The sequence below is a fragment of the Budorcas taxicolor genome, chromosome 16 (genome assembly GCF_023091745.1).
Source record: "Budorcas taxicolor isolate Tak-1 chromosome 16, Takin1.1, whole genome shotgun sequence".
NCBI classification, from domain to species: domain Eukaryota; kingdom Metazoa; phylum Chordata; class Mammalia; order Artiodactyla; family Bovidae; genus Budorcas; species Budorcas taxicolor.
The window spans coordinates 8,464,109-8,535,106 of NC_068925.1; the positions used below are offsets into that span (position 1 = coordinate 8,464,109).

The 70,998-nt window shown below is 47.6% G+C and overlaps 1 protein-coding gene across 1 annotated transcript; it reads left to right on the forward strand.

Moving 5' to 3' along the window:
* The first annotated feature begins 6,947 nt into the window (after positions 1 to 6,947).
* On the forward strand, positions 6,948 to 56,309 carry LOC128061892 (plasma membrane calcium-transporting ATPase 4-like). Its single transcript, XM_052654293.1, has 21 exons — positions 6,948 to 7,218; positions 19,424 to 19,621; positions 21,702 to 21,959; positions 22,439 to 22,564; positions 23,022 to 23,147; positions 26,123 to 26,158; positions 27,885 to 28,046; positions 30,374 to 30,588; positions 30,928 to 31,170; positions 31,665 to 31,906; positions 32,842 to 33,073; positions 34,174 to 34,353; positions 35,039 to 35,126; positions 35,766 to 35,872; positions 42,005 to 42,196; positions 42,610 to 42,823; positions 43,382 to 43,593; positions 44,545 to 44,652; positions 46,867 to 47,043; positions 50,737 to 50,844; positions 55,995 to 56,309. Exons 1-21 carry the CDS (start codon positions 7,026 to 7,028, stop codon positions 56,307 to 56,309), a joined length of 3,732 nt encoding a protein of 1,243 aa, XP_052510253.1. The 5' UTR covers positions 6,948 to 7,025.
* The last annotated feature ends 14,689 nt before the right edge of the window (positions 56,310 to 70,998 follow it).

A 70,998-nucleotide genomic window follows, 5' to 3' on the forward strand; every position in this document is an offset into this window, starting at 1 on the left:
GACTGCTGCCTGTAGACATTAAACTTCAGCTCGGTGTTGAATATTCTCTGACTCTTAATGAATATTGCTTGTACATGTGAGTAGAAATAGGATGTTTAAATTATTTTGCACCTTATTATTTGTCTGTCTATTCCTGTTTATCATGAAGCAAGATATTCTGACCTACTGAGGCACAAAGTCAGGCCCGTGTGACAGTGCTCCATTAACGAATGGACGTGGGGATGGAGGAGACAGGGCTGAGCAGGGCTGAGGGAAAAGTAGCTTGTGTGAAGGAGGTAGCTCACATGTCCATGGCTCCAACTCATATATCGCAGTCTTGAGCCCAATAATGACAGTACTGCGGGATATAAAGAGACCACCCAAAGCTGACAGCTGGGGCCATCTGGTATCTGTCTGGGGGTACCTCTAAAGGACGGGGCTGAATGGAGACTCCCCCAGGAGACTTGTAACAGAGCACGGCCAAGTGCACATCTCAGCACAGCAGTGCCTGTGAGCTATTCCTCTGCACCCTGTTATCAGGCAACAAGTCCTGTTCAGCCATTTGCAATGGGCTCCTCGCCCCAAGGAAGCAACTGTCAGTGAGTGACCGTTAGTGGGGACATTCAGGAAAGGTTAGTGGAGCAGGGATCAGCAGGTGGACAGTGAGTTAAGACTCAATCCTGGCCTTCCCCCCAGGGTGCTCCAGTTCATCCAGCCTCAGACCAGCGGTGATCTGGGGGCCCAGGGGCCATGTGGGAGGCTGTGTCCTGATGTGCTGGTCGGGCCCAGGCCTTGAGGAGGCAGTGACCCTCTCCCTGCCTCTGCCACCTCCTGGCAGCACCATCTGCCAGGGATGCCATCTGCAAGACCTGCTTGCACACCCCCCACCACATGGCCGGCCTGAGGAGCCTGAGGGCCAGTTGGGTTTGGCGCCTGGCTCCCTCAGCGATGACGGCTGAGCAGGGTCTCAGGACCCAGCCCTGAGGGCACTGCAGGCTGAGCTCTGACTCAGCCAGGACTGGACCCTGGCTGGTAAGTCGTGCCTCAGGACCTGTCGTTTCTTGTCAGAACAGAGACTTAACACTCATGAGATATTTATAGGAACAGTTACCTGACCATGACCTGACCCCCAGAACAAGGGCTCTGACACCAGGATGTTTAAACAACTCACCACGCTCCTGCCTCAGCTTTCTAGGAAAGGGCTTCGCTGAGAGCTTTCAGGGAGTTTGGGGTTTTAACGCATGAGCCACTCCTCTCCTTGCAGGGCCCTCAGTACATCTTTTGGGGCTCCACACCCTGACCATCTGTTCTTGTTTAGCCTCCCTGGAAGTTGGGCATATGGACTTGTTTTTCAGTAAAAGGCAGAGCTTCAGTCAGGGTAATTGCCTGTTTGTTTTTGCCTATAAGGAGAAATGCCAAATGAGCAGCTCGATACCCATTAATGAAATGTGGCCAATGGTTTGGTGGAATGATCAGGGCACAATTGTAAGATTCATGAAAAAAGAGTCTTGAAGATGGTGTGTAGATAGATGCCTTTGGAAACAGGATAGGAAGATATTTGTGTTTCACGTGAATTAGTAAAAACAAAACTAAAACCAGAAGTGGGACTCTAGCAATCAAGTGACTAAGCCGGCCTCTACTATGAATGTCTGTCAGCGTCCTGTGCAGCCATCTCTCTCCTTGCTCAGTGACTCATGAACAAAGCAGCCCTGGTGACAAGGATGGGATCAGCATGAGCTTAGCAATGCTGAATTGCACCCCCAAGGCTGGCCTGGCTGTAGACACTGTTGAGTGTCCATATCCCAACAATGGAGACTGACCCTGAGTTCTCTGAGGTGATCAGCCAGCTACCTGGTGGCAGGCTGACTACTTTAAATCCCTTTCTTTGTCGAATTGGGTAACATCTCGCTTTTACTGGAAAATACACTACTCAGAAAGTGAATTTGCTCTCCTTGTCCACAGTGCTTCCCCCCAGACTCCCATGACTGCTATATCCACCGCCACGGTTTCCCACACAGCTTTGCTTCTGAACTAAAGCCTGCAGAATTCCCTTTCTAGTGTGTTTCTACATCGGGTAGGCTGCAGGAGCTACACTTTTGTGAAACTTCAAGGAGGCTTTGAAAGAACTATTTTATAGTGCACACAAACACACACCTCCTAATGACCTAGTTACACACTCATCTTTGCACTGCTGTGTAGGAATTTTGAAGCTGCAATGAAATTGATTTAATGAATCAGGCCTAAGCAGTCATTTTTATTAAAAGATGTATCATTTTTGGTGGGCCAAATTTAATTAGTAAAAGGCCTTTAAAAGTGGGTCTGCACATGTTAGTCGCTAAGACGTGTCTGAGTCTTTTGTGACCCCATGGATGGAAGCCCACCAGGCTCCTCTGTTCATGGTGTTTCCCAGGCAAGAATCCTGAAGCAGATTGCCATTTCCTTTTCCAGGGGATCTTCCTGATGCAGCAATCAAACCCAGGTCTCCTGCATCAGCAGGCAACTTCCTTAGCATTGAGCCACATGGGAAATTGTGTTCAAAAGGATAGACCCTTTCTATGCCCAGAGATTCCAGGCTTCAGTTAATATAGTTTCCAGTCATAATTTTTAGCTCCTGACTGTATGCCTTGCCAAATTCTCTTCTTTAATCAGCTACCAGAAATGGGTGAACAAATCCTTTGTAAAAAGTACTGCTGCTTTTATTGAATTTCTGTGCACAAAAGTAATTGATGTTATTAGAGATTATTTCTAACACCACAAGAAGCACTTTTATTAATTACATTTCTTTATTTTAGATTATAATTTTTACCACTGATGGGACAGTGTTGTCATATGATTATTAAGTAAGCACCATAATTGATGTTAGGCATCTCTCTTCCTGTTGTACAGTTTTTTAGGTTTTGACAAATGCATCATGCCATGTGTCCACCATTGTAATATTGTATATATAGTGTTAGGACCCTAAACATCCATGGGCTCCACTTATGCATCCCTCTTTCACCTCCCCTTCCACCAAACTCTTCCACCAAACTTCTGGCAATCCCTGATCTTTTCAACACCTGTAGAGCTTTGCCTTTTCCAGAATGTCATATAGGTGAAAGCATCCCTTTTTGTTCAGGATTTTGAGAATGAGTTCCTTCACTTAATAATAGCTCTTTAAACCTTCTCCATTTCTTTCAAGGCTCAGTAACCCATTTCCTTTACTTACCAAATAATAGTCTATTGTATAAATGCATCACAGTTTATTCACTTCCTGAAGGACAACTTGATTTCTTGCAGTTTTTGGCAAATATGAATAAAGTTGCTCTGAACATCTGTACGGAAGCTTTCATGTTTTCAGTATATTTGGATAATTAACTAGGAGTGTGATTACTGTATTACATGATAGGTAGCCTATATTTAGCTTCATAAGAATCCTATAAAGTGGTTGTACCGTTTTATATTCCAACAACAGTGAATAAATTGAGTTCCTGTTGCTCTGCATCTTCACCAATATTTGGGATTTTCTGTTGATTGGAGTTTAGCCACTGATAATTGGCATAGTGGCATCTCCTTTTAAAAGAAATGAATTTTTCATTCTTTCTTACTTTAGACCTAATTTTTGTATTTATTTATGTAGTAGTATAGTTATATTGTAGTACTTGAAAACTTTAATCCTAGAACCAAGTTTCTTAGATTCAAATTCTAATTCTACCTTTTACTCCGTGGTACATAGGTTAGCTATTTAACTAACTTTGGTAACTTCCCTGGTGGCTTAGATGATAAAGCGTCTGTCTACAATGCGGTGGACCCAGGTTCTATCCCTGTGTTGGGAAGATCCCCTGAGAAGGAAATGGCAATCCACTCCAGGACTATGCCTGGAAAATCCCATAGACAGAGGAGCCTGGTAGGCTACTGTCCATGGGGTCGCAAAGAATAGGACACGACTGAGCGACTTCACTTTTCAGTAACCTTATGGGTTTCCAGAGTAAAGAGCTCAGATGCTCAAGATTCCACCTGCAGTGCATGAGACCTGCGTTTGTATTCTGGATCTGGAAGATTCCCTGGAGAAGGGAATGGCAACCCACTCCAGTATTCTTTGGTGAATCCAGTGTACAGAGGTTTTAGTCCATGGGTCACAAAGAGTTGGACAGGAATAAGTGACTTTCACTTTTCAGGAGCCTTAATGATAAGATATACCTCACAGAGTTGTTACAGTAATTAGGCTTTGATTATTATGGAACATATAAATAGCAATGAGTATCTGGCCTGTACTAAACTCTTTTCTTATTTAATTGTACAAAATAACTTCATTTTTTGTCAAGAGGAAGCCATTTAGAATGTAAATAATTCCAAATATAGGTAGAATAATGGTAATTTTCATTTTAAATTAATTGTGAGGAAAACTTTCACATAATGATAACATTCCTCCATTGCTGCAGCACTACCATATTCAGCTATCACTACACTATTTAAATTGTAATTCAGTAACTTCACAGTTGTAGGTCTTTTCACAAACCTTCAATATTGAGAAGGGCAGCCTAAAGAGCTCTGATGTATGTATTTGATGAATGGGAGGAGGATGCATTTTAACCACCACTCTTGTGTAATTTTGTTTGGTCATGGCTTTGACTTGATGAAACTGAGTTTAGTGTAATAAGTGAAATTGCAAGTTCAAGATTTTGATCCTGTATTTATTGTTAACAATTCAGTAAACTGAATTCTTAAAATTTCCATTCTCTCTAGAAGATGCCATAGCTGCTGCTGCTGCTGCTGCTGCTAAATCTCTTCAGTCGTGTCCAACTCTGTGCGACCTCATAGACGGCAGCCCATCAGGCTCCTCCGTCCCTGGGATTCTGCAGGCAAGAGTACTGGAGTGGGTTGCCATTTCCTTCTCCAGTGCATGAACCTGGAAAAGGGAAGTCGCTCAGTCGTGTCCGACTCCTAGGGATCCCACGGACTGCAGCCTACCAGGCTCCTGCGTCCATGGGATTTTCCAGGCAAGAGTACTGGAGTGGGGTGCCAGTGCCTTCTCCAGATGCCATAGCTAAGCATCTTAATTTCAATATATAAGCAGATTGTTACTGGTACTCTGGTTAATCTACCACAACTGAATAGCCTGTGGCTTGACCCTAAGAGGGCACAAAGTTCAGAGAATGAATTATTACATAAAGTATGTCTTCTGTTTTAATTTTCTTTCTTTTTTCTTGTTTTTTTTAGTTTTATTTTATTTTATTATTTTTAAATTATCTAATGGAGAGTAACTCTAAGACACTTATGCAAGGAACTGACTTATGTTTCATGGCCTTGAAAAATGTTGCCACCTCAGTTAAATTAATGGTCTAACAGCTTTGACCATTTTGGGAGAACTGTCAGTAGTTATATGTCCTAAATTTGGCCAGTTTCATATGAGCCTTGTTAAGACATTACAGGACTTCCTCAGTGGTCCAGTGGTTAGGACTCTGAACTTTCACTGCCCAGGCCCAGGATTTGATCCTTGGTCAAGAAATCCTGCAAGCCAGAAGGTGTGGCAAAAAAAGAAAACCCCACCTCCCTTCCAAAACATTGCTAAACCTCAGAACTAAGTTATGTTTGTCATGGACATCATATTGAGAAGTTTATTTTTTACTATTTGTATATTTACCACATATATAGTTTTGCTATAAATATACACATATATCATAAATGGCTTAACTTTTTCATAGAATTTGTCCTGTGAATTATCAGCCTTATCTTGGCACTGAGTAATGCTGTGTGTTTTCAATAATGTTACTTTTGGTTGTGGAATGTGGGGCATAATTTTTCTCCCGCATTCAAGAGATAATACCTTATAAAGTCTCCATTCCTAAAAAGTTTTAATGAACAGAGGATATTTTTTAATCCCTATGCAATTTGATTTTATAGAATAATTATTATATTTTTAATACTGATATTTTATAAATCTGGGGACTTTCCTACTATGCTGAGGAATACCACTGGAAAAACAAAAGAAAAAATAATAATAATTCCCTGTACTGCTCTGGGCTCTTATATTGGCAGTGAGAAGCACATTTCTAAGAAAAGTTAATTTCAACAACAATAATATCTTTTAAGGTAAATATTTCCCTTAAACTTGCCTATGATATGACCAGACAAAAAGTAGAGATTTAAAAAAAAAGATATTTTAGCTGATTGGTCAGAGCCAAAGGGCCAGTGATTCTTTTTTTAATATTAAACTAATATATAAAATAGGGTGAAACATACTTTTGTGGTAAGTCAAAGCCATCTCTAAAATATTATATTTATCTATTAAATTTTATTTTTATGATATATTTTCGAAGTTTCTCAAGTTGTAGGGTTTGTGTTGCTTGGCTTAGCAGAGGTGAGCTGTGAAGGCTGGGGTGTAGCTGAAGTTATCTCTCTACACTGGAGTTTACAGGCTGCTGGGGCCCCCCAGGGAAGAAGGGGCCTCTCCCAAGTCAGTGCACTCAGCTTAGGCCTGAGCTATCCGTTCAGCTCAGATACCAACTGTCACCTAAACCCTTGTGCTGGGATGAGTACCTCTTGTCCTTGCAGTAGCTGGACCCCACGCGCTTCTAATTGTTTCTTCGTGTCTGCCTTTGAATCTTTATTCCAGAGACCGAGTTGTCACCGGTTTCCAAGGAGCCCTGCTCGTTCTCCTCTCCTGCCACCTCTCTGCCACTGCAGTTGCTGGTTGTTGCTAAGGTTGCCTCTGTGGTAACATGCACATCCTGTTTATACCACCATCTGGGAAAGGTCTAAACTAGGAACCTACCTACCCTGGTCCATCACCACCTGGGGACACCAGTCATCGTAACACGTGGTCCGGCTCACACTCAGTTTCCCCCTCCTCTTCCTCCTCAGGCTTACAAGCTTCATACACACGAAAGGACCTGGACCACAGGCTGCTGCTCTGAAGCTTCCTGCACAAGATATAGTCGGTCTTATTCGCATCTGGACTCTGAGAGAAGAAAGAAGGAAGAAGTGAGGAAGAGAAACGAGAGACTCTGAATCAGTGGAAGGGAGAGTTGACATTTTTTCTGTCGAGGGGCTTGGTAACAGCAGGCAAAATGACGAACCCAACAGAACACACCTTGCCCGCCAACTCGACACTTGAGAGCCGTGAAGGGGAGTTTGGCTGCACAGTGATGGACCTGAGGAAGCTGATGGAGCTGCGTTCAAGAGACGCAGTAGACCAGGTCAACACCCACTACGGAGGAGTGGCGCGTCTCTGCAGTAGGCTGCAGACCAACCCTGTGGGAGGTAAAGGCCACGCTGCGGGTGGGGGATTGGAGGAAGGCGGCCCGCGCTAGGGTATAGTGTTCTGTCGGCTTCTAGAGAAGGAATGTTTCTGGAGACCTTGCTGCTATATCTGTGCCTGGTGGGCAAAGTACAGTCTCCAAAGCACGGAAAAGATGTCAGGCTGTGGAGAGAAACATTCTTTCTTTCCAGTGAGGTTTAGTGACTGCGATATTCTCTGAAGATCATTCTTTCCTTCTCTTTCTATATCACTGTACAGAAGGGGGAATGTCTCTTATAAATGTTTATGTCAGAGGTGTGTTTATCAGTAAATAATCAAGTCCCTAACTCAGTATCAGTCTTTGGTTGCAAAAGGTTGAAGATGTGATTCTTCCCTACCCCGATCTTACAGTATAATAGGAAGAAGCGTGGATGAGTCTGTCTACCTAATGTAGTACTTCTCTATGGTACACAGTTAGAAACGGGATGGTGAATCAAAATGGAGAGAGTTTAGCCACCATATCTTTGGGTTACTCAGTTTTCTTTCAGGAAATTATTGATGACTTTTTCAACCCTGTCTGATGCACTTTTAGTATAGTTCTTCTTAATCTATTCTCTAAAGAAAATGAAAAATCCAGCTTTATGCTTACCTGGCTCAGCCCAGTTGCCCAGTGAGCCATGGTAATTTTATTTCGTTGAAATGGAGATAGTACTAGAGAAATCTTATTTGCTCCTTTTTGCCTAGTTTCACCATCTCTGTTACAGGTCCTTGCTTGGCCCTATCAGTCAGGCAGGCCTTGATTGAGTAGCTTGAGATAGAGCAAAGATCTTGTCCTTTAGATGCCATCAGCCTCTTGAGGTATACCATTTCTGACCCTTTCTTGGAAGCCGCATCATATTTTTGCCAGTTCTAAGAAGTTTTGATCCCTAGCCAGTGTTAAAAATTAGTGACTTGGAGTCCAGACTCTATGATTAAAAGAAAAAAGGAAGAAATTTTTATCTAGATATATCTGTACATTGCCCATGTTTTATTTTCTTTACCAGCAGGGAGAGGTGCCTTACATGTTCTCTGTACTTCTAGAGTTTACTTTCTTATCTCATAGGCTTTGAGTTCAGTACTACCATTTACTAGCTGAATAACATTCTCCGTAAGTAAAAATCATTTTCTTTTTTGAAAATGGTATTAATACTTAGTCTATACAGTTATCAGGATTAAATAATGTATGTACAATGCTTGTTCTCATAATGGGTGTTCAATAAATTAGTTGTCTCACATTAAAACGGAGCCCACATTTGCCAGAATATGAGAGCCATGGAGTGCAGCGTGTTATTCTGTCTGTCAGGCTGCTGCAGGCTGCCTGCCGCTGCTGTCCATTCTCTACCTTCGCCACTGATGTCAGAGGGCGGCTGCTTAGGGCGGCGGTGCTGAGCTGCTTCCATGCGGCTCAGCCGTTGCCGTCTGGTCAGCCTCTAAAGACTGCGCTCTGGATAATGCCTGCTTCTTGTCAGCTAGATCCCTCTACCTCGCCACTTTCACAGTGGCTGCTCCTGTGTTCCCACTGAGATGATGCAGCACTTCAGCAACACTCTTCAGAATTTGAGCAGGATCTTCCTTTCCCTCTTCCTGTTCCGTTCTTTCCCTTGGCTGAGTTGCTTGTGTGACACAGTGAAACTCCGAATAAACTGGAACCTGAGAAACTTCCAAGAGCAGAGTCCAGACTTCCCTCCCAATTTTCCAAACCCTTTCTCATAGCTGCTGCTGTTTGCTTCTAGTTCCCAGAGAGCTCCCATTCCCAGAGGCCAACGTACTTATTCTTTCATGTCAGAATCAGATGTCAAATGGTTAGATCCTTTCCCAGTCCCAGATTTAGACCTGTGGTTGGAAGTCGCCTTCTGATGTCAGGTGCTTTTGCTGCTGCAGACCCTGGCCACGCCAGGACCCCTGCCGCCGGCGCAGCTGTCCACTGCCATCCCCTGCTTCCTTGGATCACAAACATGTACCCTGATGTGTTTCAGTATTACAGTTTTCTATTGGGCTGTCCTGGAGCTGGGAAGCAGGCTGTCAGGAACAACTTTTCCGTGAGTGGTTTTTAGCCCTCAGTGCCTCACGTGTGAGAAGAGTAAAGGGGTAGGAAAAGAAGCCGCAGAAGAGCTATGACGTGGGACTCTCCCCAGACAGAGGTGATGCTGCGGGGTTTGTTTGGAAAAAGAGCGTCAGTATCCAGGTGCCAGAAAAAGCCAGCCAGTGCACAGCAGACCACGCTAGCTTGCCTGACAGCCTAGCATAGCTTTCTAACCTGTGGTAGGCCCCTGCAGGCTAACAATAAGAACATAAAGAGATTTTCCCAGCTCTTGAATTCCACTGATTGAATTCCACTGATTGGAAAGTCAAGTGACGTAAGATTGAGAAGATCGTTCCCTAGAATAGGACCCTTTCCCTTTATTTTCTGTTGGATTGATAGTATCTTTAGGATAGATTGTTTTAAATTATAGCTACTAAGGAACCTTATGGAACTTGCAGTTTATAACTTTTCTGACACTAACATAGTTTAATTTCTCTCTGTCTGTCTCGTTGAGTGATCTCAACAGACCAAAACAATTAAATGACTTGCCTAAAGTCTTACCACAGGGTAGAACTTGATGGAATAATTCATGTTTTCTGACTCACAGACCATTAATGCTCTGCTGTCTCCTCAGCTAGAGCAGCAACACAGAGAATCTCAGAAGCACAGATAGTTCTGCAATTTGTTTTATATTCTGGTGCCTGATAAAATGCCTAGCTGTGACCCGATACTAATATGCATTTACTATTGGCTTGTGTTCCTTGAGTCCAATGACTAGTTGGAACAAGAGGCGATGCCCCAGTGGCTAAGAGCTGGTTACATTTGAGACGACATGGAGGTGCTCAGCCCCCACAGCACTCATCAGTGAGCAGACAAGGCTCAGCAGAGAGGCAGAGGTGATTGTGTTGGTAGGGTAAGCGGTTGCATTGTGTGTGTGTGTGTTCAGTCGTGTCTGACTCCCATGGACTGTAGCGCACCAGGCTCCTCTGTCTGTGGAATTTTTCAGGCAATACTGGAGTGAGTTGCCATTTCCTCCTCCAGAGAATCTTCCCGACTCAGGGATCAAACACACACCTGCTGCATTGCAGGCAGATTCTTCACTGCCAAGCCATCGGGGAAGCCCTAAGAGGTTGTGTTGCCTGAGGTTTATCAGTAAGAAAAACCTGAGCGTTTTGCACTGATAGGATCTTTTCAGTTTGCTCCTTTGCTCGTTCCAGTTTCTCTCTCTCTTTTCACTGCCGCTTGCTGCCCGATTCCATCCCCACCCCCAGATTTCTCCAGTCCTCAAAGAGCCGGATGATACCCACTGGAAGGTCGCCTTTTATCTTCTGATTAATTTTTCATGCTATTTCCTGGCTTCCAAGAGCAAGAAAAACCTGTGTGAACCTGAACTGAGAAAGCTGAGTGCCGAAGAATTGATGCTTTTGAACTGTGGTGTTGGAGAAGACTCTTGCGAGTCCCTTGGACTGCAAGGAAATCCAACCAGTCCATTCTAAAGATCAGTCCTGGGTGTTCTTTGGAAGTAGTGATGCTAAAGCTGAAACTCCAATACTTTGGCCACCTCATGTGAAGAGCTGACTCATTGGAAAAGACTCTGATGCTGGGAGGGATTGGGGGCGGGAGGAGAAGGGGACGACAGAGGATGAGAGGGCTGGATGGCATCACTGACTCGATGGACATGGGTCTGAGTGAACTCCGGGAGTTGGTGATGGACAGGGAGGCCTGGCGTGCTGCGATTCATGGGGTCACACAGAGTGGGACACGACTGAGCGACTGAACTGAACTGAGGGAGAGAAAGAAGTCTTTTCCTTAGTCTGCCTTGGTGTGCAGGAAGAGGAGAAGGTCTGGATGAGAGATTCTTTGGTGCAGATAAAAGTTGTATGAATTCTCCTTCCCCACAGAACCTTTCCACGTGGGTCCTCAGCTGTGTTACCCTTCTTCAGAGAAAGCATGCTGTTTTCTGAGGAGGCGCTATGCCAACAGTTAGGGGGGTTGGGGGAACTGGGCCCAGACCAGAAAGGGCAGAGAAGGGGAACCTTGACTAAACATTGAATAATTACCTGTGGGCTTCCTGCAGAAAGCTAAAGGCTATTTATATTGAATTTGGATCAGGAAGAACATTGGTGGGAATTTCTATTTCATCTTTCCTCTACATCCTGCTGTTTCTTTTCTCCTCTGCAGAGCTGTGGTCTGGCTGTAGGACACAGGGATTCTAATTTCCTTTTAATGACAGTGAACAAATAGTGTCCAGCAGGTAGTGGGGACACAATGGTGAACACAACAGGGACAGATCTTCCTTCCATAGGGCTTGACAGGCACTAAGAGAATACACAAAGATTAAGTCGATTTCAGCAATAGTGTCATAGTGCTATGATGGTGTTATGGGGACCTGGAGGGGAGGACAGATGGGCTTAGGAGTTGGAGATAGGACTCCTCAGTCATGTGACTGTCTAGGGAAGCTCTGGCCTGGCTGTGCTCTAAGGTAATTGCTACCACTTACTAAACGTTCCTGGCACAAGAGGCAAGCATCTCTGCCTTGCGTAATTGTTGAGCAGCTACTAGGTTTTGGGAGCTGGGGTTCTTTGGGGAGTAAATGGCAGGAAGGGGAAAGAAACTGCTTTGAGACAGCCCAGATTTTGACTTTTGGTTCATTACCTGTAGGGTTTAAGTTACTATCTCCTGCCTCCCTACGGCTTCCGGGGCTCAGCGGCGTCTCTGCTGTGCTTCTGTTGCCGCGCCTTTTGAGGCCAGGGGTATGTCCCACCACGAACTGTTTCTCCCAAAGCTGGGACGTGCTGGGGTTGGGCTCTTCCTCAGTGCGGCAGATTGAAATTTCTAGTAGCATTGTCAGTCTGGGAGAAAATTGCACACGTAGCCCCAGTAAATGTTCAACTACATGCTGCTGTGTTACTGTTAGTACTTCTAACACTAATATCATTTATATAATAGACTCTGCAAGAGATAGGAATGGATGAAGTAATCCAAAAAGTTCTAGTACCTTTCCCACGCTCCAACAGATAAACGCATGCCTCCTGTTTAGAGACCACTGCCTCGGAGAATGTTTATGTTGCCAGGGTGTGTATAAAGAAATTGGCAAGTGGAGATGGGATAGAATGGGTGTGAGAAGAAATGGGTAACTGGCTTCTCTGAGATTTTCCTCCCTATCGCTAGTCTGTTTATTAGTCTGTTATAGAAAATTAGTCTGTTTCAGAAAATCCACTTTTCAGTTAGTTCAGTTCAGTCGCTCAGTCGTGTCTGACTCTTTGCAACCCCATGGATTGCAGCCCACCGGGCCTCCCTGTCCATCACCAGCTCCCAGAGCTTGCTCAGACTCATGAGCAGTCCGCTTTTAGGAGTCCATCCAGCTCAGCTTAGAAGCACGGCTAAGCTGCCTTTCTCCTTATGCCCTCTGCCCCGTAGCCATCACCTTGAAGATGTCAAGTAAATTACCCTAAAAACCAGTCACATGGGCATGCCTGCCAAGATGAACAGTCTGTGGTCCTCTCTGCCCATCACACTTTGGGTGGATATATTAAGTTTAAAGTATGAGAGAGACTCATAGCAGAAGACTCTTTTTTTTCTTTTTTTTCCTTTATTTTAATTGGAGGTTAATTACTTTATAATATTGTATTGGTTTTGCCATACATCAACATGAATCCGCCACAGGTGTACACGTGTTCCCCATCCTGAACCCCCCTCCCTCCTCCCTCCCCGTACTATCCCTCTGGGTCATCCCAGTGCACCAGCCCCAAGCATCCAGTATCATGCATCAAACCTAGACTGGCGATTCGTTTCATATGTCATGTTATACATGTTTCAATGCCATTCTCCCAAATCATCCCATCCTCTCCCTCTCCCAGAGTCCAAAAGACTGTTCTATACATCTGTGTCTCTTTGGCTGTCTCACATACAGGGTTATCGTTACCATCTTTCTGAATTCCATATATATGCATTAGTATACTGGTGTTTTTCTTTCTGGCTTACTTCACTCTGTATAATAGGCTCCAGTTTCCTCCACCTCATTATCTTTGAGGGAGGAGAAGGGAGCAAACCAGCTCAAACAGCCCGAGAGCAGCTACACTGCTATGAGGATAGCCGAGGCAAGTCCAGGAGCTTCAAAAAAGAAATACTTAGTACGTGGTAGAGGGGTGGAGGTTTTCACAAAACCTATAGGAAGCAGCACCAACAGCGGGATGGTAGATGGTTGAGAAAGACAGGAGAGAAAGAGTGCGCTTGCTGAGCCCCGCCCACCCTGCAGGGGATTCCATGTTGCTCCTGGGAGTTCCTTGTCTGCTTTGAGTTATGCGCCTAGGGCTGAATTAGGCCAAGGGTGCATGACAGCCACAGGCCTGCGCTTTCCCAGGCCAACTCCAGGCTCTCCGAATTCTTTCCTAGCCAGCTCCTCCTTGCCTGGAGCGGGGACTCTGGCTTAGCTGGCATAATGCTGCCAAGCAGGGCATAGGGAATCCTGGAGGCAGGGAGAGTCGCTGCGTCTGCTGAACCCGAGAACCCTCCCCGCTTCTCCCCTTCCACCAGGCCTAGGACCTTTGGTGCTCCGTTCCTTTGGCAGCTCAGCAGAGTCTCTTGCAAGTTTTGTTTTGCTTTCACCCTTGCGGTTGCCTTGCTCTGAATGTCAGCTGGGGGTGGGACAAAAGATGGCATTCCTTCTTCAGCCAAGGCAGATGTTGCGTCTGCCCTTGGAAGTGGGGCTTTCACTCTTTTTATTTAGCTCCAAGGTGTGAGCACTGGGGGTGTGATACCAGAGGGGCGGATGAACACACAGCCCGGGAGAGGGCAACCGAGCAGAGGGTAAGGAGGGCACTCTGGGCAGCTCTCTCTTCTCTGTGCCAGAGTCAGAGAGTTCACAAAAGGTGCACAGCGGAGGACCAGACAGAAAGACACACCCCCGGACAAAGCTGTCCACCAAGGGCAGGCTTTGGGATCGAGAGTGAGGAAAGGGCCATTTTCTTCTCAATCCGTCACCTCTTGCTGTGACTTTAGGGGAGCTGCCTTCCCTCTAGGGGCAGGAAGGCCACAGGCACAGAGCGTGTCTCCAAGCTGCGGGTGTGAGAAGTGGGAGATGCAGAAGCAGGAAATGCTCTGACCCCTGAGAGCAGTGGCAGCGGCTTAGCACAGGAGCTGGCTGAAGCCTTTCAGTCCTCGTGTTGACTTTCAGCTGCTCTTCCCTCTTGGATTCCCTTGTGGCTCAGACAGTAAAGCATCTGCCTGCCATGGAGGAGACCCGGGTTCAGTCCCTGGGTCGGGAAGATCCCCTGGAGGAGGGCATGGCAACCCACTCCAGTGTTCTTGCCTGGAGAATCCCATGGACAGAGGAGCCTGGTGGGCTACAGTCCATGGGGTCAGAAAGAGTCAAACGCGACTGGGTGACCAACACTTTCACTTCTCTTTTACCCCCTAATCCAGGGTTTTAAGGTAGGACTTGAAAGATATTCTGATGTCTGTTCTCATGAACCAAATAGGACTGGCTTCTAAGCAACCCAGAGAAACCTCTCCCTGGTACTGTCTGTGCAGCAGAAGATTCTGCTCTCGCGTTGGCAAAGTGTCATCGCCCACACAGCTGGGAAGTCCCTCCTGATGTCGGACCTGGCCGCACCCTCTCTGCGCTGACTCTGATAAGGGGTGCCTCTGCCGACAGTCCTCGGCCTCTGTGGGGACGCCGGCCCGGCCCTTCCCTCCTTCCCGCTGGAGCCAGGCCACGAGGGGCTGGGCTGCCGCTCCTCCTCCCAAGCCGAGGCCCGCAAGGCTCAGAGCAGACACAGATTTTCCACCGCCGCCCTTTCTGTCTCCTCCAGCCAGGCAGGGGCCTTGTGCGTCCCTAGCCTGGGGTGCGGGCGGTGACTTCCCAGGCCCACATTCTTGTCCCCTTTCCCAGCTCATGTGCTAAATCTGGCTGAGGACCAGAGGTACTCCCGGTTTGGGTGAGACTTTTTGTCAGACACGGTTTCTGCTCATTCTCTTGATGTATTTCTAGGGGAAACCCCTTTCCAGTTTCCCGCATTCTCTTGCTGCCAAGTCCTCCTTCCCTACTTTGGGAAGCAGTGTACTTGAGAAGCAGCTGTGAAGATGAGGGAGTAAAACCCCCTTCTGGCCTGGGCAAGAATTTATGTGAAATCACAGCTGCTGAGATCAAGGCCTGAGAGCCTCTCAGGGGCTGGAAGAATTGGAATGGAAAGGCCCACATTGGGGGTTGGCGGAGCTCCCAGTCCCACTTGGCTCTCCTATGCGATGCTGCCTCTCAGAGAGGATTCCCAAGGCCACCTGCTAGCAGCCCCACACTGCCCCTCCCTGCCAGAGGGCCTGCGGGATCCTGGGGCCATTTGATTTCTTAGGGGGACTTTTAAGAGCTGAGGGTGACTTAAGGTGGAGCAGAGAGGTGAGAGAAAATGCAAAGAGGGAATAAATGTGTGACTTTGAGAGCATCTAGGTAAGAGCAAGGCCTGACCTCTTTTGTTTTCCATACTGTGTCTTGTTTCGTTTGCTTGGGTCCAAAATAAGGCCAATAATGAAACTTTTATTGAATATAAAATTCATAGGCTGGACTCTGACAGACCTGGTGTCACCATCCCTGAGGACAGGAAAAAGACAGGACTAATTGACGTCAATTGTAAATAAAGAGTAGGAACAAGGCTGATTTGTCTAGAGGTGCAGAGAAAAGCGGCGAGTGGGCCCGCCCTGAGGTAAATGAAGAAGGCTGACCAACCATTCCTGTTTGCCTGGAGCAGAGGGGTTGTCCCAGGAGACGGGCGCTTCAGTGATGAAATCTGGAAAGTCACAGCAAAATGGAGCCTCAGCTGGGCACAGCTGCCTCCATGCCCCAGCCCCTCTGTGTGTGAGCTGGAATCCAGCTGCTTCTTGTGGAGCAGCTACAGACTGCCACATACTTACTTGAGTAGGTACCAAACCTGTCTAGGCCTCAGTTTGCTTGTATGTGACACGGGGTTAATAGCCGCTGCCGCACAGGGCCTTGCAGCTTCGGTGAGAAGACACAAATGTGCCTGGCACAACTACCATCACTTAAATGTTCACAGTAATACCTATTACTCATGCAGTTCATTCAACGAATTTGTGTACATGTCAGGCACGGCTTTAGACCTAAGGAACAAAGACAAAAACCCTGGCCTTGTAGAGGGAGATAAACAAATGTAGAACAAATGTATCAAATAACCTATTCCAGGAGAAGACCTGTAGAGGGAAACAGCTGAGCAGGCCAGTGGGATCCCATGTCCTGGGACAGAGACATCCACGTGAAATACGTTGGTCAGGGTTAGGGCCTTTGTCCGAAGACATGAAGGAAGTGAAAGGACAAGCCCTAACTAGGGAAGGGAAATCTGAGAAAGAAAACAGCATGTGCAGGGACCCTGCAATGGAAACATGTCTGGTGCACACAGAGAATCGCAGGAAGGCTAGCTTGGCGGGATCTCGGTGAACAAGGCGGAAATGGTAGCACTCCACAGGTGGGGAACTGGGTGCTCACGAAGGGGGCCTACGGAAAAGGGCAGATGAGTGCCATGGGGGGTTGGGAAGAGACCATTCTGGACCAAGAAGAGATCGAGGGCAGAAAGCTAAGGCTGGAAGCAGCAGGTCTGTGGGACGGTCGCCATGTCCAGCTGAGAGACGGCCAGGGCTTAAAGCAGCATGCAAGCAGTGGGAGATGAGAAGTGAGGGCGACCTGGATGTATTTTGAAGGTAGAGATGATGAATTTTCTGACTAATGGGTTTTGTAGATAAGAGAGAGAGGATGATTGCGAGGCATTAATATGAGAACAGAGTCGGACAGGGTTACCTTGGTGGAAGTGAAAGTGTTAGTCGCTCAGTCGTGTCCAGCTCTTTGCGACCCCATGGACTGTAGCCCTCCAGGCTCCGCTGTCCATGGGATTCTCCAGGCAGGAATACTGGAGTGGGTTGCCATTCTCTTCTCCAGGGGATCTTCCCAACCCAGGGATCGAACCCAGGTCTCCTGCCTTGCAGACAGATTCTTTAGCATCTGAGCCACCAGGGAAGCTCTTTTAGCTAGACTGGTGTTGAGTCTTTTAGCCTTTTGGCCTCCGTTGAACTATTGCCATGTGATAACCTTCTGATTCTGATGTGTTGATTTGCCCTCATAGTCGTCTGCTCACCCTTCTTATGGAGGGAATAGCATCTCCTCCCTTTACGTCATAAATCCTGTTTTCTTAAGAAACATCGAAGCTAGATTAACAAGCTATCAGAACTCTTGTTTCTCAAGGGCAGACCTAACCGCCCAGCAGTTCCAAGTTGGCACACATGTGTTATCTCAGGTCCCTGGGAGAAACACCCCGCACGGCCCTGTTCCCTAGCAACTCTGCCTCTGCCCGCCTGGGGATCAAGATGCCCTGCCCAGGGACACTCCTTTCCCAGGCTCTGGGATTTCTTGCCTGCTGAGAACCGACCACTCAGAGTGGTGGGGGCAGGGAGCCTCTGGCAAGCAGCCCGTGTTGCTTCTAGTGCTTTGGCCAACCCCCCGCCCCGCCCACCCGTTCCCCTGCAGAGCTCTGCTGTGCCTCAGCTCTTGCTCTTGGCCCCAAGGAGGCAGGAGGCCCTGGTTAAGAGCATCAGGCTCTACTTCCTGAACCAGCTTCCTGCTTCTCTCTGCTGAGCGCTAGCAGGTGGAAGGAAGCGGTCTCCAGTCCCCACTCCGCGATCGTGGGTGCCAGTTCACACCCCTGCTTTATCTCCAGGCAGGGTGCCCAGGTAGATCTCGATACCTCTCCTGAGGTTTTTGTCTTTAGGGTGGAGGAATGGACCCTGCAAACAGTACTCCCTTGGGAACAGATTTTCCCATTTTCAAAATCCCTGTCTGAATGTCTTCCTTAGTTCTAACCCACCTCTCTTTCTTTGCCGTTTAAAGTCAGGCCCTTGGGTCGTATTCAGTGGAGATAGAAGTCTGCCGGCCGCTGTGTCCCCCTCCCCTCCAGCGGACCAGCCCTTCAGTGTGAAGAGGTGTGAGGTCCTCGGCATCAGTAGCCCGTCCTTGCCTTGCAGCTTCCAGGCATCTCCTTGTCCCGTGCCTCTGGGTAAAGCTGTATTAAGTGTTTCCATCCTCTGATTCTAACCCTCCTCATTGCTAATCTTTTTTCAAGACAAAGGTTGCCTCGCCCTGCCTGTGGGGTACCCATCAAGCAGTTCAGCCAAGAACCAGTGCCAAACCGAGGCTATTCGCTAATCAAGTTGCATAAGCAACTTGATAGATGCCCCCTGGCGTTAATTTAAATTGTATGCGTTCTCCTCTTTCCTTAAAGTGTGACCCCTCTTGGGCCCCTGAGAAGAGCCTAGGACTCTGGGAATGATTCTGCCTCTTATTCCCTCTGGGGACGTGGCTGGACTCTGTGTGCACACTCACACAGGTATGTAAGCACACGTGTTCGTGGAGGGCGCGCCGATGCTCACTGTCTGACTCAGCGCTTTCACCGCCACTGTTCTCTCTCTGTTCACTCTGAACGAAGCAGTACTCGTAGCACTTAGTACATCTCCACGTGCGTAGTTCTCAGTAGAACAGTAGTACCTCCTAAAGATGGGTGTGTGTGTGCCTCTGTGTATGACGGAATGGGATGGCTCTGTGTGCCTACAGGGGATGCCCGAAGCTGGAGTCTCATGAAGTCTGTATCCTGTTGATGTCCTGAAACCTCTGGAACTTGGAATCAGGACAGTTGCTTGGGCTCTGTCTCCTAGCCTCCTAGCATGGCCTTGAGCAAATAGCTTATTCTTTATGGCCTTTTTGTGTGAGCCGGTAGGTAGAAGCACCTCTGCTTTTAAATCATGACCAGCATTTACATGTTAACATAAGAGGAAAATTCTGCGTCTCAGGAAACATTTTAATGTACTCTTAGAGCTGAAGCCTGGTGCAGACTCCATGAGGAAGAGATGAAGTTGTAGGTCTGGGTTAGCTTACCCTGGAGACCAAGAGGAGTGAGCGGCACCCATGACCAGCTTGTCTTGGTTTGCCCCCATTTCATACCTGCTGAGTCTGGGGAAAATGAGGCTGGTTGGTCACCCTAATTGGATCTCATATTTGGGCAGATTGGGAAGCAAGGGATCCTCTTTAAAGGGCTCTTTTAACTGCCTTCCTTTGTCATTCAGCTCTTCCACTTTTTTCTTGCTCATTCACTCCACTCCTGTCTGTTTTTCAGGCCTATCTGGGAACCCTGCAGATCTGGAGAAACGTAAACAAGTGTTTGGACAGAACTTGATTCCCCCCAAAAAGCCCAAGACCTTCTTGGAGTTAGTGTGGGAAGCCCTTCAGGACGTCACGCTCATCATCCTGGAGATCGCAGCCATCATCTCCCTGGTCCTGTCCTTTTACCGCCCCCCGGGGGGAGAAAATGAACGTGAGTACCTTGAACAGACAAGCGTGACTCTCTTCTGGGTTCTTTCCACTTTCACTGAGCAGCATGTAGTATTTGTTGACACATTTTATTAGGTTGGTGCAAATATAATTGCAGTTTCAGACCATGAATTTTAAAACATAACTAGTTTTAATAGGAACCATTACAATGAACACATTTTTGCCAATGAGAAATGTTTGTTTATTCCTGTAGTGTAAAAATCCGTGTTTCAGGATCCGACAAACTCTTGGAAAGCATTTTTCTGCATCCTTAGGGTTGTGGAAGCATTTTCCCTGCAAAATGTTGTCGAGATGCTTGAAAAAGTTAGTTGATGAGAGGTCAGGTGAATATGGCCTTCCCTAATGGCTCAGATGGTTAAGAGTCTTCCTGCAATGCAGGAGACCGGGGTTCGATCCCTGGGTCAGGAAGATGCCCCGGAGAAGGAAATGGCAACCCGCTGCAGTATTCTTGCCTGGAGAATCCATGGACAGAAGAGCCTGGCAGGCTACAGTCCTTGGGGTCACTAAGAGTCAGACACGACTGAGCTTTGAACAGGTGAATATGGTGGATGAGGCAAAATTCTGTGGCCCAATTCGTTCAGCTTTTGAAGTGTTGATTGTGTGGCCTGCCGTCGGGTATTGCTATGGAGAAGAATTGGGCCCTTTCTGTTGACCAGCTGCAGGCGTAGGAGTTCTGGTGCATCGCGTTGATTTGCTGAGCATACTTCTCAGATGTAATGGTTTCTCTGGGATTCAGAAAAGTTCAGTGGATCAGGCTGGCAGCAGACCACCAGACAGTGACCAGGACCTTTTTATGATGCAAGTTTGACTTTGGGAAGTGCTTTGGAACTTCTTCTCAGTCCAGTCACTGAGCTGGTCATTGCCAGTTGTCGTGTAAAATCCGCTTTTTGCCGCACATCGCAATCCAATCGAGAAATGGTTCATTGCTGCTTTGTAGAATGAGAGAAGATGACACTTCAGAATGACGATTTTTTTGACTTTCAGTCAGCTCACGAGGCTCCCACTTACCGAGCTTTTTCACCTTTCCAATTTGCTTCACATGCCAAACGACCATAGAATGGTCAACGTAAGTTCTTCAGCAACTTCTTGTTTAGGTGTAAGAGGATCGGCTTCGTTGACGGCTCTCAGTCAGTCGTTGTCAGCTTCTGATGGCCGGCCGCTACATTCCTCATCCTCAAGGCTCTCATTTCCCTGTTGAACCACCACTGCCCTGCACGTTCATTAGCAGTTCCTGTACCAGATGTTACTGATGCTGCAAGTCGTCTCCACTGCTTTACGACCCATTTTGAACTCAAATAAAATCACTCGCATTTCCTTCTTGTCTAACATCATTCCCGTAGTCTTAGTATAAAAATAAACAGCAAGAAAGGTCTTTAGCAAAAAAAAACAAAAAACATAAAGCAAGAAATGCACATTAAAATGATGTATAATTTTATAGCCACGTTTATTAAGGACGTATTCCAGTAGCAAATGGCAAATTTCAACAATGCAAAAGCTGCAATTACTTTTGCACCAACCTAATAGCTTAAGTGTTGTGTGTGTGCCCGCCCCCCACCCCGTTATCTGAGTAAGTTCTCCAAGGGAAACTGAAACATAACTAGTAAACTATTCTTCCAACGCATCCTAATTCCAGGGTCTTCCCCGCCTTTCCCAGTAAATCCTTATTCAGAATGTTATGAATCCTCTGCCCTCACTAAACCAACAAGGCCGTGTACCCCAAAGTTCCCCCGTCCCCATGCTGGGCGTCACGGGAAATAGCAGTGGGAGCTGCCGTGCTGGGGGTCGTAAGGCCTCTATATGTGTCTTGCCTGTAGTTTTCATTGACATGTTCCATGCTGTTTAGTCGTATGCCTTTTTTGGGTAAACATAAGTAGTTATATTGGTGACGAGATGATGCCCAATCCGGCCGTCCTCCGCTGTCCTCAGGATAGCTATTTTACCCGAGCTTTCTGTTCTTCTCTTCCCCTGGCTTTCTTTTCTGGGGAGTTACGGGAGCACAACCCCCATTTTTAATGTCAGCAAAGGCCCCTCGGTGACCCTTTTCTCTCCTTTCCCTGGGCTAGAGTGTGGTCTAGCCGTCAGTAGCCCAGAGGACGAAGGGGAGGCGGAAGCTGGCTGGATTGAGGGCGCGGCCATCTTATTCTCAGTGATCATCGTTGTGCTTGTGACTGCCTTCAATGACTGGAGCAAGGAGAAGCAATTCCGGGGACTGCAGAACCGCATCAAGAAGGAGCAGAAGTTCTCCGTTATCCGGAATGGGCACATCATTCAGCTCCCTGTGGCTGAGATTGTGGTGGGTGACATTGCCCAAATCAAATACGGTGAGAGCTCTGTGGTTCTTTTCTCTTTTAGCTCTGTTTCTTACACCTGTGCCACCCTCCCTATCAGAGGGCTAGGTCCTTTGGCATAAGGGGGCTGGGGATTGCTGAGGACCCAAAAAGGTAAGACCCCAAATTGTGTTAGCTTCTAGGTTAGAGTTTAAGGAGGTTATGGAAAAGAAATTCAAAGAAAGCAGTAACTGACACTGCCAAAGACGTCAGAGTGTACCCTGTGTGTCTTAGACTACAAGCAGGTAATATTCAGGCCATGGGAAGGTGTTTGGGGGTCAGGAACCGTTTGAATTTACAATACCCAGAGCAGAGTTTTATCGCAGGTTGTCAGATCTGAAGCTGTCTTTCAGAGGTTCTCCAGGCTCTCCTGGGCTGTTGCCTACAGATGGAGGCCCGGGAGCAGCCCTGAGATGAGGCCGGACGGTCCTCACCTGCCCTCTCCCTATTGCCCCTTCACTGCCGTGTGCTAGGTGACCTGCTGCCTGCAGACGGGATCCTGATCCAGGGCAATGACCTCAAGATTGACGAGAGCTCTCTGACGGGGGAATCGGACCATGTCAAGAAGTCCTTGGAGAGGGACCCCATGCTGCTCTCCGGTGAGGCCCTGACGACACCAGCCCCCAGCCCCCTCCCCGCAGACACAGCCAGAGAAACCGGTCCAGACCTTGCCCTGTCTTCCGACCGTGCCCCGACTCCTGCCCCAAGGCTCCGCGGGGGCTGTAGCATGTCAGTGGGTTGAATACAAGGATATTGAGCAACCTGACAGAGGTTGTCCATGGAGCAGATGCTACAGGAGCCTTCGAAGGGCTCTGCTGGCTGGAGAGGGTGGTGGGAAAGGAGCCGTACCCCAAAGCCGTTACACACGTTGTTCTCCTTCCCCCCCGGGTTGCTTGCTCTTGATCTTTGCCTACTATCTGCCACGTATAATGCCATGCATAGGAGGGGAAGGAAGAGGGATTGCTCTCTTCCAAGTTTGTGTTCACACCAAAGGATGGCTAGGTATTTAAAAAAAAAAAAAGGAAAAACTCTTCTCCCATCTTCTTTCTCATATAGGGACCCATGTAATGGAAGGTTCTGGACGAATGGTAGTGACTGCTGTGGGTATCAACTCTCAGACTGGAATAATTTTTACCCTCTTGGGAGCCAGTGAGGGGGAAGAGGAAGAGAAGAAGAAGAAAGGTAAGGGGCTTTCAGGAGAGCCTCTTCCCTCCCATCCCCATGGACAGACTAGGAGAGGGAGCGGGTCTGCAGTGGAACACCTGGTTGGCAGACTCTGCAGGATGACGAGGACAGATCTCCAAACCCCTTCTTTAGCTGACGGTTTCATCCCTGACTGCCCACGGTGCTCTAATGAAGACCGGATCTGGCTCTTCTCTGCGGTCAGGTTGCACCGGTTCCTGCGTTTACTGGTGGCTGTAAGAGAATGAGGTGGAAGGCCTGTGCAAACGGGCTGGCAGTGTGCTGTGGCTCCAACCCTCGCCACTTTCTTCCTCAGACACGGGGGGTTATACGAACCATCAAGGCTAAGGGAAAACTATCCAGGAGAAGAAACTGGTTTCCTGCTGAAACTGTAAGCAGGAAGAGAGATACAGCCAGAAGGGTGGGAACAGAGAGGGAATGTCTGCCTCAGAGTTAGCCCTGTCTTTGTCATTCATTTGTTCCTGAAAGCGAGAACAAAAGAGAAGTGGAAAACAAAGGAGAAAAGGAAAGATAAAAGCATCTGAATGCAGAGTTCCAAAGAATAGCAAGGAGAGATAAGAAAGCCTTCTTCAGCAATCAATGCAAAGAAATAGAGGAAAACAATAGAATGGGAAAGACTAGAGATCTCTTCAAGAAAATTAGAGATACCAAGGGAACATGTCATGCAAAGATGGGCTCAATAAAGGACAGAAATGGTATGGACCTAACAGAAGCAGAAGATATTAAGAAGAGGTGGCAAGAATACACAGAACTATACAAACAAGATCTTCGCAACCCAGATAATCATGATGGTGTAATCACTCACCTAGAGCCAGACATCCTGGGATGCAAAGTGGGCCTTAGAAGCATCACTACGAACAAAGCTAGTGGAGGTGATAGAATTCCAGTTGAGCTCTTTCAAATCCTAAAAGATGATGCTGTGAAAGTGCTGCACTCAATATGCCAGCAAATTTGGAAAACTCAGCAGTAGTCAAAGGACTGGAAAAGGTCAGTTTTCATTCCAATCCCAAAGAAAGGCAATGCCAAAGAATGCTCAAACTACTGCACAATTGCACTCATCTCACATGCTAGTAAAGTAATGCTCAAAATTCTCCAAGCCAGGCTTCAGCAATACGTGAACCGTGAACTTCCAGATGTTCAAGCTGGTTTTAGAAAAGGTAAAGGAACCAGAAATCAAATTGCCAGCATCTGCTGGATCATCACAAAAGCAAGAGAATTCCAGAAAAACATCTATTTCTGCTTTATTGATTATGCCAAAGTCTTTGATTGTGTGGATCACAATAAACTGTGGAAAATTCTGAAAGAGATGGGAATACTAGACCACATGACCTGCCTCTAGAGAAACCTATATGCAGGTCAGGAAGCAACAGTTAGAACTGGACATGGAACAACAGACTGGTTCCAAATAGGAAAAGGAGTACATCAAGGCTGTGTATTGTCACCCTGCTTATTTAACTTATATGCAGAATACATCATGTGAAACGCTGGGCTGGAAGAAGCACAAGCTGGAATCAAGATTGCTGGGAGAAATATTAGTAACCTCAGATATGCAGATGACATCACCCTTATGGCAGAAAGTGAAGAAGAACTAAAGGGCCTCTTGATGAAAGTGAAAGAAAGAGGAGAGTTAAAAGTTGGCTTAAAGCTCAACACTCAGAAAACGAAGATCATGGCATCTGGTCCCATCACTTCATGGGAAATAGACGGGGAAACAGTGGAAATAATGGCTGACTTTAGTTTTCTGGGCTCCAAAATCACTGCAGATGGTGATTGCAGCCATGAAATTAAAAGATGCTTTCCTTGGAAGGAAAGTTAGGACCAACCTAGACAGCATATTCAAAAGCAGAGACATCACTTTGCCAACAAAGGTCCGTCTAGTCAAGGCTATGGTTTTTCCAGTGGTCATGTATGGATGTGAGAGTTGGACTATAAAGAAAGCTGAGCACCGAAGAATTGATGCTTTTGAACTGTGGTGTTGGAGAAGACTCTTGAGAGTCCGTTGGAGATCCAACCAGTCCATCCTAAAAGAGATCAGTCCTGGGTGTTCATTGGAAGGACTGATGTTGAAGCTGAAACTCCAATACTTTGGCCACCTCATGCAAAGAGCTGACTCATTGGAAAGGACCCTGATGCTGGGAAAGATTGAGGGTGGGAGGAGAAGGGGACGACAGAGGATGAGATGGTTGGATGGCATCACCGACTCAATGTACATGGGTTAAGCTGGACTCCGGGAGTTGGTGATGGACAGGAAGGCCTGGTGTGCTGCGGTTCATGGGGTTGCAAAGAGTTGGATACGACTGAGCGACTGAACTGAACTGAACTGAACTGTTCCTGAAAGAAGGAAAAACGGAAGGCAGAAAGATAACAAACCAAAGGTGCACCTTTCCCTAAGCATTCCTTCTCTTGGAGGAGAGGATTTGTACCATTTGGCTGGAGGTGCATCTTGAGCTGTTAGGGAAGGGCAGTTAATGAAAAGGCAACAAAGCTCATTCAGTTAGGAACCAGCCTGTTTCTGCAGCTGCCTTCAGAGTGAGTAAGGAGGAGGCTTGCCTGGTGCTGGTGAGCTGACACGGAGGCACCTTGTGCGGCCTTTGCCACCAGGCAGAAACAGTTCAGACCTCTCACTCCCTAAGCCCCACCCCATTTCTCCGAGTGGTTTGACTCAAGCCAGAAGCACCTCCCAACAGCAACCGTGCTCCAGGAGCAAGCAGCTCAGGAGGGAGTGTGCATTCCCCTCCATGAGTGGCCTGGTCCATACCCCAGGGATTTGTGAGAGCCTCTAATAAAAATGGGGATAAACAGAGGTGTGAGCTTCCTTTACATCCCCTTCGCTGCAACTCAGACCCTTTGCTATCACCCTTTTAGGCTCTGAACAGGACCGGCAAATTGGATATCTGATCTCTGAATAGTCATTTTGGGTCCCCACCCTATTTTTCTCTTTCTTGTTCAAACAGGTAAAAAACAAGGAGTCCCTGAAAATCGCAACAAATGTAACCTTTCCACTCATTTACCATCTCTACCTGCCCATACTCAAACCAGACCTTTCCAGGCCATCTGCCTTCCCTCTGTTCCTCTCCATAAATCTGTTATCTGCTCCTGTGGCCTACATGCCTCATCCTGAGGACGGTGCAGAGATCTGGGGGTGGTCCCAAGCTGCCAAACCCAAACTAAGGTGGGACGCAGCACCCTCTGCTGTTAGCTCAAGGGGCCTCCTGTCAAGATTTCTCTCGGGAAGCCTGTGCGGTGATCTGCTCTTCTCAGGGTGCTGACCTTGCTTCATTGCCCTTGGCCAGAGTTAAAGAGCAAGGACCCTTAGTCTCTGGGTTGGAAGTCTGCAGGGTCCTTATGGGGGAAGGGGTTGGGATGGGCAGTCCCTGCACCCTCTTCTTCCTCTTTTGGTGCCGTCTTCCCATCTAGATGCCTTCTCAGCTAGTCTTCTCTGGGGTGCAGAGAGCCCTTTCTCTGTAACCTCTGTCCCTACTTCTTTGTTCTCTCCACAGTCTGTTTTCTTCTTCCTAATCTGATGTGTGTTTCCTTTTTGGTGGCTGTGTTTACATCCTGTCTCTGTCTTATTTGTGAGTCTGACAGCAGAGACAGTCTCTCAGGAAGGGCACCTAAGCAAAGGAGCAGAGCTCTGCAGGGTGAAGCTGGAGGGGTACTGGGGGCCAGTAGGAACTGCTCTCTTGAGACAGCTCCTGGAGCCTTTTTTCTTTTCATAACCCACATCATAGTGGATTTTAGAAATAAAGACATCACTTTGGAAAACCAGGACTCAACAAAAGTAATTCTTAAATTTCAGATCTCTTTAACTCTTCTTTTTAAAGCAAAATGGATTTCTATGTCTGTCTTTATCCCAGCCTTCTCTTGTTCCAGAGTCCCTCATACCAACTTCTTCCCTTAGGGAAAGGTACTCTGTACCTCCCTACCTTCATCAGACAGGGGAGAAAGGAGATTTCCTTCCCCTATTGCTCAACTAATATAAGAGGGAACTGGAAAATACCCTGTGTCTGGGGTCTGGGTTTCTTCCATGAAAATCTATATCTATGTAGAGAGAGAGGGGAACCTTTTAAAGAGCCAACTAAGACCCTAATGTGTTTCTCATGTGGCTCAGTGGTAAAGAAACTGCCTGCCAATGCAAGAGATGCAGGTTTGATCCCTGGGTCGGGAAGATCTCCTGGAAAGGGAAATGGCAACGCACTCCAGCATTCTTGCCTGGGAAATCCCATGGACAGAGGATCCTGGTGGGCTACAGTCCATGGGGTCACAAAAGAGTTGGACACGACTTAGCAGCTAAACAACAAGATCCTTATGCTCTAGGAATATTTACTAACCTTCCCCTTCAGCCCCTTTCTGCAGTAAAGATTCACTGTTTTAAGCACTGAATTCCAGGAAGGATGGCTGTTGGTAATAGCACCGAGTGGCAGGACAAATCCTGTTGCAGGAATAAACCTGGCTCAGGGCTCTGAAACCGTGCCAGGAAGCTGCCACTGAAGAGGAGAGCCATCCATTTCACCTCCAGTTGTTAAGATACCATTCCCAAGGCCCTAAGAGAAGGTCAAGCTCCCTGTCTGGCATGGGGTGAGGGAGGTCAGATCTGATGCCAGAGGTCCAAGGTGTGTTCCAGAAAGAGACAAAGGGGCTTGTTAGTTTCCCCTTGCTACTACTCAGGGCTGCTTCCTTGCCTACTGACCTGTCCTCTTTGTGTGTGCACCCTAGCAAAGACCCAAGATGGAGTGTCCTTGGAAATCCAGCCACTCGACAGTCAGGAGGGGATCGACAGTGAGGAAAAGGAGAAGAAGGCCGCCAAGCTGCCCAAAAAGGAGAAGTCCGTGCTGCAGGGCAAGCTGACCCGCCTGACTGTCCAGATTGGGAAAGCTGGTGAGTAGGTGGGGCTTTCTCAGTGTGTCCGTCAGTCTTCCTCTTCCTCGCCACTTTGATTACCTCCTCTCTGTACCAACCAGGTCTGGCAGGAAGGAGCCGAAAATTCCAAGTGGCTGGTGCAGTTCAAGAATCTGTGTCCTTCCCTGTGACTGTTGGACCCTTGGCTTTAGCAGAGAGACATGTCTTTCTATTTAGAGTTAAAGGCCCCAAACAAATGGGAGATAAACATTAGCAAGAAGAAAAAAAAAAAAAAAACATTAGCAAGAAGGAAGACTCACCTGCTCAACTATTGGCTTGAAAATTCCTGAAGGGTAGAGAAGGCTGCTGTTGGCTGGGAGCAGTTCTCTAGCATAGGAATGGCCAGGCACAGAACAATGAGTTCAAAATGAGGACTGGAAGGCAAAGAAGACAATGATTAAAGAGGGGCTTTGCAGAGCAGAGGTCACTAAAGGTACTCCTGTGCATCAGGAGAGGAAATAGCTTCTCCATGCCTGACTCTGGAGAGGGTGATGGGGAGGGTGAGGGGAGGGATGGAGCTGGAAGAGGCAGTGAAAGGAAGATTGCTTCCTCAGTGGGTATCCCTCCAAGCAGTCTGTTCCCGCTGTTTACTTCCTTACAGCCCTCTGTGTTCACTACAGAGTCTAGCCCAATGCATCTCTCCATGTGCTGTTCACCTGGGACCTTGTTACGGTGCAGATGCTGACTCAAGCAGTCTGGGTGGGACCTGTGTTCCTAATAAGCCCCTGGGTGGGGCCCGCGCTGCTGCTCTGCTGAGCACATAGTGAGAAGCAGGAACCTGCGGCGATCCACTTGAGCATTCGGCTCCTCGGTCACATCAGCCTGTTTCAAGTGGTTGGTCACCACATGTGGCCAGTGGCTCCCTATTGGACAGTGCAAACAAACAGAGAATACTTTCAGCATCACGGAGTTGACAGAGCGTCAGCCTGGCCTGGTCATTCAGCTCCAGTACCCAGCTAATTTTGACACCATGACACCCCTTGCAAAGAGACAATAGACGAACAAGAGAAACTGAAGTATGAAATCAAATCATTGAGCCTGGCACACAGGTTTGAAGCATTAAACACTTCCTGCCTAAGGCCTCCTGCTGTGCTCCTAATCCCCATCTTATTCTTTAGGGAGAACAGGCCACTGAGGGCTGTCACTGGTCTCTGTGTACTTCCCACATCAAGCGAGGCCAAGGACCAGAAGGAAGCAAGGGAATGCACTACCCTGAGAGTGAAGGCCTTCCTAAAGTTTGCACCCTCGCTCGATGCCTTGCTTGTCCTGACCCAGGATATGCCCTCACTGAAATAATCATCTCTAGCCTTGCTCTGATTTCCCTGACTCACTGGGCCCTCGGGAAAAGCAAAGATATGAATCAGAAAGCAGAACTCTTCCCAGATATTGTGCCACAGGTAGACACAGGTGCCCAAGTATTGATCCCCCAGCTCTCAGAGTAGCCAGGCAATAGGTACAGCAGCTGGAGCCCCCAGGCCAGTTGTTTGCTGACCCAGAGCTTGTTCTTCCATTGTAGGATGTATAGGGTGAGCAGCTGTCACAGTTTGCTGGAGACCTTCTCAGTTCTGGCACTGAAAGTCCCACAGCCCAGGAAACTGCTCAGTCTCAGACAGGCCAGGGTGGTTGGTCCCCCTCTGGTGTGCCGTACCAACACCTCCCTGTGCCTTCGTCTCCTCATAAAAGAGGATGATAGTAGTAACTTATCTCGCAGGATTGTTGTGAGGATTCATGAGTTACTCCCTGGAAGTGCTTGCCTGGCCCATGGTGAGCACTGCCCGAACAGTTGCCATTGCTATTGTCTTCTCTCTGTGCCAGGTCAGGAGACAGGCTGGGAGGCGCTCTTCTGAGGGTTAGTTATGTAGGTGTTGTGCTAACACCACAGGGTGTCGCTGTGAACACATTGTGAATTGCCTGGCGTTCTCAGTCTACTAGAGAAAAAGTCAATAAACTGCTAGGAAAGAGGTAACGGTAGTCACTATGTCATGATTTGTCGGAAGATAGTAGCTCTGAGATAGAATCTTAAAATGCTGCTTTTGGAAAACTGTACCAACCCCCTTATTTATAAATGAGGAAATAGGCTCAGAGAGGGGTCAAGACCAGTCCAAAGCCATGAGTCAAGTTGGCACAGCACCAAAACTAATACCCATGTCTTTAGAATGCAAAATCATGTCTTTCGCCTACACCGTAATGAACAAGTACCAGAGACTAGCTAGGGCCTTGGGGTATGACCAGATAGATATCTGTCTCCAGTTAGGGCCCTAGGAATGCCCTCAAGCCTGGGTTCACATGATTTGTTTCCTGGACAGGTCTGATCATGTCTGCAATCACAGTTCTCATCCTGATTCTGTACTTTGTGATCGACAACTTTGCGATCCAGCACAGACCATGGCTGGCCGAGTGTACCCCCATCTACATCCAGTTCTTTGTCAAGTTCTTCATCATTGGCGTCACGGTGCTGGTGGTGGCTGTGCCTGAGGGGCTGCCCTTGGCCGTCACCATCTCACTAGCCTATTCTGTAAAGGTGAGGCTGGGGTGAGGCTCTGCTCTTTGAGAACACATACCAGAGGGAGGGGCGCCAATCAGCTCTGCTGAAAGGACGGCCACTTTGTCTTCATAAACTCTGGGTGATGCCTTCCGGGGGCACAAGCCGCTGGCACTTTGGAAGGACCACCTGGATCAGTTACATCAACGTTTACCTAACCCAGTAGCATCTTAAGAGGGTTTACAAAAATGGTATCTTGCATTTTTGTATGGGAGCAGGAAATGAAATGCGGAGAGTTGCTGGCTAGAAAATGGCCCTTGACCTGTGTTTTGGAGAGTGCAGCTGGCCCTCTGCAGTCTCATCTATTCTCCTTTGTAGAAAATGATGAAAGACAATAACCTGGTGCGGCACTTGGACGCTTGTGAGACCATGGGCAACGCCACAGCCATCTGCTCGGACAAGACGGGCACGCTGACCATGAACCGCATGAGTGTGGTGCAGGCTTACATTGGAGACACTCATTACCACCAGATCCCAAGCCCTGATGACCTTGTGCCCAAGGTCCTGGACCTTATTGTCAATGGCATTTCCATCAACAGTGCCTACACCTCTAAGATTCTGGTAAGCTCTTCTTTTGCCAGGACACTTAAAATGGGTAGTTGGAAGGAACCATTGATTTTTCTCCCGTTTATTCTGCCTGAATTGCCATCCCAGTTCCCATTTCCCACTCCCCAGTGAACGTGTTTGGGATGAGACTAGGGAATAATCCGTGGAAGTAGATTGGGAGATGGGGTGGGGGAGTGAGGCAGGTAGGAATCTGTGGCTGTGAAATCACCATGGAAAGGCAGGATCTCTAAGAAGAGGCCTCATGCTGATAGCAGAATTGAGCTTATCACGGTTAAATCACTTAGTTTCTGGAAGCTAAGAGAGAGTGTTAGAGGCACCAGCACCAGCCCCACGGCGTCTAAAAAGACCCCAGGCCCCGGGTGGCTCCGGGGCCAGGTCACCACAGCCCGCGGCCCCCTGGGCCTGGGCACACTTGCAAAAGCCCCCTGAGGGAGCCCTCCCCTGGCCGGCCCCTCGCCCAGCCAGCCCACCGGTGCCTTTCTTTCCAGCCTCCAGAGAAGGAGGGCGGCCTGCCCCGGCAGGTGGGCAACAAGACCGAGTGCGCCCTGCTGGGCTTCGTCTCGGACCTGAAGCAGGATTACCACGCCGTGCGCAGCGAGGTGCCCGAGGAGAAGCTCCACAAGGTGTACACCTTCAACTCGGTGCGCAAGTCCATGAGCACAGTCATTGAGAAGCCGGGCGGCGGCTACCGCATGTACAGCAAGGGCGCCTCCGAGATCATCCTGCGCAAGTGAGCCCCCCCAGCTTCTTCCCCCAGGGTCCTCCTGTCAGGGAGGTCTGGGTGTCGGCCCCATGCTGAGCCACCCGGATAGTAGCGGACCCTCCTTCCGGGCGGTAACATCATGACAAGATCTGAGCTTGGCTCTGGCCAAGCCGTACGATTATGTACTTTGGATACTATACTTACACTTCGCAGCTCGAGGCAGATGCTGTCACTATCCCTGTTTTACAGATGAGGAAACAGAGGTGTGGTGAAGTTCAGTAACTTGCTAGAGGCGATACAACTGACAGTGGCCCAGGCAGGGTTCAGACCTGGGCAATCCATGCTTCCATTTCCTATTCTGAAGAGATGATACCCACTTATCTCACAGGGTTACTCTCATTAAATGATTCAGTGTATGAAAAACGCCTTGCACATAGTAAGCACTAGAAATGTTAGTTCTGTGTTCCTTTTCCTTTTCATTCTCAGTTCTGATCACAGGAAGTTGCATAATCAAAGTGGCTAGATGATCCATAGGGCGTTAAAGGTTGACCTATGTAGATACAGGGCCAGTAGCTAAAACCCAGTGCCCCAGCATGGGTTTAGCACCACCATGGGTGACACTCTGTCATTGCCCACACCCTCTGGCCTGAGTCCTCTAGAGACTGGGGATTGAGAATATCTCTCTACCACTGAGAAGCTCAAAAGAGTAGGCGACCCACGAATGGCTCTCGGTGTTGCGTTCCCAGAGGAGCAGGAGCAGGTGACAGGGGAGAGCGACGCACTCTGTCCACCTACCAGCCACCCCACCCTGGGTACAGGGGCTCAGCTCTGGGTGATGAGTGGAGATTTACAGCCACATGGTAGTGTCTTTAGGAGTCATGCAGAGTGGTCAGTGTCTGTAATGTGTGGAAGCACACTGGGCGGGAGGCGGGGTACTGTGTTCTGACTGTGCACCTTCCCAGGTGCAATCGAATCCTGGACAAAAAGGGGGAGGCCATGCCATTCAAGAATAAGGACCGAGATGAGATGGTCCGCACCGTCATCGAGCCCATGGCCTGTGAGGGGCTGCGGACTCTGTGCATCGCTTACCGGGATTTCAATGATGGAGAGCCCCCATGGGACAATGAGAGTGAGATCCTCACTGAGCTGACCTGTATCGCAGTGGTGGGCATCGAGGACCCTGTGCGCCCGGAGGTGAGGCTCTGACTTGGGAACAGGGCTGGGAAGCATGAAGGGAAGTCTTCCAGCAACCACGGCCCCTGCACTGGCCCGCTGTGACCTAATGAGCAACCATGCAGGAGTCACGGGAACTGCGGGACCAGCTCCATTTCTAGCTGTAGGAAACTTAGGCAAGTCACCTAACTGCTTCTCATTTGCGGGGATACATGTTTCTGTGCTTCCTGCTTCACAGAACTCTGTAGCTTACTGAACTAATACAAAGTGGCAATCCCACTTCCTGTGGTTCATGCCATCTATGGGGTGAGAAGCATAGGTTTTACTGGGCTAATAACAGTTTGGCACTTAAGAATAGTGAGGAGATGGAATTAACTGAGACACCAACTTGGGCTCTAGTCACGTCCCTTCAATCAACACATCTTGTCAGGCACCTGTGGAGTAGCTCCACACTACTCTCAACTTTTGGAGGAATGACGGGGTATCATGCAATTGGGAAACTTAAAAGAACTGATGTGGTTGGAGTATGTGCCAGGGGTGGAAGGTAGTTAAAACTTCTGCTGGAAAGGAAGGCAGTGGTAAAATCTCAAAAGGTCCAGCATGCCCTGCTGAGAGATCTAAACTGTGAGTGAGAGAAGGAGCTTTTACACCTGGCTCCCGAGACAGAGCTCCCCTTCTGCTCGTGGTGCGTGCATTCATGCCAAGTCGCTCAGTCGTGTCTGAGTGCGCCCCCGTGGACTATAGCCCATCAGGCTCCTCTGTCCATGGGATTCTCCAGGCAAGAATCCTGGAGTGGGCTGCCATGCCCTCCTCCAGGGAATCTTCCCAACCCAGGGATCAAACCTATGCCTCCTGCATTGGCAGGCGGGTGCTTTACCACTGGCGCCACCTGGGAAGCCCTCAACTCATGGTGCAATAAGGCAAATTCAAATGTGAGTTTCATGGGTAGGAGAGAAGTAAGGTGGCACCAAGCAATACAAAGCTGACCAGACTTGGCTCTTGCCGCGTGGTTCTACTTCCAGGGTGCCTCTCCTGTCCGCAGTGAGGGACAGCTGAGCAGAAGCCGATGGCCAGGCCTCGCCACCCCCAGCTCTCCTCTCCGCTTGCTTCACTCTCCGCAGGTGCCAGAAGCCATTGCCAAGTGCAAGCGAGCGGGCATCACTGTCAGGATGGTGACAGGGGACAACATCAACACAGCCCGTGCCATCGCCACCAAGTGCGGCATCGTGACACCCGGGGACGACTCTCTGTGCTTAGAAGGCAAAGAATTCAATCGCCTCATCCGCAACGAGAAGGGCGAGGTGAGCTTTAGGTGGTGGGAATCAGAGCCTTCTCCTTCATTAGGGGAAGGCTGATGCATGTGTAAGGCATCCAGGACAGGTGGGAGAAAGTAGATGGTTTTTAAATTAAAATCTATTCATAGTGAGACGTGCCTTTTGCCAAAGCTGCTCAGACAGTAAAATTGGGAACTTTTTCTTCTCACTGGATTCATTCACAAGCTACCTTGGAGACTCACTTTTCACATCTCCCCATTTTCTCCAGTCGTGGGATGATTTTCCCGGATTTTCCTCTACCCCGCCCCTCCTGTGCCACTGCCCTGTGACTGGCAGGGGCTCGGGCTGGGGACAGGGTATGATCTGGGTGTGGGAAGGCCACAGCTTCTGGTCTAAGTAGAGATCGAAGCGAAGACCTCAGAGGCACTACTTCAGCCAACAGCGAAGGGTCCCATCTTCCGTCTCGGGTCTCAAAACTAGGGGGTTGGCTCCCAGGGAGGGAATCGGGAGGAAAAGGAGACAAGCAGGGCCTGAACGGTCATTGTCCGTGAACCCGCTCTCGGAGCCGAGCTGGCTGCTTCGCCTCCGCTGGAGGCCAGGGTCACGCTCCTAGAGGGCCCTGGGACATGAGCTGCCCCGGGAGCTTGGCGCTTGTGGACTTTCCTGGCAGTTGCTCTGAGCTTGACTGACCCAGGTGTGTCTGCTACTGCAGGTGGAGCAGGAGAAGCTGGACGAGATCTGGCCTAAGCTCCGAGTGCTGGCGCGGTCTTCCCCCACTGACAAGCACACGCTGGTGAAAGGTGAGGTCGGCTCCTGAGCAGGTGCCTGGGATAGAGGAAGGCAGACCAGGGCGAGCACAGATACAGAACCAAAGCCAAAGCAACTCTCCATCCTGAATAGGGAGGCCTAGGAGAGCTTCCCAGCTCATGGGAAGAACATGCAGGTTAGCAAACATCTGAGCACCTGGTGAGTATAAGCTATATGATGAAGTCGTTTTTAAACATCATCATATCTTGCTTGTCGATAGTACTGGGAATTAGGCAATACAGGTTAAGCTCTTCCCATTCTGCAAAAAAGAAAGTTTGAGGCTGAGACGACACGTAACTTATCCGGATTGCCCAACTGGTAAATGAACTGGTAAATAGATTGTTCAGCCTCTGGGTCTCTGCCTTCAGATCGTGCAGTGCTTTTTCGACTGCATAATAGCTGTCTTGATGTACCGGACAGGATATCCAATGAGGTCAGGCTTTCTTGGCTTAGATTGCTACCTGTGAGACAATTTACTGCCCTTTGGTGACGCTATGAAACCTCCAGCATAGGGAAAAAGAAGGACAGAGCGTAAAAAGGGAGGTAGTGACAGGGATTAGAGAGGAAGACCAAAAAGCATCTTTTGTGGGAAAGCGGCCCCCGACCTCACTGTGGTGCGCCTGTCTCCCCAGGCATCATCGACAGCACTGTCGGGGACCAGCAACAGGTGGTGGCTGTCACCGGTGACGGCACCAATGACGGGCCGGCTCTGAAGAAAGCAGACGTTGGTTTTGCCATGGTAAGCAGCTCAGCGTAGCATCTCTCTCTGCCTGCAAGCTGCCTGCGCCAGAAGGAAGCCCAGACAGGCTCTGGTACCCTTCTGCTTCCTGGACCATCATAGCCTGCTTTGTGCTCTTTTCTCTAACTCCATCTCACCTGCCTGCCTGGCCAATAATAATAGATCTAATGAGGGAGTCATGAAGTATGAAGACAGGGAAATCATGAGGTTTCATTACCCAGGAAAATAAGACAAACTGAAACTTACCCATGAATATGATCATATTGTCTGCCTAGGCACACTATAGAAAATTCACATTCTACATGGAAAGTGTTTATTCTGTAGTTAGCACTATTCATCACTCTGTTTATGAGGCCAGGAGCATCAGAGTCACTTAGAAAGTTCATTTAAAATCACATATGTCAAGGTTTGACAGTCAGCTATCTTGATTCAGTAGCATCTGGGCCAGGTCCCCAGAATGTATGTTGTTCAGTTGCTAAGTTACGTACGACTCTTTGCGACCCCGTGGAGTTTGCTCAAACTCTTGTCCATCGAATCGGTGATGCCATCCGACCATCTCATCCTCTGTCGTCCCCTTCTCCTCCTGCCCTCAGTCTTTCCCAGCATCACGGTCTTTTCCAATGAGTCAGCTCTTCACATCAGGTGGCCAAAGTATTGAAGCTTCACCTTCAGCATCAGCCCTTCCGATGAATATTCAGGGTTGATTTCCTTTAGGATGGATTTGTTTGGTCTCCTTGCTGTCCAAGGGACTCTCAAGAGTCTTCTCCAACACCGCAATTTGAAAGCATTAATTCTTTGGACCTCAGCCTTCTATATGGTCCAGTCTCACATCCATACATGACCACTGGAAAAACCATAGCCTCGACTAGACGGACCTTTGTTGGCCAAGTAATGTCTCCGCATTTTAATATGCTGTCTAGGTTGGTCATAGCTTTTCTTTCAAGGAGCACGCGTCTTTTAATTTCGTGGCTACAGTCACCATCCACAGTGATTTTGGAGCCCAAACAGAAATCTTTACGTGTTTCTAAATAGGTACACTTGTTGATTCTAATGCTCAGGGACACTTAGAAGCCCTCAGATAGCAAAGTACATTCTCACATTCAAGTAGGTAATGATTGTAAGCTTCCCATACATTTTGAACTGTTGGTGATTTTTAAGCAGTAGAAGGTGATTCAAGAAATCTATCTTTAGGGTGCTCTCTTTACCCAGAAAACAAAATTTAAAAGTTTTTATCCTAGGGAAATTCAAGAACATACAAAAATAGAATAGTTTATTGAATCCCCGGGTACCTATTACCCAGAATAAATCTTGCTGGGTGGGCCAGTGTTGTCCCACACATACACATTTCCCCTTCTCCAGCTGGATTACTCTGAAACATTTCCAAGATGTTATATCATTTCATCTAGTATGTGTCTCTGGAAGAGAACTATGTATCAATAAAATATATTTAAAAGAACCATTGTCTCACAGCAATATTGATTCCTTGCTGCTGCTGCTGCTGCTGCTAAGTCGCTTCAGTCGTGTCCGACTCTGTGCGACCCCATAGATGGCAGCCCACCAGGCTCCCCCGTCCCTGGGATTCTCCAGGCAATAACACTGGAATGGGTTGCCATTTCCCATTCCAGTGCATGAAAGTGAAGAGTGAAAGTGAAGTCGCTCAGTCATGTCCGACTCTTAGCGACCCCATCGACTGCAGCCTACCAGGCTCCTCTGTCCATGGGATTTTCCAGGCAAGAACACTGGAGTGGGTTGCCATTTCCTTCTCCAGATTCCTTGCTATCATTAGCTATCTAGTCCGTGTTCACATTTCTTTTCATAAGATTTTTGTTCTTCTAAATTTATTTGTCCAAATCGGAATCCAAACAAGATCCATACACTGTGGTTGGTTGATATATCTCTTAAATGTATGAATCTATAATAGCAGTTCCTGAAGTGTGCTCTTCCGCCTCTGCCTGGAAACCTACAGAAATGCAGATTTTTCAGGCCTCGCCCCAGATCTACCGAGTGAGAAACCTTGCAGTGGGGCCCAGCACTCCGTGCTTGAACAGGCCCTCTGGGTGATCCTCACGCACCCTAAAGTTTGAGAACCACTGACCCCACAGGACCTATGTGTCAGGGGTTCCCAAGACCACCCTTCACATTTGTGGATTCACTGGAAGGGCGCAGGGGACGCAGCCTCCAGCTGTACTCATGGCTAAGATTTAATCCACTGGTATACTAAGAATCTAGTAAAACAGAGTCACAGACAGGGTCTGGAATCCACATGCAGGCTTGCTATGATTGCTCCCTGCTGTGAGGGGGTCAAAAAGAGCACCTGCTTTCCGTAGCAATGAAAATGTAGCGATGCAGGTGATGTTTCTGCCCGGAGAGATGCATCAGAGATTTGGCACCCTAGAGTTCTATTAAGGTTGGCCATATAAGCACCATCAACCGTGCATATTCTAAGATTCCAGACTCCTAGAAGGAAGCAGGTTTTCAATGGAAAATAAGAAAAATTAGTGAATTGCTAACTGATTTTCAGTTAATGTTGACTGAGCACATTCTGAGAGCCAAGTTACCAGATGCCAACCAAGTGCCAGCCTTGCAAACAGACCTTTCACAAGATAGTCTCAACCATGCTGTGTTAATTCTTTTCTTCACAAACCCTTGCATCTTTTTCCCTAGCTATTTAATTTTGAAGGAAACAGTTTGTTTTCCTATGTAGGATATACCACGTCATGGATTTTGTTGATTATATCCTTATGTCTTTTAAAGTGCCCTTGTATTTCCTATAAAGTAGCATTTAGTTCTATGAGCAGTCAGATTCTACACCCCATCTTTCACTAAGGGCTGCAATATGACAATGTTCTGATTTTCTTTCTTTATTAACTTGAATACTTCTATAAAAAGAAAATTACCTTCATCAACTCTTTGGCTCAGCTCCTATGTGAAAGATAGGTTAAATGCTTGATTTTTCTCCACTATTTACCAGTTCCCAGAGCAATGAGTTGATTTTGGGGGGATCCTCCAAAGTTGTCCAATGAACCTCATGTGAAGAGTTGACTCATTGGAAAAGACTCTGATACTGGGAGGGATTGGGGGCAGGAGGAGAAGGGGATGACAGAGGATGAGATGGCTGGATGGCCTCACCAACTCAATGGATGTGAGTTTGAGTGAACTCCTGGAGTTGGTGATGGACAGCAAGGCCTGGCGTGCTGCAATTCATGGGGTCGCAGAGTCGGACACGACTGAGCTCCTGAACTGAACTGAACTGAAACTACTAAAAGTTAATTGTTTCTTAAAATATCATTATGAGCTCATATTCTTTTAAATATATGTGATGTGTTTCCGCCCATTGCCCGTATTGTCATTTTGATGTTCACACTGACCCACCATTAGCCTCTCCCACTCTGCTGAGCACTGTGAGTGTGACCTCAGCTCTCTGTGGAATAGCGCTCTCGGCCTCTTGCACGGTGAGATGTTCTACATCCGTTGTGCATGTTTCTAGTCCTAGATCTAGAATCATCCACTTTTCAGAGGAGTTCTGCGTTGCTTTAGTGAGAAATGGCATTTAGAGAACACAATCTGAATGTCAGGGTGTTCTTTACTTCTGAGTAAATTATTGTTTCTAGAACTTTTCAGTGGACAAAGCTAGGAAATACATCTTTTATATTGCTTTTTGGTTTTGTGTTTCTTTGTTTTAAAGGTAGAATGCTTCATGAATTCATATTGGCATTTCCAATTCAAATTTAGAATTCTAGAACCAACTTCCTAATTTTACTTCCCTGATTTTACATTGATCTAAGGGTATTAACGTAATTATTATTGGCTTTATCCTAATATATATGGAATAGTCTCAAGAGAGCAATAATAATACAATTACTGTACTAAAAACAGGTAAAGATTTTTCTTATAGTTCTTTTTATCCTGTAGGTATATCCTACTACAGATGTAGGATCAAAGTACTGTGGTTTTCAGAAAGTCACCTAGAACTTTTCATTTTGTGTGGTTTGCTATCAGCTGGTTATACCACTTCATTATATCATGTGTTGGGCTGGTTTCTTTTTTTCCATTTTTGAGATTGCTTATTTTACACTTAATGTTGTTTTACACCTATACGAAGTAGTTACATGATTCTAAACTAAAATATATGGAACAAGGTCTGTTTATAGAAGTCTAGCCTCCATCCCTGTCACCTCCAGCCTATTGCCTCCTTCTTAATCCCACAGATAGCATCTTTGATTTTTAGTTTATCCTTCTGTTCGCTCCTTTAAAAATACAATCAAATGTGTAGTATCTTCATATCCCGTTCTCTTAAATAAGGGACACTTGCTATGTTTATCTGTACACACACTATATACTCTTTTTTCCCCACCTTGCTGTTTTTCATTTAACAACCTAACTTGGAGATTATTCCATAGTAGTACAATGTAAAGACATCCTTTCTTTCTTTCTTTTTTCTTTCTCTTCTTTCTTTTCCCAGTGCATAGTACAGAATTGTGTGGATATATTAGAGAATCTTTTGAAAGGGAAATTGAATTATATAGTATATCTAACAGATATTCATTTGTTGCAATCTGGATAGGAAAATAATACTACCAGGTAAACATAACAAATAATCTAATGGTACAGGTCAGATTCACAAACAAGCTTCTCTGTAGGTTTTAGGGGTTATAAGACATGGCATAGAAGTACGGTCTGGGGATGTTAGGAACAGTTTTGTTTAGCAAGCAGGGCTTAATTAATTTACGGGGCCTTTAGGATAGATATCAGACATGACTGAGCAACTTTCACTTCATTAAGGATAGATAGGATTTAAATGGAAGGGGAAAGAGGATGCTCCAGGCTTGGACAAAGGGTGCAAGTGGAAGACTGAACTCTCGAAGTGAGTGAGAGAATTCAGGGAGTCGTGAATAAATCAGTAGGCTTTGAGCAGAAACCTTATATAAGAGCAGTTTAGAAAATGAACCACAGTTCACTTGTTGAAGGCTTTGACTACCAGATTAGAAAGTTTAGTGTTTCTCAAGCACTGCTTTCAACCACTGGTATGTCTATTTACAAACCTTGAGTGGCAAAGAGTTGGACACGACTGCGCGTCTAAACTGAACTGAACTGAGTGGTTACCTGGAAATAGGATTTTGAATAAGGACAGGATATCTGAACCGTGCTGCTAGACTGCTCCTTCTAGGAAAGAACGTAGAGTGACTTCAAGGTGTGGGGGACATAAGGATTTAAAGTGGATATTTAATTTGAAGGTAGAACAGAAAGGACCTTTCCCCTGTCTTCTAATTGCTCTCTAAGCTGGAGAAGTAGATGGGACAGGAGACCGGAAAATCAAAGGCGACTGTGATTTCCGGCCTCAGTTCAGGGGTGCGGTGCTGGCACCGTGGAACATCAAAGGCGACTGTGATTTCCGGCCTCAGTTCAGGAGTGCAGTGCTGGCACCGGGGAATATCAAAGGCGACTGTGATTTCCGGCCTCAGTTCAGGGGTGCGGTGCTGGCACCGTGGAATATCAAAGGCGACTGTGATTTCCGGCCTCAGTTCAGGGGTGCGGTGCTGGCACCGTGGAACATCAAAGGCGACTGTGATTTCCGGCCTCAGTTCAGGAGTGTGGTGCTGGCACCGTGGAACATCAAAGGCGACTGTGATTTCCGGCCTCAGTTCAGGAGTGCGGTGCTGGCACCGTGGAATATCAAAGGCGACTGTGATTTCCCGCCTCAGTTCAGGAGTGCGGTGCTGGCACCGTGGAATATCAAAGGCGACTGTGATTTCCATCCTTAGTTCGGGAGTGTGGTGCTGGCACCGTGGAATATCAAAGGCGACTGTGATTTCCCGCCTCAGTTCAGGAGTGCAGTGCTGGCACCGTGGAATATCTAAGGTGACTGTGATTTCCAGCCTCAGTTCAGGAGTGCAGTGCTGGCACTGTGGCCTGGTGCCCTTTTGCACACGTGACAGTGGCACATTCCCCTTCCTTTCCTCTAGGGGAGAAGACCAGAACACGCTGGTTTAGTCTGTGGAGCTCGTGTGGCTGCTGTGCCCTCTGGTGTTTGTGCCGAGTTCTGAAGCTTCTTGGAGTTGAGGAAATGGGTTCCGAGTACAGATGAGCTCCTTTTCCAGTTCCTCACTGTTTTCCTCCCCCCTCTTACCTAAGGGTATTGCAGGCACAGACGTGGCAAAGGAGGCCTCCGACATCATCCTAACAGACGACAACTTCACCAGCATCGTGAAGGCAGTGATGTGGGGGCGGAACGTCTACGACAGCATCTCCAAGTTCCTGCAGTTCCAGCTCACTGTCAACGTGGTGGCCGTGATCGTGGCCTTCACTGGAGCCTGCATCACCCAGGTGGGATGAGCTGAGATGGGAGGGATGGGGCTGGGGCCAAGAAACAAGGGGTGTGACGTTACAGTGTGTCGGCTGAGGAGCAAGGCCCAGCGTTTCTGCAGGGGTGTTGGGGCAGGAGTTCGCTCTCCCGAGTCCATCTGCTCCTGTGGGAGGATGATCATGTATCTACCATTAATGCAGCACTTACCTGTTAGCCAGCATGCTAAGCACTTATTTGGGGTTCTCTGATCTTCATAAACAGCCTTGTAGAATAGGCATTATCCCCGTTTTACAAAGAGGTTAAATAAGTTTCCAAGTGTGACTCAGCTGGATAGCAGGAGGTAGGCCCTTTCAGGGGCAAAGGTGAGGCTGACGAGTGAGGTGAGGGGTCGTCTGCAAGGAAAGCTAAAAGGAGTGGTGGTTCTTCCTGCCAGGATTCCCCACTGAAGGCCGTGCAGATGTTGTGGGTTAATCTAATCATGGACAGCTTTGCCTCACTGGCCCTGGCCACAGAGCCTCCTACAGACTCTCTGCTGAAGCGCCGGCCCTACGGGCGCAATAAGCCTCTGATCTCGCGCACCATGATGAAGAACATCCTGGGTCACGCCGTCTATCAGCTCACCGTCATCTTTTTCCTTGTCTTTGCGGGTGAGCCACGGGGAGGTTGGGGAGGGTGGGGTGGGGGCCAGCGTGTAGAGTGCGAGAAGGAGATGGGCAGAGAGGGGCCCGAGAGGAGGAGGGCCCAGGCTGAGTCAGTGGGGCAGGAGCCTCTTCGCGCACTGGGTGCACCTCTGTTCCCACGCCGTGGTGCATTATGGCATTCTCTGACTCCTCTTAAGAATCTCTCAGGGGTAACTTTATGATACCTTTCTTGAGATCATGAAACTGAAGCTTAGGTCACATATTGAGTAAATAGCAGCACTGTGTTTCAAACCTATGTCTGCCAGACTCTAGCACGTGTAGTTTTACCACCATGCATTGCCACAAGAAGGCAGATATTGATGGAACAAACTGAGAGAGAAGGTCAGAAATGCTGAGACCAGGGCTAACACTGAAAACGCCTGGTGACCGTGTGGCTCGGACACTGACCGGTTAGAGTGGACACCAACCCTAAGCAAAAGTGAGGCCCCACTCATCTGTCTTGACTCAACCTCAGCCCTCCCTGAGAGTGTACTCAATCTTCCGGTGCACCCCTCTCCCAACTAGGTGAGAAATTCTTTGACATTGACAGCGGAAGGAGAGCGCCTCTGCATTCTCCGCCCAGCCAGCACTACACTATTATTTTCAACACCTTCGTGCTCATGCAGCTCTTCAACGAAATCAACTCCCGCAAGATCCACGGGGAGAGGAACGTCTTCTCGGGCATCTTCCACAATCTCATCTTCTGCTCAGTGGTGCTGGGCACATTCATCGGCCAGGTGAGATTCCAGCTAGGATTGGGGTAGAAGGTCTGGGAAAATAAAGGCCAGACGCTGGAAGCCAGGATTGCCTGGGTGCCCCAGAAGAGGGCTAGGGACTTAGGCTGCGGGTTGCACCCTTTGGGTTTCCCAGCTGGCTCTCATTTGCTCATTTCTCTAGAATTGGATCCCTCTTATGTCGAGTGCTCCAGTGCACGGCAGCATGTTGGTAGTGAATAAAATAAAATTTGTAGAATTCTTTCCTTAACTTTCTAGAACACAGAAATTTAACACAGTGACTGGGAGGAAGGTCACTGTCTTGTAACCCCTTTCATGCCCCGTACCGGCGCACTTGAAATGTGCATACAGGTGCCGAATAGGCGTCTCTCTGTCCCTGCCGCTTTGTTCTGGAAGGGCTCATGGTACAAAATGCTACACGATTCAAGAGTAAAGGAGAAGAAATGGCATGATGCCATGTGCAGTTGCAGATAAGCCTGATGTCGACTCTGCGGGGCTGGAGTCAAGGGCATGACTGCCCTGCTGGGGAAAAGATCGAGCACCTTTCCTCTTGCCACCGTCAGAGATGTCCCAAGACAGGTGCCATGCAAGAGGTGACGAGCACAAGAGTGTCTGCCTCTTCCTCACTCGCACACTTCCTAAGTTTCCCTTCTCTATCACTGTTGGCTTCCGTCACAGGAAGCCCTTAGCTCCCTTTGATCCCCTCGCCTTTGCATTAATAGTGTTCATAGTGACTGGAAACTCCCCGTCAGAAGGCTCTGCAAAGACTGTTGGTGTCTCTCTTCCCTTCCCCCCATCTGGGTCTCTTCTTTCTCCTTCCCCAACAAGCAGACCAGGGTTTGCACCGCAGGGATCCTGGGGCAGGGAGCTGACGTGGCTTTGGTGGTCTTGACTAGAGGGCTGGCTACCTGTTACTTGCCTCCCAGTCACAGGCCGCCTCTTTGTCTGTTCTAGATCATCATCGTGGAATTTGGGGGCAGACCATTCAGTTGTACAAAACTCACCCTGTCCCAGTGGTTCTGGTGCCTCTTCATTGGTCTTGGAGAGCTGTTGTGGGGCCAGGTGAGTACGGACACAGCCTTCCCGCGGTCGCACAGCCAGCAGACCTCCCCTCCCCTAGATGAGATGGAGCAAGCGGCTTTGGAGACCCCCAGCTCCAGACCTTCATGCTCTGCTTCCCCATTCCCTCTGCCACCAGGCTTTCAGGTTCTTTCCATCCTGAAGGATTCCAAGCCAAATGATTAGTGCCTGGCACTTCAGAGCCTTCTGATTGCTTCTCGAATCATGCCTGGAGACAGACAAATCCCTTAGCTTCTCTGAGATGGAAGTGGAAATTTTCAGTGCTGATTTTGCTAAAAAGGAAAAAGTAAGGGTCTTAGAAGCAGAAGCATTTACAAAGCCCGTGTCTGCAGTGAAGCTGCAGTCTGGCTGTGCGTGCTCTGCCTCATGCAGCAGGACTCCCTTGCCTCTGCTGTTTGTCACCGTCACCTTATCCAGGATGAATGCCTGACCATCACCTAAGATAAATTCAGACTCACGTGGTCTCTAGAGAAGCATTATAGCGCATGGTTCAAAGCCCAGACTTTGCAACTGACTACCTTGGTTTGAATCCTGGTTTTTTACAAACTGAATCATAGTGAGTACATTTCTTAGCAGCTCTGCCTCAGTTTCTTCAACTCAGGATAGCAAGGCCATTGTGAATCATTCTTAATCAGCAACCCAGTTTCCATATAGAAATGACTTAGACAAATGTCTAATACCTTGTAAATACGCAGTAAATGTTAGCTATTAACATTATAATAATATAATCAGGTATGATAAGAGTTTGATTCCTTCCCTAATACCACTTTACAACTTCCCCTCATCATTAATTCTGCCCTGGGCTCTGCTTCTGCTTTGTAGACCCCGGGTCTCCACTGATCGGTGCCCAGCCACCTGAGTAATGGAGGCTTTGCTCTAACTGGTCCCAAAGTTTCCTCCTAGGACTGTAGGCTTTCCCGCATAGACCTGCTGGTTATTTCTTCCATACCTCCTAGTTGCCTCCCTGATGAACCCCTATCCCAGTTCCTAACACACGTCCCTCCAACTTGCTCTGTTTGCTGTTCGTTTACCAGTGGGTCCCTAAAGCTTTCTTGTTTCATGTACTGTTTGAAACACTCACCTGGATCGAGTTTCACATGTGGCCACGTGGCCTTGAAGCCTTCCTTCTGTATCACAACAGCTCCTTCCAGCATCCGAAAGCAGCATGTGGACGTTCTGTTTCAAACGTTTGACTCCACGTAGGACTGCTCACGCGGCCCCCCTTTCGCAGCTGAGCCCTGTCTGCTCCTCTTCTTGTTTGTAAAGGAGAGCTGACCGGCAGGCACTGAGCTTACTGAGTGGTTCACTTTGAATCGCAAGCCCGAGCTTCTGCTCCATGTCCTCTGAGAATATGCATATGTCCCTTCTTCTGTGGGCTGCCCCATCCACTTTCTCACCTGAAGCCCAGGAAGACCTTCAGGGTCCTCTCACTGTAGTTTTATAAAGGAGGAATCACTTAGCATGTGGAAACTGAGAAGAGGACCCCTCCTCTCTGACAGCCTTCCGTCCCCCTTGTGCACACACGCACGTTGTGACCGTTTTGTCCCCAGCCATGTTTTGCCCCAGATGCTTGTCTGTGTCCCCTCCCACTGTGTACTACGCATTCCCACTGTGTACCCTGCATTCCCACCGTGTACCACACATTCCCACCGTGTACCACACATTCCCACCGTGTACCACACATTCCCACCGTGTACCACACATTCCCACCCTATACCGCGCATTCCCACTGTGTAGCACGCATTCACACTGTGTACCACACATTCCCACCGTGTAGAATGCATTCCCACCCTATACTACGCATTCCCACCGTGTACTGCGCATTCCCACCGTATACCACACATTCCCAGCCTTTAGCACGCATTCCTGCCGTGTATCACGCATTCCCTTAAGAGACAGACGGCAAAATGAAAAGAGAACCGAGACAGGAGGAGGAGAATAAAGTGTGTCACAAGGCAGATGCTGGTCAGACACTGGAATGTACGTTCTCCTTCGAGCGTCCGCAAGCGCAGACAGCTGGCTGGGCCCTGGGAGATGCTGGCCCAGGCGGGCTGGTGCTTCTCTCTCTGCTCTCCCTCCCAGGGAGACGGGTGCTGGGGCCCAGCGTGACTTGCCCAGAGCCTGGCGCACGCGGCCGAGTGACAGCTCTTCTCGCCCTGATCCTGGCGTCTCCCCTTCTGCTGCACCTGCTCTCAGGTCATTTGCACGATACCTACCCAATCCCTGAAGTTCCTGAAGGAGGCTGGGCACGGCACCACCAAAGAGGAGATCACCAAGGATGCTGAGGGGCTGGATGAGATCGACCACGCAGAGATGGAGCTGCGCCGAGGCCAGATCCTCTGGTTCCGGGGCCTGAACCGTATCCAGACTCAGGTATGGTGATGGTGGCCTGTGCTTGCCCTGGAGGAGGAATCCCATCCGTCTTTATTGGGAGGTGTTGGGAGGGCAGTAGTTCTTGGTGGCCAGTGTCTCTACCCTTCTTAAGGCCCTCTCACTGGTGGGTAGCCCAAGCTCCCTTGCTTCAAGTTAGACAGAGGCAGAGGCGGCCGTTTGGGCTCCTCTGAGAGGAGAGTGATCGTGGAGAGCCGAGAGCACAGGACCCCAGCTGCTAGCATGGTCCTCTAGCTTTGGGTTTATCTGAAGGCCGCTTCCCACCCTTCACAGGTAGGCATCTTCCTGCTTACAGTCTCTTGTAAGCACTAGGCCTAACCTCCGGTGGGAAATGTTCAGTCTTTCCTGACCCTGCAGAAGAAAGGGTTCAGACAGTATCTCTGCACCATCATCCCCAGCAGACATTTACTGTACATCCTCAAGCGGCTATTAAGGGAATGTAGATGTTATCTGGAGGATCTTTGTAAAAGAAACTCACCCTTTTATGTCTTCCCCACTCAAAATGTAAGACCATGATGGGGAACCTTATTGCTAAGTGTATATAAATCACAGTAGTCTCTGAGTGCCTGAGTGTCTTTTACAGGTTCAGATTTTCTCCCCAGAAAAGAAGAGGCTATAATTTCTTCACACCATTTCCCTTCCTGCGATCTCTGAAATGGGCTAGAAGCTGCTCCTGCTGCTCAGAAGTGCCATGCCTCTAGCCCTGCAGTAACTTCTTCTCCCCACCTTTCATGCAGCAGCTGTAGCTACCTTTTCCTGGGTAAAGGGCCTGGTCTAGGCACTTCCCTATTCTTCCCTCACATACCTCTATTGTGTTAGTCCTAAAATTTCCTGTCTCAGGGAACTGGAAATCCCCAAGTTCTCAAAGGTGTTCTCCAGAGAACAGGCCTATGCCTCTCTGCAGATTGGCTAGAGATCCCAGAAGTAAATTTCACCCTCTAAATAGCACTGCAGGTGGTTTCAAAAGTTCCTTCGTCAAGCCCACCACTTTCTAGGGAAGAAAGGTGAAATGAATATTCTAAGGTAGAGACAGTGATCGCCCCTTATCCATGACTTTGCTTTCCTTGGTTTCAGTTACCTGTGGTCACCCACAATCTGAAAATATTAAGTGAAAAATACCACAAATAAATAACTTGTAAGTTTTCCATTTTATGCCATTCTGAGTAGCTGATGAATCTCATACTGCCCCACTCTATCCTGCCCTGGATGTAAATCACTCCATTGCCTATCATATCCTCACTATATCAGCTACTTGCCCATCAGTCTAGGAAAAAGCATAGTGTATACAGGATTTCACACTATCTGCGATTTCAAGCACCCACTGGGGGTCTTGGGATTTACCCCTGCAGATGAGGGAGGACTCCTGTAGCAGCTGGGAACTGGTCTCCAGTAGACAGGACAGCAGATGGACATGGGGAGCCAGGGCTTGGGAGCGAGGTCCTGGGCCCCCTCTGGAGCTCCTCCTTGCAGAGGGAAATCCCAGGGTCTGCAAAAGCCCCCTGAGCACGTGCGGAGTTTCCACAGCAGCCCCCACTCCAGGCTGCACATAGTGCACCCCCTTCTTCCGTGTGGCTGACCCCTTCCCACACGCAGACCCCGAGAGCTCAGTTCCTGTGGCTCCCGTCTCTGAGGCCTCAGAGCTTCCCTGCAGGTCTGCTCTTTTCAGAATAACCTGTCTTCTTTTCTTCCCTTCAGGATCATCTGCCTCCTCTTCTACTATGTACATTTTTTCCTAGCCAGGATCCCCTCGTTCCAGTGTCTCGTGGCTCCTTCCCAGCCTTCTCTCCTGGGGCTGAGACTCATGGATCTTCCCTTCCCTCCACTACCAGTGTCCACCCCCTCGACTCTATACCCCTCTGGTTTTGCTGCCTACGTAGCTTTAGGTATACCACCTTTCTCTGTTGGAGCAAGAGGCACTTGGACCAGAATGACATTAAAGCCCGAACTTGGGCAACATAGGCGACCTGTTAGAGATGCTGTGATGAGCAGTCTGTGCCATCACCCCTGATTCCACAGCAGGTGCGGCTGACTGTGCTAACTAACCTTCACCCTGGATCCTAAAGCCCTCTCCTGGCATCATCCCTTCACTCAGCAGAGCTGGTCCTTGTCATTCTCCTTGCAACACCTGAGATGGGAAGTGCCAGGCTCTGTCCCGTCCTGGTCCCTGTAACTTTGGGAGACCTAAAAGCACTAGAGAGCGGAAGTTTGGGAAACTCGAGGGCTTGAATCTTGGTAAACTTCCATCTTCATTGTTTGGGGCCTTGTGGCCTTAACAAGCCCGAGGAGTGACTCTCCAGCCCCTTCTTCCGTGTGGCTGACCCCTTCCCACATGCAGACCTTTTTCTCCCACAGCGTCAGGCTCCTCCATCCCTTGGAAGTGAATACTGTATCATGTGATAAGAGTGGTATTTTAGCTCAAACCTGGTCTGAATCCAGAAACTAGCCCTAAACATTTCATGGCTTCTCAGGAAGCTTTATAAATAAGAGCAACTGTCTGATTCACAAGGTCCCTGCCCTCCCACCTTCTCACCTGGGGAAGTGAGGTTAGATGTGTGGAGTCAGCACCTCTCCCACCTCCCTGGTAGACTGACCCGTGGTGTTAGGCATTTGGGCATTTTTAAGGTGATTCTACCAGATCCTGAAGGGTAAGGGAATTCTTTTTGATTTGTTCCTTGTCATTCAGAAGTCAGGGATGAGGGTGGTAGGTTACCGAGGCCTCAGATCAAGGCCATTGTCAGAAGACAAATGGCCTTCATTGCCTCTGTCTCCGAGGAGTCGGACCCTGAAAATCAGAGGCAGTGTGTGCAGGGCTAGACCCGCAGCTGGTGAGCACCGCCGCCACTCTCAGCCAGCTCCTCCTCCTGGGCCCTCCAGCTCCTCCTCCTGGGCCCATCTGCCTTCTGAGCTCATGACTGACTTGGGCCAGTGCTTCCAGGACCCCAGCGCATGACTGCTGTTGGAGGCCTTCTCTCTAAGGGCCTGGCCCCTGTGTTCCTGAGCTCCGCCTTCAGAGGCCTTGTCCACTCCCACCCAAGGAAGGGGTATCTCAGTGAATAACCCAGAAGAGGGTGAGCCCAGCAATTTCGTGGTCCAGGAGCCTTTTCCCCAAGGCCACTTGTGTATGGGCTACTATATTGCCTCTGTTTAAACACATAAGTTGTTTTCCTGGAAAATCTGCAAGAATAGGTAATCAATTTAATTGGTTTAGAGTTCCTGAGCCTCAAAACTCAGGAATATATACTTTGCCTACTATCTTAAATTGCATGCTTTATTTTTTCAAGAGTATGGGTCAAAACTGTGAATAAGCTGTCACTCTCTGTCAGGAGTCAGGAGTGAGAAAAGTCCCTTTAATTTTAGATGTGTCTGGACACCGGCACACCTCAAATGTCCATCATAGGCTAAAAGGGAAGGGAAGGCAAGGCTAGATTCTGGCTGGGTATGTAGACTCCACGGCAAACTGTTCCTTAAATGAAGTGTGATGTGCAATTAACATTTTTCCCCCCTTCTCCTGACTGTTGTTTTGTGTGTGAGGGATTCTCTCTGGCTTCCCGTCTCCTGTCCCCTTTCCCCAGCTCTTTCCATCCCCTCCCCTAACCCTCTTGGACCTTCCGTTCCTCTTTTCTCACTTCTCTGTGACTGTGGAGCAAAGCTGTCTCACTTTCTGATTCTTTGCAGATCGACGTAATTAACACATTCCAGACGGGAGCCTCTTTTAAGGGAGTCCTAAGGCGCCAGACCGTGGGTCAACACCTTGATGTAAAACTTGTTCCTAGCTCGTCCTATGTAACAGTCACGCCAGTTAAATCTCCCCCCACCACTTCTGTGGCTGCTGCTGTCTCATCTCCTACTCTGGGCAGTGAGTGATAGTCTATTTTGATGCATGATTTGCTAAAGTGACCACAAGAGAGCACGTGGCAGTCACTTTAACCAGTCGTGGTTATCTTTTCCTTTTGGTTTTTCCCTTTGGTCTTTGAGTTGGGCAAAAAGTTGGGGCAAAATCCCCACTTCAAAACTAGCTGTGTGCCCTTTAATTGGATTATTTTTTTAATGTTGAAAAGCTGTTAAACCGTAACCATTTTAAAGACAGTAATCTTGTTTTCTGATTGTTCCCCTGCATTGCCTGTTCCTTCCTTGAGTTCTGTTTGTTTTACTTTACTTTGTTTGTTGCTTTGTTTGAAGATGTTGTTGTTGCTTTCCTCTCCTTCTGCTCCTTTGACTGTCAACTCTGTCTCCTAAGGTTAGGTGTAAGGTTAAGCCAAATGAAGGCTCGAGAACTCTCTTCATCTGGGGGCAAAGTTGAGATCTCCTGAAAAAAAGGCATAAAAGGAGCTATTATTCCCATTTTTCTGAGCAGTGGATCTGCCATAGCTGAATCAGTGTTGAGTGTGGCCAGTGCTGGTAGTGTCCTTTTGGCCACCACTCCACTGTTAGCTGGCAGTGCTGGCATAAAAGAGGAAACTGGATGTGAAGAAAAGATGCTCAGTTCACATGCACAGGCCTGAGCATCCCCGTTGTTTTACTTTTCAGGGATCTTCAGCCAAACTCTGGTTTAAGACTCTATTCATTCACATCTCATAGGAGAAATATATAAAAAGACCAAAATAACGTATTTTTCACCTGTTAAAAAATTTTTTTTTCTTGTAGGAATTTCTGAAGAGCAACCTTTTTTTTGTTTTCCTCCTTTGCTCTAATCTGATTGTTTTACTTATAACCAACACTTCACATTTTATTTTGGCTGTAAAGTTTTAGGACCCCTTTCTCAGTCATCCAGTCAAACAGAATGCCATCAGGGCTCACCCTAAGATCTGGTAGATTATAGGTAGATTACTGGATTATTGCTAATGCTTATGCCTTCCTATTTCTGATCTTTTTACCTTCCCCAAGTGGGACCCAGGGAGGAAACAGAAGTCTCTTTGCTGATAGTGCTGTTAAGGTATTTGGTGGGGAAGGCATCTCTCTGTATTAAGTATGTTGTGGGCTTCAAATACCTGAGTGTTTAGTCTGTTTCTTTCTCCCCAACTCCTGGATACCATCACTCCAACCCTGGGATGGAGGGTAAAGAAAGAGCAATTGCTTTCTCTGTGGTTCACTTGATTGTGAGTGTGTAGGATGGTCAGACCTAGATTACCTGTTGTCTTTCTAGCCGGCCCTAAGTGTTCTCATGTGAGGTGTGAGGAGCAGGGGGAGAGGAGGTCTATGTGGATGCATGTTCTTCAGGCCCAAAGGCAGCCAAGATCTGTGTCTTACCCTCCAGCACGCAAGGCTCTCCTGCTCTAGTCCTCCCGTGTTCCTCCTGTTCCCTGCTTTCTTCTGGCTTTACCATGTCCTTCTAACTAGTCTCTGTTCTATTTTAAACCCTGCCTCTGTGTTGGGAAGGGTTAGTGTCAACTGTCCTGGTGATTTGAAGGTGGGAGGACTAAGCAAAAAACAGTGACCACGGGGCTCATGTAGAGTTGCTGGTGGAGGATATGGTGCAACCCCTCAAAGGTAGAAAACCCGGAGAGTCAGGCCATCCCTGCTCTTCCTCCAGCTGTGCCTTCTTATTGGAGGGCCTAGAAGTTATAGTCAGGCATTTTAAAACCCATTTCCCATTCCACATTTCCAAACAAATTCAATTATTTATCTAATGTTTGGCAGACAGATCTCTAAGATTTCCCTCTCTGTATGCTAAGTTGCTTCAGTCATGTCCGACTCTTTGTGACCCTGTGGTCTGTAGCCTGCCAGGCTCCATGGGATTCTCCAGGCAAGAATGCTGGAGTGGGCTGCCATGCCCTCCTCCCCAGGATCTTCCTGACCTAGGAATCGAACCTGTGTCTCTTATGTCTTCTGAATTGGCAGGCAGGTTCTTTACCACTACCACCACCTGGGAAGCCCAAGATTTCCCTCTCTAGGAAGGCCCTAATTCCTTCTCTTCCCTTAATTTCTGCAAAGGAAACCTGCAGAATACCAGCTGAAGAAAAGGGAATCTTCATCTTCCCATTCACTGAACTCCAGAGAGTGGCCCTTAGCACTCATGCCTAATCTAAGGGCCAGCCTGGTTCGGGCCTCCGAGCCGTGAGAAACAGTTGCTCTCCAGTCAGCCACTTTCATCTGTAGGATAAGCGCCCCAGAAGGGACGTTTCCCAGAGACTCTGAGCGACGGTGATTGGGGAAGGAAAGGTTGATTGGCCAAGCGGAGAGGGCCTGAAGCTTGCCCAGCAGCCGCCTCGATCTGTGTCTTGTCCCCCACACACTGCTCGGGCACCAGGCACTGTGCGTCAGGAGGGGCGACTGCCACCGCCTGGGTTGGGCTGGTGATGAGGTAGCTGTGTGGTGGGCATCCGTGCGCGTCACAGTCTCCGAGGTCAGCGGTGGGATTGAGAGGCCTGCTGGCACAACCCACACCCTCTGCCCACCACCCTCCTTTCCGCCCGCCAGGCCACCAGATGGTGCTTCCTAGCTCTCTGACTCCTCTTCTCGAGCTTCCCTTACAGGTGGCTGCTTTCTCTTTAGAGTCCAGAGCCGTTATCTAGCTGGATGACTGTTCCTTGCTCCCCTAAAGAAGAAACTGTCCCTATCTTTTCCACCCCCCATCCCGTCACCTTCATCTCCCTTATTGTTTGCCTGTAACAGTGACTCATCCCCCCAACAGGTGAGAGGAAAAGCCACCAAACAGGGCTCCAGAACCTCATTGCGACCCCTGTTTTTAAACATCTGTTTTCTAGATTGGACTTAACATATAATTGTTTTAACAAAGTTTTCAGTCACTTTAAAAAAAAATAGAAGCAGGAAGTTTGAAAATCACTCATACTGAAGATGACCAGCTCATGATATAGAGGTGCCTGTTGCCTGTAGCACATGTTAGAAATGTGGAGATCGGAAGAGTGAAAAGAGTGGGCTGTGCTAGCACTCCTGCAGGGGGAGTGTGGCTTTGAGGGCATTGGATTCGGTCCCGCTTCATCCAGGTGCTTTGCTCTTAAGATTTGATGTAGACTCATTATAACTTGGGACTTCCTGAAACCCAGATGTAACCTGGATTCCATCTGATCTTACCAAAGGGATAGAAGGATAGATCCTAACTTTGTGTGCAGCAAGGTGAATGTGTACCCAGCTTCCTCGATTCTTCTTGGCTGAAGCACTGAGCCAAGGGGTTGCAATGAGATTCTGGAGCCCTGTTTGGTGGCTTTTCCTCTCACCTGTTGGGGGGATGAGTCACTATTACAGGCAAACAATAAGGGAGATGAAGGTGACGTGGGGATGGGGGGTGGAAGCACTGAGTGACAGCGTCCTCTGCCTTCTGAGCTCTGAGTGCCCTCTGTCCTGTGGGTCTGCCGGTGTGCTGTGGAGTGAGGCAAGATAAAGAAAGCCTTAGCCGGCAGAGATGCAGCTTCTGTGAACCTGCCCTGTGCGTTATTTTTGAAGGTTCTGCACAGTGACGGGAAGCGTTGAGACAAGCTGTACAGTGCATTTGCCTCTCTGTGTGCTCGCTGGATCCATGTTCTTCAGGAAGGTGTTCTTTGCTGGAAGAGGTGCCCCGCCCCAGCCCCCATCACTTCTCCCCCTTCTCCCACCTCAACAGTCTCTCCTGCATTATTTCCATTTCTTTTCTGATGAAAGAACTTTGGGATCAGTCTAGGATCAGCCACCTCCCAGAACTGAAACTGTCCTACGACCGCTTTCTTTTCCCCTCTCTCTCCAGCCTCTCAGGATCCCACCTTGCCCCTACTCTAGTACTACCAACCCAAGTTCTAACGCGTACCTCAGACAGGTTTCCAGTTTAGAAAAACAGCTGCCAGAGAGCTGGTGTCTATGGATAAAGTGAAGGCTGGGCAGAGGGATCAGTGCTTGTCAAGTGTTTCTTCTTCTCCTCTAAACTGAACCCCTTCCTCTGTTGTGCAGTAGAGCAAAGCCTGTGACACTGACAGGAGTGTATCCCCTTTGAGAAACCGCAGGTGGCTCCCTTTCCTCCATCCTCATGATCCATCCCATCAGGAAAGCCTCCTGGCCTGAGTAGCTTCTGTTCTGAGCCCACGCTCTCCCTCCCCTACCTAAGATCACGTTCCTCTTCGTAATTTACAAACAGCTGGAGAAAGCTCTGTGACTCGGCACAGCCGCTGTGCGTCAGAGTCATGGCCACACGCGTCCAGCCGCATCTGAACTGAGAGAGCAGCCCTCTGTCAGCCTCGGAGGGGGCAACTGTGATGCCTGTATTTATCCACCTCTTCAAGGGGAGGGGCTGAAGGAGTGGAGTTCTGCTTTGTAGGACACAGTGGAGATTGTGGGATATAAACATATGCATGTTTCCTGACTGAAAAGGCAATTATTAAATTGGAGAGTATAAGAATTTTGATTTCTTGCATGCTGCTAACACAGCTGCACGGTATTGTCTGCCTTGCCGCACGGTATTAATGGTCGCTTATCACCCAACGTGTATTGTGTGCAAATTGATACATGTTTGGCTTATTGAGGGTTTTCAACAGATAACTTCAATGTGTAATCTTCCATTCCACACTCACAAAATATTTGGCCCCAACACAGAAATCCACGTCTGGATCATCTTTTAAGTTTGACTATTAAACTGCATCTATTTCCAGTGTCCTTGCCTTCCATCCAAAAGAACTAATGAATCTTTTTGTTTCCTGTTTAATTTCGAGAGTAGATTGTTTGGAAATGCTAACTTTGCTTTGGGTTTTCTACTTTTTCTTATGCAGCTTTGAAATATTCTGGTAGTTTGTCATTGTTCACTCTCCCCACCCCACCTCAGTGCTTGAAATTTAAGTCACGTGATGTTCTGGTGTTTCATGATCTCTTCTCATGCTTTTGGTTTGGGTTGTGGGGCAGTAGTGTTCTGTAGCTGGGCTTTGTTTCTGTCATCAAACCACCCAGTCCCCTGTTCTGCTGACCAGTTCTCACCGCTGCGTTTTCTCACCCTCGTTTTCCTTCCCCTGGTGTAGATCAGAGTGGTCAAAGCGTTCCACAGTTCCCTCCACGAAAGCATTCAGAAACCCAAGAACCAAAACTCCATCCACAACTTCATGACCCACCCTGAATTCACCATAGATGAGGAGGGGCCGCGAACACCACTCCTGGATGAGCAAGAAGAGGAAATTTTTGAAAAGGTGTCTAAGCCTAGGACTAAGATGTCCTCGCCGGGTGGTGAGGACACTCCAGAAACCAACGAAAACAACAGCTCGGTGGATTGCTCCCGAGTACAAATTGTTGCTTCCCACTCGGACAGCCCTCTGCACAGCCTGGAGACGTCAGTTTGAACTTCGTTCTCTGCTTCCCGTTCCTGCCTTCCCTGTCTCCCTTTTCATCTGTCCCGTCATTAAGGCGATGATGGGCGTTCTCACTGTCGTGTCAGCTGCTCCCAAGTGTGAAGAGTCACGAGCACAGACCTACGAGGATTTTAGCTGAAACTCAAGTTGGGGTTTGCAGCGGGACCCAGCTAAGCCCCAGGCAAGTGATGCGGGGTGGATCTATTCCTTGGACGTGTCAGTAGTCATTTTGAAAGAAATGGCGACAATCATCTTGGCATCTACCCCACCTCCAATTCTCCCCAACATTCATATCTATGTCACCAGTCTCCTTACTTCTGGATTTTTACCCTATGAGTCTATGCTGTTTATGAGCTCAGTTCAAAATTCAGAGCTACAAACATTATCAAATGAAATGTGTTGAGGTAAGAATGGAAGGTACAGAATCAGATTGTTTTAAAACAATTTTTCCATTTTGAAAACTTATATCCAAGGCTCTTAACTTCTTTCTGCCCTTCCAATCAAACCTCCCCACAATCTCTTGGTCCTTTGCGACCATTGTCTTCCTTACCTTCACTCTAAGTTGTGATGATTAAAAAAATAGAATATGGGTGAGTTGAGTCAACTTTGACCTTTCTCCTTTCCAGCCCCAGTGGAACTCTCGGTTTATTTCTAGAGACAGATACATTTCTTTGCTAACAGCCCTTTGGAAGCAGTTGAGAGCAGGTAATACTATATCCCTGTTGTTGCCAGGTTATCTTCTTCTAAACTGCCATCTTGCCCGGTGTGTGTGGTTTCTAAGTGCCAGGACGATTAGCCTTGACCATGAAGCTCACACATACGTGGTCTGTAGTTTTTACCTGAAGCCTGAGCTTCCTCCTTTTCCTAAAGTGGTGGCAAAGGAATGAATTAAGGTTGACCCTGCCTCCTAACTGGGCTTGGATATTAAGGAACAGAAGCTGGCAGATCTAGGGAAAGAAAGACCATCAGAGTCAACTGGGAGTCCTCCTCGGGGTAACCACTGCTGCTCTCAAAGCCGTCTGCTAAGGCTGTTCTCGGGTAGGGCCTGATCATTGGGGGAGTGACGATTGCAAAGGCGTGGGAGAGGCCACAGTGCCCTTGCAGCAGGATCTGAGAAACCCTTCCTCAGAGAAATCAGAACTCTGGAGCTCAGGTGACGGGTCAGCTTGGACACTGCCTTCAGTCTTCTAGTTCTCCGCTGTGTCCCCTAGCTCAGCTAGCCGCTGAAAGGGCCCCAGCCTTTTGAAACTATATGGCTCCAGTGACACTCTGCTGACTTGAAGGAGGGAGAGGAGGCTCCCCTCCTCGCTCCCGCGCCCTACACCCTGCTCAAGCCCCTCCTAGAACACTCATTGCGGCACAGTTAGGCCTGTGCCTTCTCTCCCCGAGCACTGCCCAGAGCATCCCCTTCCCTGCCTGGCTCTCAGGGGCCAGGGAACTGGCTAGGAGATTTTTAAGTGCCCCTCAGTGGGACACGATGGAGCCGCATTTGCAGTTTCTCCATTTCTCTCCCTGCTGCGCTGATGTAAGCTCTTCTGTGCAGGAGTCGGCTCATGTCAGCCAAGTCCCATCTCCATCAGATAAATGAAGCCTCTCCCCTCTTTCTCGACTGATGGGGACGGGGAGAAGGGCCTTGAGGCTGCTGGGGACTGCCACATTTCCATCTGGGGGGTCCGCTGACCTGAGCTGTCCTCTCCAGCCTTTTCCTGTGGCTCCCTCCCCGCTCCCCCTCTCACCAGAGCTGCCCTAGGAAGGAAAAATAAAGACATTGTACCCCCTGCACATTCCCATTAGTACATCAGCCCCCAAATCTGATTTTGGTTTTGTAAAAGTTACATGTTCCAGTGATCTTTTTTTTCTCTGTCTTCAGTACTAATGGGGGAAAAAATAGCTCACCCGAGGTGTTCGATGTTCACATATATATTTATTAATTGGAAGATTTAGTTCTGTCGAGTCTTTTATTACCTCAGATCAGTTTTTAAAATAAACTTTGGAGGCTATTTTATCATTCCTGCTCCCGAAAGACTCTCATGGTGCCTGACAGGTTTACCCTTGAGGGCTTGTGTCTACTTGTTTAAAGTCAGTGGGATTTTTTCTGTGTATTCTAGTTTCCATAGTAAGAGAGAAAATATAGAAATATTATGCAAACAATATATACTTTTCTTTAGATCATAAACTGATATTTTTTGAGTCAGCCATATGTATTTTGTTTAAAGGATTTAAAATAAAGTGCTGTCCTGTAACCCTGTGGAAGGGGGCACGAAAGCAACTGTTAGACATGACAGGTGACTCACAGTGTATTTGCAATTGGTTTTTAAACCAATGCACCATACTACCTTTCTCCAAACAGCCATCTTCATGCTTATGGGGAAGAATTTTGTTGGATCTAGAACTTTTTAATATAAATTTTGCTGGTATGGAATTGAGCAAGTTTAAGTGCTTATGTGCATATATTTTTTATATGTGTTTTTTTTTTTTCCTATTCAGTTTCAGTGATCCCACTGGCAGTGGATAAATATGGCGTAAGTTAATAAACCTTTCCACAAAAAATGGTGCTTTGGATTTGAAAAGAGCCTGATGGAGAAAAGGGGGAAATATCCTAGATTCCTCTCTTGATAAAATTAGAAACATGGGCGGTTGATTACCAATGGGAAGGAAGGCATCCAGGAAGAAGGAACAGCTGGCAGGAAATAAGTGCACATCCCCATGGAAACGGGTATCAGGAACTAGTGATCAGGATCAGGGACCTCAGGTAGATTTGTATTTCTTGAAGAACAGCTAGCAGAGTGGTACCCGAGACACTTGGGCTGCACGGGTACTCTGATTTGGGGGTTCCATTTTTTACGGTTCTTTCACCTCCTGTTGCCCCTGGAGTTTTCCATTAGTGCTTTTTTTGTGCAAGGATTTGATTTGAGACTTCTCCCCCTCCCCTAGAAAAGTTTCATGCAATATATTGTGCCTCGGCCAGCACAAGCAAGAGTTGCACCTGCACAGGGAGAGAACGGAGTGTCCCCGCTAAGAAAAATAAGAGAGAGACAAAAGGTGGGGTTGAGAGGATCAGACCACAAATGGCTGATGCCTTTCTTTATTAGGCTACAGTATTTATAGGATAACGTACGTGACTTAAGACATGTACAGGATTATTTTTTAATCTCAGGATACAATCACCAGACCCTTACCATTGTGTACAGAGCACTATAAGATTATCTATCTTCTATGACATGTTGCAGGAACAAGACATCTTGGAGCCTTAAGGGCTATAAAAATTCTTCAGGGGGGCGGGACAGGGAGCTTAGGAACGTGCCTAAGGCTCTGCATACCTGCCGAGCAGCTCCCAAGACTTAACCCTTCACGGGCAGTCCCCCGCAGCTCCCCTCTCTTTATTTTTTAAAAGCTCCATAAGATGTCGGTGTTGCAACATGTTTTTATGTATCAGAATTTTTACATGTAAAAATTCTTTAACAATACTACGAATAAAACAAGGAGCCAAACAAATCACGATAAGCACAACAGTCAAAACCGCGCCCACAGCAATTATGCTTCGCCACAGTGAATGCAGGCTAGGGAAGTTAGAAAATAAATTTTGTAAAAAATTGTTAACAGTATCAGCTATATTTAGAGTAGCTTTAGGAGAATTTTCAATATTAAGGATTTCATTATGTAATTGCAATAGATCTAGAGAAACATTAGTATTAAACCAAATTCCTTGTAGATGTTTTTTCACCTTATCCCACGGAAAGTCAGATGCATTATAAGCCTTTTTTGTAACACAAATCCATTTATAATTAGCATGACATTGAATTTTCATGCGAAAGCTAATGCTCTGAACTTGTTCCCCTAGAACTCTAACCACATCATATAAAGCTGATAATCTATCTTCTATTTTTCTATCTATATCTTCTTGTGTTCCCATTACTTTAGTAACGTTATATGACAAGGAATCTACAGTATGAGCAGCTTGAATGGATTGTGCTAGAGATACAGAAGCGGTAACAGCAGTTGCTATAAGGGTGATTAAAGATACTATACCCAGAACAATCAGGCTTACACTTCTTTCAGTGCGGCTAAGAGCCGGGTTAATGCGTTGTAGCAATTCTAAAGCAGTCTCGTCATACCAAGCTTCAGTTATTTTAACTGGTAACATTACAAAAGCAGGTTGTTTTACTATTATAACTTGTTCTCCTTTTGCAACACCTCTTATGCAATTGGTAAGTATGCAATTAGAACAATTTAAATGATAAATATTCAATGACAATGTTATTTCCACATGGCCTTGTATCAACATGAATGGGTAAGGGACACAAGCTCGGGGATATAAAAACCCCGTAACTCCTACATTACCATATTTACTCCCACTGATACTGGGTTGCAAATATAGACTATTACCATGACCAAAGGCAGCCAAAAGTTTCCACAGTTCTGTTTGATATACATTAGCAGTGTTTACAGAGAGAATGGGTGGATGCTGTCCTCGATATTTAGGAAAATCAGGTTTTCCCCCAGGTGCCCAATCCCACAAAAAGGTGGTATTTGCATTGTTGATGTTGTACACCGACGCAACCCGGGCTCGACATAAAGTCCAAGGAGTGTCTATCCCTATGCGGATGCTTAGATGTTTGTTACAAAACGGAATGTCGAGAGGTCCAGTTCCGTCACGGTGCGATCTTTTTCCGGTTTTTTCATCAATGCCAGAAATAGTCACTCGAGGATAGGATATATCAGCTGACACCTGTATACAGTGAGGATGTTGTAATTGATAAGAAAAGCACATAGGATATTGCGTAGTAAGACCATAAAAGGAGATATTGGCTTGCTGAGGGGAAATATGAGTGTCTGATTTTCCTCCTAAAAGACTTGTGTCGTTGACATAGACAGGTACTATTTTTTTATCCCATCCTAATGATTGAATCATAGGCGGGTCAGGAATGTATGCCCAAAAAGCCGTAGCCGCTCCGTTTTGTATCCGCTGTAACAATAATAATAACATGATCAATATATTTGTAGGTGTCACTGGGGGTTGTACATGAGCCTCATTTCAAGCATATCGCATCAACGCCTCAATCTGCCTTTGGGTAGGCAGCTCACTCGTGGGCTCGCCCAATGTCATGCGGTGCATTTGATATGTCAGGGAGTTCCTCCGTCGCGCGTACCAGCCTCTCCGGGATCCAGCGCGGCGCTTCGGCATCCTTGTCCCTGTGGATTATATGGAATTCCTGTCTTGTGATGAATTTGAAAAGAAAGACAAAAACGTTGGAAAGAACGGCTAGTATAACCGGGTCCATTATCTGTTTTAAGGGTGTGTGGGATTCCTATAGTATCTAAGAGTCGTGCCACGAAGTCCTGATAAGGCTCATCAGGTCCCTGTCGGACTTTTGAAAGATCTTCTGTCTTAGTACTGGAGCTAGGGAGTTTTTTCCATGCCTGTCGGGCTGCATTTGATATTTGTGCATATGCACCAGGTAAGAAATTAAGTTGAGTATTAGTAGCCTGGAAAGCGCCTTCACCAGTCAACGTTTCGTAGGAGGTTTGTATACCTTGCTGCCGATTAACATCGGCTGTACGAGCACACTGTTTAACATATTCAGATTTTTATAATAAATAATCTCCCCCCGAAAGACAAGCTCTAGCTATTTGTTTTTAATCATTTGGGGGTAGATTCTGAGTACCCAAATTTTTTATCATAGCAACAGTGAATGGAGCGGTAGGACCGTATTGTGAGCAAGCAATCTTTAACTCTTTTAATTGTTTGAAAGGCAGCGCTTCATAGAAACGCTGGTTGTTATGTTCAAAGACAGGAAAAGCAAGAGAAAAATCGGAGACAACCTCACCAAGTCGTTGTGCTTGTCTTAATGCCTTTTGTAGCGGAGACACAATTTCAGATGGTGGAGGAGGAGGCCCCGGAGGGGGATCGAGACCAGCAACAACGGAAGGAGCATAGGCAGGGGGAAGAGGCGGAGCAGAAGGGGATTTTGAGTTGTTATTAGGAAGCTTAATTCCTGAGTTCTGTAAAGCAACAGTGAGGTTTTTTAAACATTTAACCAAATCATCTTTAGATGTTGACGCCCCCTTTTCTTGTGCTAAAAAACCCCAATCTTCTTGATGGTATTTAGCAGCCCCTTTGTCTAATTCCACCTCATCTGTGGAGGAAAGTGAATCATCATTATCTGAAGGACACGATAAGTTACAAAATGGAGGGTCACCTTCAATTCCCTCGGGAACAGCATACTTGGGCTCCGAATCAGGAACATGAAGAGGATTTTCTTCCTGTTTTAAAAAATTTCCTAAACGTTTTAATTCATCATTATCAAAGTCCAGGCAATCACGAATTAGTGTCCAAAAAGATAAAGTTTCTACAGGAACCTTTTCAGGGCCATGTAAAGTATAATGAGTCCGAATTTGTTCCCCTACCTTCTTCCACGTCTCTAAACTTACTGTGCCTTCTCTGGGGAACCAAGGGCAAACTTCCTCAATAAATGAAAGAAAATTGATTAATTTAGGTTTGGAAATAGTAATTTCCCGGTGTTTTAACATTACAGATAACATATGTGCAAACAATTGACGACTATGCGTCTGTCCCATATTTATACTCTCAACTATATACCTTACTACTCCTCCTTAATTTAAATCACTTGTATACTTATATACTCACTCTTTTCAGCTTAATAAGAGTAGTGGCAAGGAAAACTGTCGAGCTGCCCCACGTTGGGCGCCACCTGCCGCGGCCAGCACAAGCAAGAGTTGCACCTGCACAGGGAGAGAACGGAGTGTCCCCGCTAAGAAAAATAAGAGAGAGACAAAAGATGGGGTTGAGAGGATCAGACCACAAATGGCTGATGCCTTTCTTTATTAGGCTACAGTATTTATAGGATAACGTACGTGACTTAAGACATGTACAGGATTATTTTTTAATCTCAGGATACAATCACCAGACCCTTACCATTGTGTACAGAGCACTATAAGATTATCTATCTTCTATGACATGTTGCAGGAACAAGACATCTTGGAGCCTTAAGGGCTATAAAAATTCTTCAGGGGGGCGGGACAGGGAGCTTAGGAACGTGCCTAAGGCTCTGCATACCTGCCGAGCAGCTCCCAAGACTTAACCCTTCACGAGCAGTCCCCCGCAATATTGGATGAGAGATAATAGCTCTACATGGAAAAATAAAGGCTGGTTCTAGCCCTAGATGACAGTCTTGACTAGATCCTTCCCATAGGTGTCCTCTGCTTCTAAAATGACTCTCCATCTCTAAGTGTGGTAGAGAGACCAAGAAATCCCGCAGGCACTTGTGAGTTCTTCAGGGTTTGCATTTCTTCTTCCCTTGAGCTTCAGAGGGGAGAATCGCACACGTGTATCTGAGTGATTACCTCATTGCCAAAACCCAGGGGCATGGCAAGCTCACATGTGTCCTGAAACCTCTCAGCTCATCCATCACTTCTTCTCTCTCCTGTCTTCCCTGCCTAGTGACTGAAGCAGCCCGTGATGCCATCCCAAAGTGCACACTTCCTCTGCCTCCCTCTGCACAGCTGGGGACCCCCTCGCTGCAGTGGGAGGAGTGGGACCCTCTGTAAATGTCTGCTCTCTTAAGCCTTTCCAGGCTCTTCCTTGGAACAGACCCGACATGCCTCCGTTTAGCTCAGTGCTGCCCCTGCCTCCCCAGCCTGCTGTTAGACCTGCTGTCCGCTTTCCTCCTGATTAGGAGAGGTGGGGGAGGTGAGCTCCCCATGGCTGAATCGGCCTTTCGTTCCTGTGTTCCCGCTGTGTGTGAGTATGCCATATACATGTGCCAACAAACCTATCTACATTGTTTCAGATTAGCACACACACAGGGATTTTGAGTGTTTTTTCTTCTTTTCAGTAACTAGTATAACAGGCACTGGTATTTTGTATAAAAGAAAAAAAAAAAAAGATTGATTATTGTGATCTGCATGACATACACAAACGGTGATATCAAAGCAATGTGTACCCCAGTGTGTGTGGTTATAATCTACAGTTCAGCTAAACAGTACACCCAATCTGTATTTGCATTTTAATATTATTTAAGCTCAATGTTTTGCATGTATTTATATGGTTCTTAGGGGAAAAAAATGCTATAAATGGCAATTCTGAAATTCAAATATGTTGTTCCATTGAGACAGGAAGAATGGAAGGGGAGTTTTAAAAGAAGGGAAAAAAGAGATCTTTTTTTAGAACAATGAAGCTGTTGCTGATGAGCAAAAACCAAACTATTGTGCACTGAGAATAAAAATCCATGCCCACTTGTGACTGTGCTATCCTCTGTATGTATCCACTTTGGGGTAAGGTCACTGGTTGTCGAAATTGAGAAGGGCCCTGCCACGGCCACGTTGAGAGCCTAACTGTGCAAGCCCAGGACTCAGCCTGTTACTGGGTCCTGAAGTGCTTCTCTGCCAACACTTCCCTTTGGTGATTCACAGCACTGGTTGCCAGTTTCATTCCCTCAGGAAACGAGCTTTGCTCTGCCCACCTTGGTTAGAGTCTGCAATCAGAGAACTATGAGCTGGGGCTTTTGAAAAAGGATGAATCTGGAAGGATGAAAAAGAGTCAGGTTTGGCAGTCCTTTCTTTCTTTGTTTTAATTTTTAACAAAATGCCTATCAGGAAAATTAGTTTCCTTTATGTTAGCAGCTAGACTTCCCTCGGAGCTCAGTCGGTAAAGAATCTGCCTGAAACACAGGAGACCCAGGTTTGATCCCTGGGTGGGAAAGATCCCCTGGAGGGGGAGATTGCAACCCTCTCCAGTATTCTTGCCTGGAGAATCCCAGGGACAGAGGAGCCTGGCGGGCTGCAGTCCACAGGGTCACAAGAGTCGGACACGACTTAGCAACCAAACCACCACATGTTAGCTGCTATTCCCTACCGTCCTTCCTGAGTCCTTCAGTTCCCACCTTCCCAGAGGTTTTTGGGGGGTTGAGAGTTGTTTGTTTTAGCTGTTCCATTCTCTGGGTCTCTAACATGACTAATATTAGGCCTTGGTTTCAGGTCAAAGCAGCCTCCTGGCAAGTCATTTAGGTTCTGAGCTTTCACATCTCAGAATTCAGAACTCCTCCCAGCAACTCTCGTCCAGACGCAGCTACTCTCCTTTAAAACAGCAAGTAAGGAAAGGAGTTGTTGGCTCCCCAAGGTATTTTAGGGAAAGTATGATGTTTAAGAAGAGCCCAGCTCTCCTGGCTGTTTGAAGAGGTCGATTCTGAAGGAGGAACCAGCCACGGTTGACAAGTCTTCTGTAATGAGAAGTGTTACCCACCTTTCCTGCCTGTCCCAGGTTGCTCTCCACGGGCATGGACACACTGCCCACCTAGGTTCTTTCAAACATGCTGGGGAGAAAATAACTAATAACCAACCAAACAAACAGGGTCTGGGACTTATTTGAAAACAGAAATCATTCACAAAACAGGACTAAAGTCTTTTTCTTTACTTTGTAGCTTCCATCCCAAATATCCTTACTTAAAAGGGATGCAGAATACACACACACACAGCTCGAGTCCTTTCTAAAGTTTGGCCTGATGTTTCCCCCCTGCCTCTCACCTTGTCTTTGCTGGGCCCCAGATCTGTGCGTCTGCCACATCTAACAGGATCCCAAGGAGCCGTACCTCCCAACCCCAGTGTGTGGTGAGGCATAGAGCAGAGCTTCAGAGCAGCTTTCTGGCAGAGACCAGTGTTTCCTAAGACATTGGTTTAATGGGGTATATAGCCAGCTCAGCTCCTTAGGCTTGAGTTACCACATGGGAAAAACACTGTTCTTTTCTTCCATCTTTTCCTACCCCTGTTTCTTAAAAAAAAAAAAAAAAAAAAAAAGGCAGTTTCTTTGCCCTCCATCTTTAATAATGGTTTGTGAGTCTCCCCTTCTCAACAACTGCATCCTCTCCCAGCGGTCACTGGGTTTGTTTGAAACTCTCCACCAGGACTGACTGACCCTGCCCCCAGCCCCACACCCCCACCCCCACCCCCACCCCCACCCCACCCGAGTGTATACACACAGCCAGACAACTCACTAACTTATTCTGGGCAAATCCAAGGATGACTCACTAGGTACCAGTAAGCTGGTTACCAACCCTTCACCTGGGTCTATTAGGGCATGGCCTCCATGCCACTGGAAGCAGGATAAAAATGGTATGTCCTTTACCAGCAGATTTTGAAACCTGTTATAAATAAAACGTGAACCTGTTACTATCTGTGTAACATCATTCACATCCAGTTGTCCCCCAAATGAACCTGAGCTCTCAGGAGTAATAGTCAACTAGATTCATAGACCAGGATACTTTTAGCCTTGCCTTTTAGCCTTTTAGGCAGTGACTTCTGCATTCTGGGCTTGCCCGTATCATGATGGAACTAATCATACATCTCTGAAATCTATTTCAAAGCACACCTCCCAGCTCTCAGAAGATACAGTGCTTGAGCTGAGCGGCCAGTGCCATCACATTCAGAGCTGGCCGCAGCGTCTCCGCTCAGGCCTGGCCCCTGGATTCAGGCCTGGGTACTACGTGGCTTCTCTGGTGTCCCCTGGACTAATGGCCATGAAGACCATCCTCCAAATAGCACAGCTATTAGGTTAGGGTTCTTGTTTTAACTCACGATCTTCATATCTAGGTAGGCCTTATTTAAAGCAAATATAGGGGATTCCCTGGAAGTCCCCCTGGAGAAGGAAATGGCAACCCACTCCAATATTCTTGCCTGGAGAATCCCATGGACAGGAGCCTGGTGGGCTGCAGTCCATGGAGTCACAAAGAGACACCACTGAGCAACATTGACCGGAAGTCCAGAGGTTAGGACTCTGCTTTCACTGCCAACGGTGCAAGTTCAATCTCTGGTCAGGGAACTAAGATCTCGCAAGCTGCACAACATGGCCAAAAAATAATAACAATAAAATTTTTAAATGAAGCAAATATATATGAAAACTTAAAAGAGGATGTGGAGGTGGGGAGAGAAGGACTGGAAACTATTGATTGCCTTCAGACGTGGTTACACAGACTCTTCATCTGAGCTAAGCATTTCTCCATCTTTCCCATTAAACCCTTGAGCTGAAACTGCTGCTGATCAGGTAGGAAGGAAAGGAGTTTGAATATTTTTCTGCTCACCCTATGGTGGAGGAGCTTAAACAGTAATTAGATGGAGTAAAATCCTGATATAAACTCTGCTTCTTGCCTGGCTTGATTTTCCATCTCTACAAGGAAAAAGTGGAACTACATCAATGATTTTCAAGCTGCATTTTAAAGACCTGAAAGGGATTCCTTAGTGTTGATTCAGAGCCCACGGGTATTCAACAAAAGGAGCACTTTTTAAATATATATAATTAATTGACTTCTGGGTCAGCTGTAGGTTTAAAAAATGACTTAAAAGCCTTATGAACTCGCCATCTCTAAGGGCCCCCAGCTCTGAAATGCTGAGGTTCTAGCGAACAAATCAAATCATCAGTGCTGAAATGATCCAAACGTGGGTGACAATGTCACAACAAGTTGTGTGAATAAATGCACAAGCCAGCCTAACTGGGATCCTGTCTTTATTGTCTCCTACTATAGTTATTAATGTAACATAAATAATATAGAGTAAAACTTTGTGATTATAGATCCTTCAGCTGAGATTGTTGTCTGGCTGTTCTGTGTTGGAATTTGTTGGGAAAGAGCAGTAGTTTGGGAATCCAGAGACCTAATCCAGTGGGATGGTATGAAATTAGAGAAGCAAGAGGGCTCATCTGAGCTTTGGTAGAAAGAGCTAGCCAGGGAATTAGAAGGCCTGTGTTACAATCCCAACCCTGGGACGTCCCTGGTAGACCAGTGGCTAAGGCTCTGAACTTCCCAACGCAGGCAGCCAGTTTTTGAAAGGTGGTTGTTGAATTACGACGCCGGGATTCTTGGCCCCCGGAGGAGAAGAATTCAATCCGGGGCCAGAGACGAGGCTTGATCACTCAGAGCTTTTGTGTAACAAAGTTTTATTAAAGTATAAAGGAGATAGAGGAAGCTTCTGAGATAGGCATCAGAAGGGGGCAGAAAGCGTACCCCCTGCTAGTCTTCAGCTGGATGTATATAGTCACCAGCAGTCTGTTAATGAAAGAAAGGAATGTCTCAAAACTTAGAATGGCACCAGGCCCCTCACCCATAAGATGTATTTTGGGATAATCTTGGCTCCAAACGGTTTATCTTGGGCCATAAAATGATTAACTTCAATCTTGAAGAAGGGAAGATCACCATACAAATAGTGTCATTTACATAGATTAGAGGAACAATATCGGAGTATAACATACTGGTTTATCAAGTAGGTTCTGAGCCCAAAAGGCGGAACCGACTTGAAGACAGAGTTTGGGGTAAATGCATAGTACATTAGCATAGCTTAAGATAAACATTTCCATAAGAAAAAGGCATTGGTTAACTTCAGGTGAAACCAGGTGTCATTATGACAACACAGAATTTTAAGAGAAACCTCCTTTTAAATGTGTATAGGGAAGGAGAAAATATCGCTAGTTTGTTTCCTCCTGCCGCTTAAGAGAGAGAAAATGTCTGACACTTGCAGGCTATTTCCTCCGTTTGGAGACCCCTGGCCTTCCCGCCTGTTACCCTCTCATTTTGATCCCTGATCAGGGAACTAGATCCCACATTCTGCAACTAAGAATTCCCATGTCACAATGAAGGCCTGGCACGGCTAAAGAAATAATTGTTCTTAATCACCAATCCTGCTGCTCATTTGCTGTGACCTAATAGTCTCTCCAACTCTGACGCACTTTCCAAGCTTGCTCTGGCACCTAAAATTGCTATTAATAACAATGAGAGAATATCTAGATGGCCTTTCTCCATTGCTTTATCGCCTCTAGAACGCAGCGCTGTGTGTGCACTGAGCACTACCGCATACTGGTACCTGCAGGCTTCACCTGGGGCTCAGACACTTATATCTGCAACAAAGACAAATTGTTCCCTGGCCCTTAAAGTACAAGAAATCAATTTCTTTTCTAAGTCAAGTCAACTCTAGCACCAAAATAGCACTGGCCAAGATCTGCGAGAGGCCTCTGCTAGTCCTTTGTTTACGGTCTCATCTCCTCCCCTTGGATATTGGTCCACTCCTTCATTCATCAAGCACTTATTATGCCAGGCACCAACGTATGCGTTCGGGATACAATAGCGAACAAAACAAAGACTCTGACACTTTTAAATTTAGTCTTGTGGAGAGAGACAAAACAAATAAATAAATACAGAGCATGTCAAATGGTGACAAGGACCAAGGGGAACAGTGAAGTGCTGTGAGAAAAACGGGGAGCACAGGCCATGAGGACTGGTCTTCTGTAGAGTGAGTGATCGGGGAAGGCGTCTCTGGAGAGGAAGGCTGTAAAGAGAGGATCTGGAGTAAAAGCCTGAGCTAGTAAATACGCAGAGGAAAGAGATTTCAGGCAAAGGATACAGCAAGTGCGAAGGACCTGAGGCAGGCACTCTTGCTCTGAGGACATGCAAAGAAGGCAGGAATCGGCACTGAGTGACTAAGTGGGAAACTGAAGGAATAAGTTCAGAGATGGAGGGATGGGAACCCGCGCGCCAGCATAAGCTTGGCTTTCTTGAGACAGGACTTCATGAGAGGGCTTTAGCTGAGGGTTCCGATGACCTATCTTACAGTTTAAGGGGGTAACTTCGGCTGTTATGTGGCTGCAGTCCAGGGAAAATGGAAGGAACACACGTGCAACACACGCCTCACATGGGCGCCGCCCACTACTAAGGGATACAGGTAAATTCAACCTCCCTGTCTTGCTGTGGTCCTATGACACACAAAAAGAAAATGCCTGTTCCAAACAGAACTGAACTGTTTGCCGCCCCAGCTTGTTCAGGCCCTGGTTCGTGAAACAGTTGAAATGATACTTTGTTCACGCCCAGGAGAAGGGAACAGGGAACCGTCCGGACGTCCGCCTCGCTCGCTCCGTGGGGCCTTGCTGCCGCGGCGCCTCCCCGGACGTGCTCTGCGCTCTTGCCGGTTCCCGCCCGCGTGGGCCGGGCCGAGGGAGCAGAGGCCGGCGGCCAGCCTCCCCGGCGTCGGCGCGCGGCTCCGCAGCTGCCGGCGCTCTCAGCCGACCGCGCGCAGGGGCGCCTGCCCTCAGACCGAGGCCTAGGAAAGGCCTGCTCGGCAGCGGCGCCCGCATCCTCCCCTGGGCCTCAGCCTAGCAGACAGAGGCTGTCTCCCAACCCGGTCTCACTTCTTGCTTCCAAATTCTCCACAACTCTTCCCACGGACCTTAGGCTGAATGAGAGCAGGGAGCAGAGAAGTGAAAGAAATATTTATGCACTTTCCAAATTTCTCTATCCGAACTCTGCTCTCTCACAGTGTTAACTTAAAAGGAGGGCATCCGCTGCCTTTGTTCTGCTTCAGACATATCTGGACTGGAGAAGGCCTCTCCCTGAGCAAAGGCGCAAGGAGGGACGGGGCTATCAACCAGCTGTCCTCCTGCTCCATCGTCTCAGCTCCTAGACCTTCAAAAACGAAGCCTGGCTGCAGCTGTCATTCCCACAGGGCAATTTTGGCATGTTGGGGGAGTCCAGAAATTCAAGAGCCACTGATAACCCCTTCCTAGGGCAAAAGTGAAAGTGAAAGTGAAGTCGCTCAGTCGTGTCCGACTCTTTGCGACCCCTTGGACTGTACCTATCAGGCTCCTCCGTCCATGGGATTCTCCAGGCAAAAGTACTGGAGTGGGTTG

Coding starts and splice junctions, on each gene's coding strand:
- LOC128061892 (XM_052654293.1), top strand. CDS start 7,026: ATGACGAACCCAACAGAACACACCTTGCCCGCCAACTCGACACTTGAG. Junction 31,171..31,664: donor CCTACACCTCTAAGATTCTG/GTAAGCTCTTCT, acceptor CTTTCTTTCCAG/CCTCCAGAGAAGGAGGGCGG. Junction 42,197..42,609: donor CTGGAGCCTGCATCACCCAG/GTGGGATGAGCT, acceptor TCTTCCTGCCAG/GATTCCCCACTGAAGGCCGT.